At 28.9% G+C, this 59,223-nt stretch overlaps 2 protein-coding genes and 1 pseudogene across 2 annotated transcripts; 1 reads left to right on the top strand and 2 right to left on the bottom strand.

Moving 5' to 3' along the window:
* Positions 1 to 282: 282 nt before the first annotated feature.
* Positions 283 to 9,859, bottom strand: LOC111035701 (ecdysone 20-monooxygenase-like). The gene is made up of 10 exons (XM_022317425.1): positions 9,699 to 9,859; positions 6,523 to 6,654; positions 4,860 to 5,058; positions 4,115 to 4,305; positions 3,834 to 4,029; positions 3,607 to 3,763; positions 2,284 to 2,450; positions 2,138 to 2,216; positions 476 to 673; positions 283 to 407 (listed from the first exon to the last, which is right to left on the bottom strand). Exons 1-10 carry the CDS (start codon positions 9,832 to 9,834, stop codon positions 300 to 302), a joined length of 1,563 nt encoding a protein of 520 aa, XP_022173117.1. The 5' UTR covers positions 9,835 to 9,859; the 3' UTR covers positions 283 to 299.
* A 10,245-nt stretch (positions 9,860 to 20,104) lies between these two features.
* LOC111035704 lies at positions 20,105 to 27,752 on the top strand (annotated as a pseudogene).
* A 3,603-nt stretch (positions 27,753 to 31,355) lies between these two features.
* Positions 31,356 to 49,277, bottom strand: LOC111035700 (anoctamin-5-like). The gene is made up of 13 exons (XM_022317424.1): positions 49,090 to 49,277; positions 48,619 to 48,768; positions 45,707 to 45,943; positions 42,963 to 43,180; positions 42,678 to 42,862; positions 39,245 to 39,346; positions 36,613 to 37,385; positions 35,511 to 35,731; positions 35,257 to 35,435; positions 34,158 to 34,426; positions 33,835 to 33,946; positions 33,598 to 33,758; positions 31,356 to 31,807 (listed from the first exon to the last, which is right to left on the bottom strand). The coding sequence occupies exons 1-13, from the start codon at positions 49,258 to 49,260 to the stop codon at positions 31,424 to 31,426; spliced, it is 3,162 nt and encodes a 1,053-aa protein (XP_022173116.1). The 5' UTR covers positions 49,261 to 49,277; the 3' UTR covers positions 31,356 to 31,423.
* Between the last annotated feature and the right edge of the window lie 9,946 nt (positions 49,278 to 59,223).

Below are 59,223 nucleotides of genomic sequence, written 5' to 3'. Positions count from 1 at the left end.
CTTTGTTAATGGCGACAAGCACAGAGCGATTGAAATTTTTTAGCCGTGGGTAACCGTTAATTTGCGAAAATAGTTTGGACAAGATTTGGTTAACTCTCACTTGGAAAGTTTTAATTTGTAGGAAATTACATATAAACTAAACATAATTACATGTGGATGTGGCTAAGAACTGTGTTGAGATTGTTAATTATAGATGGTTTTCATTTAGTGTTATAATATAATATAAAATATTATTTAATATACCTAAAGGTACAGTATTAAATTATAGTAGTTTTAATTTTATTAAGTATTTTATAACATCAACAAATTCTATCTCGTAGAATAAAATTCGAGTTAATGGGTGTCAAAAGAAATTCAAATTCAGTTTTCAGTTGTCCCTCGAAGTCGATTTGGAATTGCTTGACCATCTTTAAAACAAAGTTATTATTTAGAAGTTGTTATTTTAAAACCGATGTAAATGTTTTATTTTACTGACCTTTGCTAAAACAATTTGGAGTTCTAATTGTACAAATCGCTTCCCCGGACACATTCGTTTGCCACAACCAAACGGTGCGACCAAGAACGGTGATTTTTTCGTTAACTCGTCCAGCCACCTTTCCGGTCTGTATGAGGTAGCGTCTTTGAAATTGTTTTCGTCCAAACAAGCCAACCCTGTGTGCAACAACACGACGGTCTAAAGCAAGGATAGAAACTGGTATTAGAAAAATTGGTTTTAACCGAATAACCAAATTAAATTTATAAAATGTATCTTAACCATAACCTGCAGAGCGGAAGCGATAAAACAAGATACTAGTTGTAAAGCCTGAGATTGAAATCAATGATTATTTTAATGGTAACTAAATCCGAAACAGTTTTTTTTATAGTTTTTTTTGGTGGTTTTTTAACAGGTTTTTATATTTAACGGTTAATGGTTCTCATGTTATTTAGGAATATCCAATCATAAGACGAGCGTCGATATTCAGAGAATATAACGGTTAAATACTTAGACTATACAATTTTATTTGTGAAGTAAATATAAATTGAATTACGATGTTAATTTTATTTGTCCTGTAACACCATATGTTACAATTTTATTAAAATACATGAATACATAACTGATTTTTTTCACAGAATAATTTATAGCGTTTAGTGTTAAGTAATTATTTACTATTATAACTAGTTTGATTCACTTTTTCCATTCTTATTACTTTAATATATATTGTACTGTCAGAAGTCAATCAGTCATTGTAACTCGTAGTACTATTGATAATCATACATACACATTAAATATACCTACCTATTTATTTTAAATTATCAGTTATTTAGTTCACGATTCTGAAATGTAATATTTGATACTTGTAATTTCGTTTCAATAACATAATGGTGTCGATAGTTATATATTATTAGTTTATTGCTTATATGTAGCTGATATCGCACAAATATTGCAGTATTCGGCATTGTGTGATTTAAATTGGAGCATAACATTTTGTGAAAAAAATTGATTTGAATTAATAATTTCAAATTTCAATACAACATTAAAGTTTATAAACTATAAATTAGATATTATAAGTATAACCTAGAATATTATTAATGTTCTATTATTGCTATGTAATATAACTAATATGATTACAATTTTTATATATTTAACATATTGTTTGAGAAAGTTATTATTATATAATTTATTTCTATAAAAACTAAAAGATTGAAGTTAAAAACATTTACAATTGTAATGTTATTATTTCAAGTCTAACAGTACAGTCTTATTGATTGGTATAAATAATAAATATAAGATTTTTTAATTGTTTTAAATTATTTGTAGGCCGAAAAAAGTTATGTACATATAGTAAACGTACTATTAAGTACCTACCAACGAACACAAATGATTAGGTAGGTATTGTAAATTGTAATACAATTTTTTTTAATACAAAAAAACCGTATATGAATTGGTTACAACCAAAACCGTAATACTTCATAACCAGTTTTTAAAACCGAAAACCAATACCTAAGCTATTTATTTTGGTTATTAAAATCGATGAGCAAAACTGTTAATATAAAAAACTGGTTTTGGTTTCCGTCCCAGGTTTAAAGTTAAAAAAAAATGTTCGTATATACTCGAAAGTTAATAAATATAAAAAAAAACTTGTCACCAAAATATTACCCCTGGCGGCAATCGGTAATTGTCGTATTCTATTTCTGATTCCAACACTCTTGCAATACACGGAGCAGTGGGTTTAAGCCTGTAGAATGAGATACGAATCAAAAAGCTGATCAATAACTATATTTATATGATATTAACGCGATTACCTGTGAGCTTCGGTTATACATGCTTTCAAATATGTAGCCTTGTGTATATGTTCAGCGGTAATAGGCGTACCTGCCGGAGCCAACCATGTTAACTCGTTGTGTATCTTTTCTTGCACTTCTGGATGTTTGGCGACCAAGTACAATAAAAACACCAGAGTGTTTCCCAACTAAAAAACGTGTGTTCAAAACTGTATTGCATTTCTATATTAATTATTGATTCGTTTGCAAGTATAAATCAACGTCAGTTTATTGTAATCTAAAAGTAAAAGCATAAAGCAGCACTATATACTTTTTAAATTCGCTGCAGGTCACGGTGGGCTACTTAAATGCAGGTCAAATATTTTAAGAACGCTAGTTTACGGTAAACATATCTATGGAAATATATGACTTATTCGCTACACTACTTCATATTCTATATTAATAATAATTATGTTATGATTGTTTTGAATATTGTTCAAAATGTTCGAATTACATTGATTTTGCTGAAGGTACGCCCTGCAATATTTTTTACCACATTTTACACGGAAAATACGACAGTTCTTATTGTATGCGTTTATATTACCTAATAGAAATTTTGTACCACAAAATCGAATACTTAAATAATTTTCCTGGATTTCATTTCAAAATTGTAGAAAAAATCATTTGCTTCATGGATATCCGATTTTGTGGGGATTGGCATAGTTTTGGGATGTTTTCCAAGCCTTATAAATTATAATATCGATTGATACCAATATTCTAGATAGGTAAATAATAGGTATGTGTAATTTAATTATAATCAAAAAAGTAATATGTTAAAACTTATTAAAATGTATTCAAAATTTCAAAGTGTTATACATTGTACCTCTATAGATTTGGTTCTACCTTCTCATTTCCGGAAGATTACCTATAGGTATGACTTACTCGTTTTATAGTTTGAGATAGACCGAAGTGTAATATTATAATGCATTGTTTTTGTTTAGTCGTTTGTTAGAATTGCAGTAGGTAGGTATTATGCAGTATGCATTGTTTATTATTGTTAAAGACTGCGCTTAGTTATTGCAGCACACGAAGTAGACTATATTATTATTATTGCTTATTATTAGTTATAACATTGTCGTTTGCGTAAAAGAAAAGGCTGTCTATAAAAATAAAACATGCAATTTGATAGTGGCGTGCTCAGTAATTTTCAATGCAGGGGGGTTGTTATAAGTATAATAATACATTTAAATGAATTATATTGGTAGTACCAAATACGCAAATAAGGATCTTTATGCAACAATGGAAGGGGTCAAAACCCTAATCTCCCCCCTTGGTACACGATACTGCCGGATGATATTATATTACTGTCTTGATTCCTGCGGCGATATAATCGATAATAGCGGCTTTCTTGTCTCTGTTGTCCAAATCTGATGCTTGTAGTATGGACACGAATACGCTGCGTACGTCACTGCAAGACTGTTGCTCGTCGATCAACGCCAAGTCCACGATTTCGGACACAATTCTAGAAAAATTCAAAATTTTAGCAACTTGTTTATTCGGATCATGACTTTTTTTCTACAAGTTGAACTTGCTCATATAAGGCGTCTTCGCTAGCTACGAATTTTTTGTACGCCCTGGTCGGTATTAATTTCCAGAGTGGAAGCCCGTAGAACGCTTCCTGCGACGCTCGGAACTGAGTGGTCACGGAGTCTGCCAGGCGCATAGCCGTTTCGCTCACCTCACCGTCCAAAAATCCAAGTCTCCTGCCCAAAATCAATGTACAAGTGCCTACAATTCGTGGAAAAAGCACTTACTAAATTGCTTATTGCATAACGATTGCCACCTGCATGGTCCAATCGATGATCACACATACTCTCCAATCCCATTCTGTTACAATACGATTCGAATCCTACGACCACGTTATTGTCGTCTCTAACTTGGAAAATTAGGTTATTAAAATCATCTGCTAGCTGGCTAACTTCTGGCAAAAAACATCTTATTGTTCTAGGACTAGTAAGTTCCGGTGTCAATTTATTTCGTAACTTAGCCCAAACTTCACCTTGTCTGCAACACGTGTACGGTTTACATACTTGAGATAAATATAGATGTGCACGTAAAGATTATATTATTATTATGTTGAAAATAAAAATAAAAAAGAGCCATCGTGGGACGCCTATAGTAGATGTGAAACATCAAAATTATTTTGCATAGAAAAATGCATGAAAATTGAAAGAATGATTTATCAAAGGAAAAAAACATAGATTAATCTAAAATAAAATACATTTTTTTTAAGAAAAATTATTCTTTATTTTAAAGCCGTATTAGATGTTGCGAGTGTGATGAAGCCAACAACCGATTAAACAATTCACATTCGATGTTTCATATCAATCATAGGTATGTAGCTAAAAATGATATATAACTCCGACGAACTTACATTTATCAAAACAAAAATACTTAGTTTAATTCATAATTATATTCTATAATAATTATTACTCATGTCATTGAATTCTCATTTTCAAGCACATTTTATAATCATATTATGCGTAAATTTTAAATATTTAACTTCACCTGCGTTCTTGTGAAATTAAAATTAAATACATTGAATTAAATTTACGTACTCGTTAACAAGCCCTGTATTTGTGTAGCGATCCGGTCGGGACTTTCTGTAGTTTGCTGTTACTTCATTTGGGGGTCGGATAGGGTACTTTCCGCTTTGTCTAAGTACACATTCAATGAAATCTCTGTTTTTGATACTTATAACTGGTATATTCCACAATGCTTCTTCGCGAATAATATCCCCATACCGGATAAACATGTCTGTGAACAAATTAATTAACTGATAACTGATGTTATCCGGTTTATGAAATATAATGATCTATCTCAATAAATATTGGCCAAACGCGTAAACTTTGTTTTGGTTTGGTGGGGGAGGGAGGTGGGCTAGAAGTATAAATTAACACTTATTAACATAATTTGTTATACTTATACGAGGTTAATTTAGGAAATATTTGGGGGTGACTTCAAGAGTCTTATGGTAGGCTAAGACTCCTTGAGCCCCCCTCAATTTACGCTGTTGGTTTTGACATTAGAATGAATTGACCAATTATCAAAGTTGTAAATAAGAACATTATCTATGCTTAAACGTCGGTGGATTTTCGATATTTTCATTTTCAAGCAAGATACGCTTATGTGAAATAACACAAATCAAAAATGCTTATATCTCGCTTGAAAATGAAAATATCCAAAAATCCGTAGACGCTTAAGCATGGATAATGTTGTTACCTAAAACTTTGATATTTGGTCAATTCATTCAAATATCAAAACTAACAGCACGCTATTGAAACTATAGTGAACGAAAATATTCTATGTCGTACGTGTGTAAGACGGAGACAACAAATGCATGGATAGCGTCCAGTGTCCACTAAACCGAGTGTATTCTGTGTAATAATAAACGAGGAGATCGTGCCCGCATTAGGCACCTATTTGTCTCAGTCTTACTGAAATATACTAGAATATAATATATGTATATACGTCCAGCAGATCCAATTTTGTATTGTTAGCCTATAAATATTAGAGTGAATTGACCTGTTATCAACCTTCAGTTTTAGAACATTATCTGTGTTTTCTCGTTGGTTTTTTTAAGATATTAAATGTTTAAATTAATTATAAACATTTTCAAACATTAATATTTTACATAATATGTGCTCATATATTTAACTAACTTAAAAATTAAAATATTGTAAAAACCAACAAAAAAATGCAGATAATGATATCTCTTATCTTTAAGTTTTATACGTAGTATTGAATCTACTCTAATATTTGAGTTAACAACACAAATTAGATCTGTTGGACATAGGTACATTTTAATGCGTTAGTAAGAAGGAGGCAACACATATATGGTAGTACGTCGTCCTAATAATAATTTAAAAATAGAGGCTAAGATAATTTATTCTGTAGATATACTGCTGTCTAGGTAATCGAAATCAAATTTGCTGCTTAATATTATTAAAAAATTAATAATTAAATAATATATATAATTAATATAATTTAATAATAATTAAATACGTGTAATATTTTATCATTATGAATATTTCCTATAAATGTTAGATTAGTTGCTTTACTTCATTGTATAGTGTATACATATTATTGGGTTAATTATTATATGTAGGTTATAATGTTTTCCCTTCAATCGCAGGCGGGATGGGTAACTGCAGAGTGTAGGCCCTGAATGAAATAATCATATCATTTTTTTTTATAATTTGCTTTATTGTCATAGTATACCTTTGTACGCCAAATGAACGGCATTCAGTTTATACAAACCGAATTTCCAATAAATCCACCTGGTTCCAAATACAGGCAAGGACCTTGGTCCTGGAATATCCGCAACTGTTTTGTATATTTTTCGTTGAGCATCTAAAAAATGATCATTTTTTGGGTCATCCACTTAAGCAGTAAAGCCTTGACCTTCTACAAACAATTTTGTTCGATCCAAAAACCAAAACGTCAATTATATTAATAGTAAACTGGCTCTATTGTAATCACTATGTCTAATTTTTAAAACACTATTATCACATCTAAATCAAATTTAATGCATAAAGGTTACAACCATATGAACTATAAATCTGATTATTTTCTTTATAAACTGCAGTCATATATAATTCTGTGTATAGGAGAGACCAGGGTTGTTATCACAATATAATAACATAGTGGTGGCGGGGGGGGGGGCTTACGGGGACTACGCCTCCCTAGAAACTTTTAAATACCGGTTATGAACTACTAAGGTTTTTGCTGAATACTCATCTATTATAGGTATTTTACATAATATAGAAAAATAATTTTAATTACTCAATATTAATCAGTAATCACAATTAATTATTAAATATTCTGGGAAATTTTAAATTATAATTTACCTAGTACCTTTATATAAGTTATTTCTTAATTTATTTTAAAAATATTTTAAGTTTAATTCAATTCTTATTCATAATACTGTGAGTTCAACGGACTTGACAACCGGTATCTTGTTGTATTGCTCCTGATCTGGTTGAGGCTTCTGAGCTGTTAAGAGGACGCTACACTGTATTTGTTGTCTCCATCTTACAAGTGCATAATATACCAAATTTTATGCTCAGCAGATCACTTTTGATCACTTAGCCCTATTTGTTTAAAGATTAGAGTGAATTAACCACTTATAAAATTGAAATGTAAGATTATTATCTAAGACAACTCATAAGCTTTTTATTATATTTGAATTTTAAAGTGAGTTATTTATGTTTTAAGATTTACAAATAATTAACTCATAACTCGCTTTAAAATTAAAATACCTTAAGTTTAAATTTTACAAGAGGTCAATTCTCTCTAATTTTTAACTTACGGAGCTAAACGTGATCTACTGAGTGTAAAATTTGTTATGTTACGCACTTATAAAACGAAAACAACAAAGATCAGCTTAGAGTCCTTATATTAAGATAAATCTTTTAAGTATAATAATAATGGAAAACAAATATTATAACACCATCAACATACCATATGAAATCTTAATTTTCAAAAATGTTCCCAAACATTTCCTCTGAGTGGTGAGCCTTTCAGTCACCCCCATAAATACACCCCAGACTGTTGTTGAATTATTGTTATTAAATATTAATATAATTAGGTTAATCGGAAATTAGACATATCTATATATATAAAAATGGAGCCAAAAATGTATAACAATTCATAAATTGTGAACGGCTGGGCCAATTTGGCTCAAAGGGAAAAACCCTATTTTTAAAATTTTTTTTTAAACATTTTTTTCGATGATTTTTGTTTTGAGTTCCGGAATGTTTTTTCTAATTGAAAAAGCTAAAGCAAGCTTTAGCTTATAAAATTGTTTATATGACATGATTAATCGTTAAAATGTTGCACCCGGTCAACACCAAAAAAATGGATCAACATGGAGAAATATGTCATGTATTGAATATTAGTTATTATTATATATTATATTTTATATTATGTTTCACAGTTTCACTATGTAAAGTAAAGTTTAAATTTTGTAAAGTGATAATTTTCGTATCGTTTTTATCCCGTTCGATTTTATTTATATCAGTAATATTCTCTTTACATAGAACACAATAGTCGATAGTAGAGATAAGATTTAGGTTTTATCTTTATGAATTATAATTATTCGATTTTTACGACTTCATTTTCCATTTTTCGTTGTTGGCGTTACCAGAAAAATTGCTCGAGTAGAATTTTAGGTTATTTTATTTTAATTATCTAACAAGACACAATCCTGGATGGTTTAGATTCACAATTTATTGGAACCGATAGGTCCGACCCGGGGAGTTGCTCAAGCAGAGATTTTAATATTTACGAAGAAAATATTTGTTTATATAAGGTTGCTATTGGTTATAGGAGAAATATAAATATATTTAGTAGAAATGGTTATTTTTTTTTGTTTATTGGTTGCCTGCAGTGTTCGTAATGCAGATCAGGTATAAGCATACATACAATTGAATTTTCGCACATTGCCTACTGTGGTGCCCGAGTTGCGCTTATAGTCGCTCATCGGCGCGTCCGCAATCAAAATAAATATAAAAGATAAAACATATTATTTCAATAATACACAGCAGGTAGGCAATATTCAATATATAATATACTGCTCGCCTTATCGCCATCAAGTCTCATATAGAGTTGGAATTTTTAACGGGCAACAAAGTGCACGGGATCAGGTAGTAATACATATAAATTTATACGTTTAAATACTTAGGTATATAATAGGTATTATAGGTAAAGTAAAATTATGATATTATGCTATTAATGTTTTCAAAAAAAATTAAAATTCAACTTTATATTACAATAAATAAGTGAGAAATTGTGGTTTACCAAATTTTAAAATTACATATCATTTGTATATGATTTTTTATGACTTCAGAAGAGCAATTCAAATTATTTCTCGACTTCGGACACAGCTTAGGTACCTATATCAATGTTTATAAAGTGTAAACAATGTTACCGGATGTAATTGCCTACATTATTGGAATGTTTTTAATGTCAACAAACATCGAAAAAATATTCATTAACAAATAATTAACAAAGAAATCTCTATTTGTAATTAAAGCAATCTATAAAAATAAAAATAAATATTTTTTATCACTTATTACTTATTAACAACAATATAAGACAATATTCTGTTGAAACTAACATAAATGTAAGTAGAGCAAATAACAATAGACAGGTTCACGTTTACTTTTGTTAAATATTACAAATTACAATTTACAAATCCATATAATCCAATCTAAAAGTTTGTAAATCACAATATTTTTAAACAGTTAAATTATCTGTATATTTTACGTTTGCACAGTGGACTCTTATGATATGGTTATACCAACTGTTGCGTGATTATAATTTTATAATAATAATGAACTACAGAGAGATCGTTTCGAGTGAAATTCGATCATATTAAAGCTGATTAGACTTACTGCATGGATTTTCGAAATAATTCGAAAAAGTGCCAACGACGTACTTCGACACTAGTTTAACCAGGGCCGTGACGCATGCTACCACTATGCAACAGGCGCCTTTAATCTTGGTCCAATATTTTTTCTGTAGCACCATACCTGTGAAAAAATAACAGTTAAATATTGAGGCTGGCTTAGCGAGACACGTGAGTACTTATATAATAGTGTCTTTTACTTAGTGTATTGGAGTTCAATAATACGGTTCATATAAAATATTATATTGTTAAAAAGATTGATACCTGCGTAAAAAAAAGTCAAGAACATTCGTCAAGTACACAATTACGAAGGACAGTGCAAAATTATTATGATAAAAAATAAGAATGAGACTATATTGATTCAGCTGTACTGCTGTACGGTTGTCAGCGAGTTAATAAGTGCAGTTCGTGTCATTATAGTGTTTCTCTCAGTGGGTTTTAATCACGAAATAAGATTAGTCAGTGGCTTTAATAACCAAAGGTCGTTTATTGAATCAGGTATCTCCGTGTGTTCGTTTTTCAAGCAGTGTGTGGGTTCGACAATGCCGAATGTATACACCTTATCTATAGCATAATGTGCTAGATAATCAATACACTGGCACTCGAAATGTTGAAATGTGTATATTTAACCAAAGTAGAAAAATATTTTTTCGGGTCAGATAACAGTAAACGGAAAGGTGAGAATTGTAGAAAACTAGAAAATAAAGTATCCTTTTACATAACAAACCAAACTATGGTAAATTAGATAGGTACCTTACATAATCGCCTTCACGCCCATAAATCCGACATTAAGCAAAGATTTAACAATTTGGACAACAAATTGAATAATTTAATATAATATTACACTAGCTAAACAAAATACCATTTTACGACAAACAATTTCACTCTTGGAACAGACACTTTTAGTAAACGAATTCATAAGTGGTACCCTACTGAAACTCTAAACGAACATATAATTGAAACAATAATTGTAAATTATTAAGCTCATAGGACAAGAACTAAGTTATGAAAATTGAAGAAATTATAATTATAGACAATACATATTATGATAACAATTTTAAATTAAGAAAATTTAAATTAAATTTTTACTTATTTACATTTAAATACTTAAACATTAATTAACATTATTATAAATGCTGTCAAATCTTTACATATGATTCCTAATAATGTTAATATCTTGTTTTAACAAATACAATCATTTTAAAACATTAAGTGAGTCATAGAACAATACCACTACAAATTTAAAAAACATAAATTTATTAAACATATTATTGTTAACTATACATAGTATTAGTAAAACTATTATAATTTCACAGTCCTGCAACAATATACTAAAAATTAATATTAATATCAAATATTTAAGGATACAAATGTCACTCAATCTAAAATATCAATTCAATGGCTTAAAAAATCAGGGAACTCTTTTGCACCTTTACACAACTTGGATCTATATTAAGAGTTTATTAATTGTTTGAGGAATCAAATATTCTAACAGTAAAAACAGTTACTTTCTTAGTAAAATATAATCTAATTAAACCCATTTTTCATAAGTTTAAAACCAAAGATAAATTTAATAATATCATCACCCCAGATGAACATAAATCCGTCACTCAATCTTATTTTTTAGAATATACTAGTCTAATTATTTATAATAATCTACCTTGTGAAATAAGTGATTATACAAATCATGTTATAACTAAACTAAATTTAACAAACTGGTTCCTACAACAAGCTTCTAAATGTTCATACCTACATTGTCATTTTCATATAATCAATATTTCTATCCTTTTATACTTTTAAAATACTACCTTAAAAGTGTGTTTGTTAAATAATAAATATCTTAAGTACAAATAGTTTTAAAATTAAATTAATTAATGTATTTAATAAAAATTGTAATTGTTAAAGAATCCTGGGGTCCCACACAAGCTTGCTTACCGGATCCTATTATACACTGAACACTTTATGTTATATATAATATTGTTTATGTAATAGTTTTGTATTTGTTTTATTTAATTTTTGTTATTAAATAAAAACAAATATAGGTAAGTACATAATTCACTTACTTATACATAAATTATAAATATATAATAATGATATTATTTTCATATGTGTATTTAACCTAACCAGTAATGGCCATACCACCTTTTACCAGGCATTACTACCTAACCCACCTTTCTCCCACATTTTTTTTAATCAGACATTTACATTTTAATTACAGAGTGTAGCAAACAGACAGTGCAGTTTTAAATGCTATTAAAAAACGACTTATGTTATAGGAACTAGGTGCATTTTATTTTATTCGGTACATCAAGCCGTTTTATCACAAGTTCTGAAAATTACATCGAAAAACAATAGCCTTCAATAACCATATATTTATGAAGGCGATTTCTGAAGATCATGACAGCAAAATGACTAAACTCTCGTCAGCAAAGTTTATACATTTAGGTGGATGGGCTTATGAATATTTTATTTAGGCCCACATTAATGAACTTACGGAGCATAATGTGCGTTTAGTGAGGTTAATTCTATATTTCGGAAGGCTTAGCCACCCAAGTATCCCTAGCTCCAAAATGTCACTCATTTAGGTATGTGATCAATTGATCCCCGCAAAGACCATATCATATTATCGTATTAAAGTTCTTATAACTATATGTAATATATGTATGGATGTATATAACAATTTGTGTTTAAATTTTAAATAAATAAATAAATAAATAAATAAATAAATATAATGATTTACAAAACACACATACTCAGAAATTAAGATGGCAGTCATTTTTAAACTGCCCATCTTCTTGTATGGCTATACATTTTGCAAGCTTCTTATATGCAGTTGATTGAATATAATATTATATAGTTGCACTCTAAAATAGGACCATATCACTTTGATGATGTATTGATGTGGTTTGGTTTTGCTGAATTATCGTAAAAAATATAAAAAATAGTGCACTCACTCGTGAGGCGTCCACGCACAGATTCTTGTTTTTTCGCTTGTCAACGTACGATGCCTAGGCATTCGTTGGTTACGGATTTTTCGCATTCTTCGAGACCGCATGGAAATCCATAGGGGAACAAATAGTTAGGTAATTATGTAGGTATATGTGAAAGGTGGTCCGTCAGATGTCAAGAGTGGTCTTTACATTAATATAAAATTATCAAACACAATTATTATTTTTCCAAATCTGTTGTTGATATTTTAATTTATCGATGATAAATTAATATGTATAGTACATAATATTATATTACTTAAAAATAATTACTATGTTTAAAATAAAAGTTAGATTAGGTATTAGTTATATTACTTAATACAATTTAATAATAATTATGATCAAATAAATTAAATTTTAAAATACAATATACAAATAATAATACAAACATACCAACAGCTACTAAAATATAAATTGGCATTACCAGTTTTAGGAATTCAATATAACATTCTTTAGTCATCTACGCTTTCTTAAAAGCTTATTCTCTGAATCACTTTATTCAAGTATGTTGAACAAAACAGAGTATTATAAATACATATACATATAATACACAATTGAATTAGTATTTTTTTTTAATTTTGGGAGGAATTATTGTTAGAGTTGTAACTTGTAAGGATCATTATTATATGCTTGAATGTTTTTAACTGTCTTATAAAATGTCAGTTTCTTTATTCGTTCTAGACGGTAAACAACCTAGCAGCCTATAACAAAACAGGAAGGTTCACTATTGAATTTGAAACCACCAGGAAATTCAACAATCTTGAAAGCAAATAGTATTTTGATGGTCACAGGTTAACATGGTAAGGTTGGTGGTTGACACTAATGGCATTTTAACGACCCCTTATATTTTTCCCCACTTAACCTGAAGCATACAATATTTGCAGGATACCTGTGCGAGCAACAGAATATTCGTCAGTATCTCGTCCTATCTATATCCCGTATGTGTTCGGTGTCCGCACCCGATTTATTGTAACCTTGTGTCATCTGCCTATACAAATTAATACGATTTATTTTAATTTTTATAAATTTTTTGTAAGAAGCCTATAGATTTGTGTCCGTCATGTTTTCAAATATGAAGTTCTGTTCAAATTTCGTGCATTGCGCTGCTTACAATTTTGAAGTAACAATACACGAGTGTACTGGATTTTTGAATACAGCAAATATGATAGTATTCAACACAGAAAACCATGGACAAGAGATTCAATTTTTCGCTGAAGTATTTGCAGGAACATACAAGGAAAAAATTCAAGAAACATTTTATAACGGACCATACCCACATGCACTTGGTAGATATTACCATCCAATCGTGTATTTATATGCGTGTATACTAACTTCTGAGGAACTTTACATCAACTCCGTCTCATTTATCATCAGATATTTTAACTCTTCCTGTGGTCGTAAGTTACAATTTAGTCGCTTATTAAGACTTTGTCAACAGTCTGTCGTTACTTTAGAACACAACGCTCAATTAGGACTATGGCATATAAAACATTCCGGACTTGATTTAGTAATAAATGAAAATGTATGGATTAACGTCACAAACTGTTGTAAAATTAATTTCAAAAACAAAATAATCGATTTTGAAAGACTTCCATCATTCAAAAGTATTTCGAACTATATGGCTGAACGTTTAGGAAAATCTCCAATAGTAAAACTCGACGGGTACCAAACAATTTGGAACGGTACATACTATCACCCTCTTCTGTTCCTGAAAATGGTTGCCTTGATCAGCGATGAATTTTATATTAAAGTGTTTTGTATTATTTTTGGAGAAAGTGATAACCCAAATATCTGGAAAATTGACCAAGTCGAAACACATCCACTCAAAATATTTCCACTTGAAACATTTCCAGTCAAGAGCGAATTAATCGAAGAACCCGTAGTTGCTTTAAATTCAACACGTGTAACGTCAGATGTATTGTTAAGTCAAGAGTCCTATCCAAACGAATATCAAAATCCATCTACTTCGGCACTCACGGTAGACCCAAAAACATCAGAATCAGTGAGTATCGCATTTTTAAAAAACAAATTAGATACAACCGAACGTTCGTTAATGAAAACTCGATCGTTATTTGGTGATATGTACGACGAATTAAATCACGTAAAAACAAAATATTCTAAAATTTGGAAAAAATATCAGACATTGAAGCAATCGTCGGAACGTGTGAACGATTTCCAAGAATCCAACAATGCAGTTCAGGCTTATTCAATACAGGCGACGAACATTGACACCGATAATATTGTCTGCGATATTCAAACACTGCTTATTGTACGGTCAAAATCCGGAACAATACACGGGCTTCGAAAACCTCTCGGACATCTTATGAGTACTGTAACGAAAAATATCCATACTATAATATGTTTCGATTATTGGTATTTCGTCGATATTTCTACGTCGGATTTTAGTCGTCTCCAAGACTATATGAGCATTAAATACGGCAAAGGGAAACGTGATGTAAAAGCCTCGGATTCAGAGTTAATTGTGGACAATATCACAAATAATTTCGAAGAGATTAACAAAAGTATTTTCAATTTTTTTATAAATTTTCCAGAGTTCATTAAATTAGATGTAAACGTTTTTAAAAACAAATTTGAAAAAACTCATTTTGAAATAAATACATCTATTTCTCCAAAAATTAATAAATTGTATAATTTTGTTATGAATTATTCATACATTGATCATGCCTAGTTTAATACATAAATAACATATTTCTAATGATGTAGGTATGTATTTAATAAATATTTAATGATGTATAAGTTGCAACTGTGGTATTTTACATTTCTATAAAACAAGGTATGCGTTTTTGAGGGTCCGGTTGAAGTGCATTGTTAAAATATCACATTAGGTTTAATTGTAGATGCCACAATAAGCGTTTAAGTGGGTGCGGTCGATTCCACTACCCAAACCAAACATGAAACATTTTAACCGATAATTCCAAAACGCATACCTTCTTAGTAATTAGTATCAATGAGTGTATCATGTGCTTAATATGTTTATCATCTGATGTTTTTTTATTTTTCTACAACAGCCAACTAAGTTATCTATACAACGATATTTTTATCAAATGTATTGTATTAGGGACATTAACATATTACTATATCATCCTCTATTCCTCTGTACTCTGTTTAAATATTATAAAAGTAACATTACTCACATTTATTATTTTATACAATTACCCAGGGCTATTTTATTATACCTACATACTAATTATTAATTTATATAATAAATAATATAATAAAAATGATATATATATTATTATAATATTATTTATTTATATTTATTTTTATATTTTTAATTTTAATTTTTTTTACTCTTATTATTTATATTTTTATTTTTGTATTGTTCTTATAACATACCAAAAAAATTGTGCTGCCTACAGCTTAGTTTTTTTTATAAACTATTGGAATATTTTTTATGTAAACCATTGATTTTTGATTGTAATATCATGTTTTGTTAATACATCTTATGGTTTCAATCTTATTAATATGTCGCATTGTTCTTACAACATGCCAAAAATATTGTGCTATAGCTCATAGTTTTTTTTTTTATAAACTATTGTTGGAACATTTTTTATGTAAACCATTGATTTTTGATTGTAATATCATGCTTTTTTAAAAATAAATCTTGTGGTTTTAATAATCTTAATAAAAATTAATAGTTGACAAAATAAATGTTTGAGAAATCCTAGTTGTGAAATTGTACCTATTATATTTCATAGGCTGAACTGATTGATTTTGGAAAAGTAGAACTTTGAACGACCAAAAGCTTTAGTGCTTAAGCAATAAAGTTAACCACGGCTTGGTATTATTATTTTAATGTTTGACAGATGTCAGATACTTATGTTTCACCCAAAGCTGTGTGCCTTGTAAATGCGTTTAGATACTTTTTCAAATAATTGATTTTGGTTGAGCTATTTATAACAGCAGCTATACTTTGGAAAAAGTGTGGAGTCTTCATTCATGATTTTGGTCATTAACCAGATGTAATTGTCACTAATTGACGTCACGAACTAATAATTAACAGCTATATATAATATATATATAATTTATTGGTAAGTAACTATCTCTTAGTACCTACGTGGTTGACGTCATAGTTATGCTGAATGCCGATATCGAGTAGCTAATGAGTAATGACAATATTCCGACTGGTCTCGACTCGCTAATGTTTGGAATATTCACACCTTAGATATAGTAAAATCGTATTATAATTTATATTTATCATTTACATCGTATATGATTTCAGGTTCACACACTGAAATGTTCTAGTTGTACTAAATAGTGTTTATTTACTTTAAATTTACCCATAGACAGTCGTGGAAACCGAAAATCTTATCATATACCCAATGCTAATAGATAACATTATTCAGCGCTGGCGGGAGGTTTTGCGTGGCAAATTTTTTCATCGCAAGGTAAAATAATTTTTCTAGCTTCTTTCCACTCAGGTACTAGTATGACGTCTTTTCTTTATTTTACTTAACTTACCTAAAAACATATTTTTTATGTAGGTGCACAATTAAACAAAGTATTTAAGCACCAAACGTATAGGTACTCTTCAATATGTATTTATTTCTTAAAACATTAAGCTACAGATATTATTCTGCTTATATACTCTATTGGATACATTTTTCATATTAAAATAAAATATGTTCTACTTAAATGTTAAGGTACATATAAAAATATAAGTTAATATAAGTTAATATAAGTTTAAATATAAGTTAATATAAGTTTTACACAAAAATTAAAAAAAAAAAATGTAATGTTTTAACATCTAAATTGTTTTGGACGTCGGTATCGTATGTAGACATTTTAATTTATTTTAACTCTCGCTCGTTTATTGTAGACATTCCGATAACTATATATTAAAAACCCACACGTCGCCACTGACTCTATTTTTAATTTGAAAAACAAAATTATAGGCTTAAAAATCACCAAATGCCACGAAAGGAGCGGGGCCCAGGGCAGCTACCCCTTCTGATATCATTGTTCAATATTAATATTATAATACCACAATAATACATGAACATAATATAATATTATTATACGTCTTGTAGTTTGTTTAATATTACGCTTGATCGACACCAGTCGATCGACAATATACTGCGTCGTGTGGAACATGATGTCGATTTGTAGATTTATTATTAAATACGTTCGACATTTATAAAAACTAATTTATTTATTTTCCGGACCCACGTGGCCACATCATCAGTTGAATTTCGTTAGTCGTGTAGTGTAGTTAAATTTTGTAGTTAATTTATTATTTGAATGAATATAAAATACATTTTAGTAATAAAGAAATGTCTACTGATGAAGATATTATTTTAGCAGCAGCAGCTTTTATTTTAGTTAGTGAAGACGAACCAAAAAAAAAAAACGCCGAGTTTGGACAAGAGCAAGTTTAGATAGAAGCAAAAATATAATGGAAATCGTATGCTTGCAGACTACATCCAGGATGACGTGATAGGTTTTAGTCCAGGAGAAGGTATTCGTAGCGCGTTTCAAAATTTTCTACGGATGACATGTACTGATTTTGAAGATATTTTAAAAATGATCGGTCCAAAAATAAAACGTCAGAACACAAATTTTCGAGTACCTATATCCATAAATGAGAGATTGGCAGTTAATCTTCGTTTCTTGGCATCGGGCGATTCGTTCATGGACCTATCTTATTTATTTAAAATATCACAGCCATCCATCTCATTCATAGTACCTGAAGTGTGTGAAGCATTAATTTCATCATTGAAACATTACGTTAAGGTAAATCATAAATTATTTACATTTTGAATAGAATAATACTAAAAGTAAACAAAATGTGTTATTATTTATTAGTATTATTAATTTTAGCTGTGCATAATTAAGTATTACATTTTTAATAGATTATTAAAAATTTGAACAATTTACAAACAAAATTTGAACATTTTTATTTTTAAAAATTTAAAGTAGTTTGTGTAGGAAATTATAAAAATTAATCATATAATAATTGAAAATAAAATGAAAACTTAGATTAAAGATATGTAATTTGGCTTGTACTTTGATAATTTAATCTATAAAATTGTAATATTATTAAGGCATATAAATATAATAATTTACATTAATAAATAGTAATAATTTTAGATTCTGAGCGGAGCGAAGAATGTATTGATTTTACTATGTTGTGTGTGTGTGTGTGTGTTTTATTTTTTTTTTTTTTTTTTATATAATATAGGTACTACACGTCAGGGACCGTGGAGGATGGCACTCGGGGTTGACAGTCTTCGGTAATTGTTTTATACTATTTTAGATTCTGAGTGGAGCGATGAATGTATTGATTTTACAATGATGTGTGTTTTTTTATTTTATTAAAATTTCATATNGCGATGAATGTATTGATTTTATAAAGTTGTTTTTTTAGATTCTGAGCGGAGCGAAGAATGTATTGAGTTTACTATATGTGTGTGTGTTTTTTTTTTTTTTTTTTTTTGTGTTTGTGTACACGAGAACTTGTCGAAATAATGCTTCGATTTTCAACTTCAGTAGCTTTTCCAGTTCGAAAGTAAATCTTCCAAAAGCGAAATTCCCAATAGTTTTCAAAAGCAACGGGAAAAAACAAACAAAATTTGTTGAATTGAAAATGTACAAATTCTTTAGTTGTTAAAAATGTATAAAATGTTTAACTTTTATAGCTAAGGCGCTAAGGGTTAAAAATTTGAAACAAGGTTCCACGTAACACAATGAATTTATTTGGTTAATTTGGAATTTATTTTAATGGTACCTACTACCTAATTTATTTTTAAAATAATATAATTAATATTGCATAAAATATCCAAGACTGAAAACTCGTCTCCGATCAGAATAGTTTTTCGTATACAATGATGATATATCATTGAATTCAAATTTAATAACATCCATGACAGTAACCCACTTGTAAACTGCTGTACAGCAGAGCGACATCCACTTACTTACCCGCTTTTAATACTTATAATTACTACCAAATTTCATTAATTTCAATAATACCATCATTAGAGATTAGATTACAGCGCCGCTTAACACGTTTTACAGCGGCGTGGTATGTAAAGGCATGTTAAGACGTGGCGTGTGAATAGTGTGTCCGGGCCATAAGACTGTACGACGGATTCCGAAAGTATCTACTCACACTGCGTAACGAGTATAAGACATCGAATTGCCTATACACGACTCCTTATTAAATCACCGCTTCCAATCCCCGATGTATTAAACATGGTAATATTTTAAATGTTGATAAAAACGTTCAGCAGTTCAGCTGCACCGCTAACACCAGCACGGCTGTAGATGGAACAGCCATAGTCAGTGGTATTTTTTTCATTTCGGACGTTTATCGTTTCTCGATCCCTCATCATTATCCGGTAAAATTCTTATCACTTCCAGTTTGATAGTAGTATTTTGTTCACTAATCATTAGTCTAGTTATCAGTTGTCAGTGAACCAACGATTTATATTTTAATATTAGTTGTACATAAGTTATAGTGTAGAATAATATATTATAATAATGTCCACAGTGACACAGTCAGTTAATTGTATTAGATCATCTTGAAGAACCATTTCGATTCTTTCGTTTCTATCATGCGAATTGTTCAGTGCGGCATTCTGATGCGAGTCTACACACACAGTGTTTGAAATCGTTCTGTGTAATAACACCTTTAGATTTATTTTACTAAATAACATAGTTGTTATTTTTGTTGAAATGGCCAATCAACCATATGACGACATGGAACAGACGTATGTATTTACAACTATTGTTGCATTTAAACACTAAAACAAATCTTAATTTTGTCGTTAAACATATAGTATGCGTTTATTGTCCAGAAGTTGTAAACAAAACTAAAATCAAGTATACAGATCATGAATTTAGAGAGATTCTATTGTTCATGATGCAGATTAAAACATTATGGCTTTAATCATGTCTTATAACTATTCTGAAATGATACCACATTTAGGTTCCTGCATTTCTTTGATACTATGATTCCATTTTTAAAAATTATGTCTAAGTAACAGTGTAATACATGGTTCTATATTACCGACCAACAGCATAATATGCAATTTGTTATACTGAACCTGTATACATTCTTTATTTTATTTATATTTATCCATTAGAAATATTAATAACTGTCGGCTATAGACTATACTAACGTAGACACCGCTTATAAGACTCGCATTGGAATCAGCAAAAAGTGAGAATTATATACTATTGAATCTTTTAGGCGAAGTGGGAAATAAGCAAACGGAAACTTTAATTAATTACCTATTAATTATATTTTGATACTTTTACACATTATTAAATAAATACAATACATACATACACAATTATATTTGCAATCAATTTGAAATGCAATAAAATTTGTTGTACATATATAGTATATACCATATGCCATAGTTAGAACTCACTAATAACCAACATAAAGGTTATTTTCTATGATTTATTTTTACAAAATTTGAGTCTTATAAGCGATATAGTATTCCTGAGTCTTATGAGCCTCGTCTACTGTACATATCTTTTCACTGTATAAGTGTGTGGAAATGCCAAAATTCATATTCTAGAAGCTTGAGAGAACACAAGGGAGAACACCTTAAGCGGGTAAATCTGTCTGATGCCTTGTCTTCGTCTTACAAACGCATAACATAACAAATTGTATGTTCTTAATTCATTTAGCGCTGTTATGTTTAATCTTAGAGTGAATTGAAACAAATATAAGCTATTATAAAATGCTCATGACTCACTTTAAAATTCAAGTATAAAAAGAAAATCTATGTTATTGATTAGATAATATTCTTGCTTCCAAATTTGATAATAGTTTAATACAGTCTAAGATTTAACATAGCAGAGTAAAATGAATTATTCAGAACGTATATGCATACATTTGTAAGACTGAGACAAAGCTTGTCATATCTTCTTAATAGATGTTATTAAATATTGATAAGTATGCGATCTATACTATAGCTATAAATATATGTTATGGGTGTTGTGTCATAATGTAGTTAAAGATCCTTGTTTATTACTGGCTGTAATCTAAATAAGAACCACACTTATATTAGTTATTTTATCCATAGACAAATACCTATACTATTGTATAGATACTGATGGTATTATCATTTTAGATGTTTTGCTGTGCACTTGTTGATAGATTTCAAGGTGGATTCATCATATCCACTTTGATAGATATTATTTATGAATCACAAATGTACTATATAATGTTATGCTACATAGAACAGATCATCCGAATAATTTTCAAAAATATAATGTTATTCGGTCATGTATTTTATTATTAAAAAGTACAAATTATTCATTACCGCCCATCCCTAGTTATATTACCTAGATATAAATACTTGCATACCTAGATATGTCTAATAAATATGTCTTAAATCTAACATTGAATTTATTGTTTATGTGATTTACAGAGCTGAAAAGGAATTAGATGCATTAATAGTTGCTAGTCAAATAGAGTCAAATTTTGATATAGATAAAATACTGAATGATAAGGCAAAGAAGAGAAAGTTAACTAAAACAAATGTCAAGAATCTTATCAAGGTACTTATCTGTGTTTAATTGTAAAATTATTTGTTTGAAAATATTTTTTTTTCATACGAACGGGTAAAGTTAAATAACGTATTAAAATGTGTATCCAACAAGTAGAAAAAACAGGGCTTATTGTTTTGTGGCCAGTTAACTACATAATATGTTGATTTCTAAAACATTAATTTTCTAAATTGTTTATTTTGAATTCAATTTTTTTACTACCTACACAATTATTTTGATTAGAAATTTGTATTTAAATTAAGTAGAAATTGGTTTTAAAAATGGCCTGTTATAATAAATATGTACTATTTTTTTATTTCCAGAATGTAATTACAAATGCTGACGTTGCTACAATGTTGCGACAAACTTTAGATGATAATATAGATGCAAATTGCTTGTATGAACCAAAATTTACAAGAGCAAAGTTAAGGTAACATTAATTTTATTTTAGAATCTTCAATAGGTCCAATGATAATTAGTGTATATAATTTTAGTGTTTTTTACTCCATCTTATAAAATGTTTTCCTATATTTATACATTTTTAAAGACATTAAAAAACATATTATGTACCTAAGTATTATAATAAACATTATACATTTAGTTTGATTATTTTAGAGAAATGTTAAATGCTTGTCCAACTGCTCATCAATGGTCTACAAACCAACAACAATCAATTTTATCAGAATGTACATCATTGATTGAAAAGGAATTTCCTGATGATTCTGAAGATGAAGAGTATCATCCAGACAAAATGTTTGAGGAGGAAGAAGATGAATACGACGATGATGAATTTAAAATAAGAGAAGTTAATAAATCAATTGATACAGAACATGATCTAGATATTAGTGATAATACAACTGCAGTTGATGTGAATGTTAAGGTACAAAATAATAAATATGCATGTTGTATGAACCAATCTAACAGTATTCAAAATTTGTTTGATTTGTTTAGGAAACAATTGGAATGCGTACAAGGTCTAAGTTTTCTTTAAATGATACTCCATTAGAAATTATTGAACAAGCTTTTATACCACCAGATATAACCGAGGATATGTATGATTCCGCTTGTGAAAACGATGAATGGATGGAGTTTCTTAGTGAATTTACAAAACCTTTAGGTATATATACTTATGGACTTATGATTGATATGGTTATTAGCTTTTAAAATCAAAATTAAATTACTTAAACATTATACTAAGCATTTTTAGTATGTATTTTGTTATGTAATTTAATAATACACATGTAACTTCATACAAATATTAAAACTGTCCTAATAGTTATAAACTAACAACAAATTTTGGTTTGTTATTAATATTTTTGAATGTATGAAAATATTTATAATCAAATTTTCCATTTCTATATTTTGTTTATAGATTATTTTTAGAAATGTTAATGTATATTTTAACACACATCATATTAATCAATGTATTTATTTCTGTGTTCATATATTATCGCTTTGTTTTAGAGTCTGTTCAAAATGACGACGGGGAAGATGACCCTGAGTATAATGTTCTTGGCGATGATGATTTTACTAATGGTAATAATTAAGATAAATAAGAGTATAATATTATTGTGTTATGCCTATATTTTTTTTTTTTTAATAAGTGATATTTAATGATCAAATAAATTTTGATTTACATAGTTGATAAAGAAGAGTTTCGTATTGATAAATCAGTTAAGGTCACTCGTAAAGAGTATAATGATTTAATGAATGAACTGAATGAATTTACTGAAAGCTTCCTTGAATTCAATGGTGTAGAAACGTTTGAAACTAATACCGATATCAAAGAAATTGATAATGATAATGATAAAGTATTTAATTTATAATATTTAATATATATTATTTTTAGTAATTAATTTTATTTATAGAATACTGTTAAACCTAAAAATGATAGTCAATCTATTCCTGCTTATGCCTGTATTCAAAATAACTATGCTGATGGGAAATCAAGTACTAATTTTTCTTTAAATAACAAAGTAATTATATTTATATATATATATTTCTTGTAATACAATCAAATGTTTCATTAGATTTAATTTATATTGTTATAATTTTGTATGATTATTATTTACAGAATGCTGTTAAACGTACAAATTGTGTATCTAATCCAGTGTTTATGTTTAAATATTCTAATGGGAAATCGAGTACCAATGGTTCTACGAATAATTATGCAGAACCAATAGAAGTGGCCAGATATAACACACAAAAAAATAAACGATTTAATGTTTCAGAATTTAATAATAGTCTACTTAGTATCAATGAAAATCTTGAAAAGCGTATGTATACTTCTTTTACCAACATTTAAAGATCATTTTCAGTTAGGCCAACAATATAAAAATAGTAATGAAGATGTTTCTGTGATAACAATTATAGTTCCTCAATATGTAAATATAAATAATCAAGTAAATATAATGACACAAAAACAAATTATTTTATTTAAACAACAACTCACACAACATGTCCAATTAATAACTCAAAATTACTTGTTATGCACAATGTCAAAAAAGTTCCAAAATAATTGCAGAAAATATAAAATTATGTTGGTAAGTTATTTAATTTATTTGTATTTCATTAAGATTAATCTAAATACTTATTGATTTTAGGAACTAATAAAAGATATTTGTAAAGATAAAACGTATGCACCAATTAACGCACATTCCTCTTTAAAGTTTATTCGAGATTGGACTGAATTTAAATCTACCGAAAATGATATTAATAGGTAATTAATTAATTTAGTAGGTTAAATGATTATAGCCATAACTATTTTATTTTCATTATTAACAACCCAATAAATGAGGGTTATGTTGATACAAATGTGTGGCACTTTAAATACATTCATATAGCTGTTGATGAACAAAAAAATTGTTATTTGACTCATTTTTAAATTAATTATCAAGTCTTTTATTGTTTTTTTCAGTGACTATGTCATACTACCATTAAACGTGAAAGGGTATATGCTATATTATGATAAACCTGTGTTTATTTATCCTCAATTGTTACCAACAAGAACTTACCATCACGAATGTATAAGTCAACCTATAGGAACTGCAGAAGAAAAGTATTACATTCTATGTTTTTTAGTTGGGACGGCTAAACATCAATATTCACTATATTTGTCTTTCTTATGTGTAAAATAGTCATGACTAGGGCCCGGAAGTTCATGCATTTGCATGTTTTTACTGAATGGACTAAAAAATTGCTAGATCAGCCACAAATTTGAATTATACTTATATAAATGCAAACACAATATTTTATTTTGCATATAAATGCATATTTTGGGTTTTTTTTATGTATTTGCATATTTTACAATTTTTTTTGTTATTAACTGCATATTTAAGTCAAATATTATGTAATTGACAAAATAAATTACTTCTAAAAGATCTGTTATAACCCCACGACAGTGGCGGCCCGATAACGTCTAATGAACAATATGTTTATTTTTTAGAAAAGTTTTAGTATTTTTCATCACGATAACGATATTTTCGTTAAATTTAAACAAGTTATTGAAAAGAATCTGGGCTTTGAAACATTATCCAAAATTTCAAAAATTATGCTGAAAGAAGAAATGACAGTGGATAATTTAAATAAAGATTTTTCTTGTGATAGTTTACTATATTATAAATACGCACCAATTTATTCCATTGATGTGGAGCGGGGCTTTTTGGTGTACAAAAATATATTGTTCAAATTTGGGAATTTATCAAAATCGTTAAATGTGAATTGTAATGGTTAAAAATGAATATTAATCAATAAAATAATGTTTTTAATTACTAGTCAAAGAAATTGAAATAAAAACCGTGAGTAGTATCTCATAAATTCATAACTAATAATTTTTTTTCCTCATATTAAAAAAAAAAGGGCATATTTGATCGCATATATTAGGATTTTTAAGCTATAAGTGCATACATATTTCGTTAGTTTTTAGTGCATAAACGTCCGGGCCCTAGTAATGACATATCATTAAAAAAAAATTATTAGTTAATTATAAGAAAACAGTTTCAATACTTAAATAAAAATGGGAGGAGTCTCTCAAAAGATTGATAAAACTTTTTGATATGCCATTGATGTTTTGATAGCAATGGCGAATCATAAAAATATTCATTGTTCTATGTTCTTTGATGTATTTTCACAAAAACTATGACACTAATAAATTATTGTGATGTTTCATGTGTATACGAGACAAAGCTAGAAAATGTTGATGTAACTGTAACATAAGTTTGAAACTTATTATAAATATTACTAACCTTTTTTTTTATATAGATTTCTGGTATTAAAAATAGATTATATTTACAAGAATTTGAAAGAGAGTAGTAAAACTCGAGCAAAATATAAAAAAAAGAATTTATCTGACTTGTTGCCAATGATATTAAAGATTGTACATAAAAGATGGTTTTCAAAAAGAAACTTATCAAATCTAAGACAGTTTGTAACGCGACAGAAAAATTCATTTGAAATGAATGTTACCAAGGTATGTTTATTAATATTGGTGAACTGAAATTAATTTAATTTTTTAATGATTTGTTTAAGCTATAAATTGTGATGAAGTTAATTTTCTTTATTTTTAATTATAAAAAGTACCCTACTACCCTTGAGTATAATTTAAATATTATATACTCAATGTCATTACATATACTTTGAATTAAATGTTAAAATATTTGCACTGGAACTAAATGCAAATTCTAGAATAGCATATTTATGAAATATATAAACCATTGTTTTAATAAACAATAAAAAATAATAAAAACAATTTTGAACATTTTTCTTTTGGAATTGGTTTTGTTGCTGAGCCAGATTATTATTTTTATCTTGAAAGCAATTATAAATGATTGAAATTGAAAATGATGTAATTTTTTATTCCAGATTCTTATAATATTTAAATGTTTGTGGTTTGTGTATTTCAGAAATATTTAACATATGGTGAAATTGAAGAATCTTCTTATGTAATTGATATTAAAGCTCTCTTTAAAGGAAATCGTTTATACGAGTGTGATGTTCGAAAGTTTCCATCAAGTTGGAAATCAATAAGAAATCAATTGAAGTTAAAAAAATAATTTTTTTTCTTCAAGAATGACAACCAAAACTAAAATAATTAGTATTAAAGTTAACTATTATTATATTTGATATATTTTTAAAAATTGTTTAAAATAAAAAAAAATGATTGATTAAAATATTATATTTCTGTTCCACATTGATGAAAAAGTTGAATGTTAAACATTGTGAATTGATTATTTTTATTAGCTTATTGACTGCTGGCGACCCAAGTTGTTTAAGTGTGTGTAATACCACACAGTGAGAGAATTTTTTTTTATTCCATGGTTTATGTTAAATATTATGGTCTCCAAGCCATAAAGGTTTAGTTGTATGTTGATGTTAAATTTGACAGCGGACAACCTAGGTGGCTTTACAATAAAAGACAACACTTGGGTCGCTGGTGGGCTTGTGGCAGTGAAGGTGTTTTTGATTTTTTTCTTTACTAGCTAATATTTAAGAAGCCATGTCTAAAAAGGTTAAAGCTTTTTTTTCTTCAATTTTTATTTTTTTAAACCTAAATTTACCCCTGAATTCCTATTTATTATAGATAAGTGGATTTTTTTTTTATGTTTATTTGTTAGTCATACGCTTTAACTAGGCTTGCTACATGTGCTACACATCTATAAACTATATTTACCTTTTAGCTGTCAAACATAAATATGATATAAATAAAAAAATCTGTCTCCTATCTAATGTCTTTTTGAATGCTATGAATAATCTCATTCATAACGATTTCAAAAGGACAAACCAAGGGTTATTACACTAGCCCATTGTCTTGAAGACTATTATACAGACTTACTAGTATTATTCATAAAATTATAGCATGCTAGAAGATTATGATACATTGTTTTATAAAAATTAAAAATGTAATGATTAGTTTTTTAATATTTTTTACTTGTTCATATAAATATAATTACATACCATTATGTAATTGGAAACCAACAACGAATTTGATTCATATGAGCACATCACTAACAAAACAATTTTTATTTTATGTAGGTACCTTTAGTGAGGCTAAGGTGGAAAAAAAACATTTACATTAATATAAATTATAGCTACCTACATAAGTATACAACTATTAAAAATAATAATATAATTGGTGAGGCGTTGGTTGGGGAAACGTTCTAAGTGTAGTGACTTACCAGCCGGCATTGCTAGCTCCCGAATGGGTCAATACTTACCTCCCATGTTTTTAGCAACAAATCCATGGTACCTTTACTAGACCATTTTCGTTTACGATAAAAATGTAAGGTCCACCAGGAGGCAATTTGTTTACAAATGATCGACCTTTTTAACTTCTGGACTTCGGAAGACTACTAGTATGCGCCTCCTCGGCCTACTTCAGTTTTCAGTACTCAGCTAGGTAGGTAGGTACCTATTTATATACCTAGCCACCTAGGTACTATAACATAGGTAAGTGGTAAGTATATCCCCGGTATACTTCAGTACCAGGAACCTAACGAATACATTTAGGTAAGGTACTAAGCTCTCCCGGGTCTGCAGTAACTTCTTTACCCATTGTAGTCAAATTTTTATAGTAATATGGACATAACATTTTTTTTAATGTGATATTAAATTTAATTTAATTAAAAAAAAAATTCAATTACATAAGTAATAAGTAAATAATAAAAATAAAGGTAAATTCAAATTAAATTAGGTACCTAACGTTCAAATTCAATTTTTATAGTTAGCTATTTGAAGTATATATGATAAAATATACAAATCCGATTGGTTTGAGGAGTTTTCAAATGCGTCTGAAAAACAAAAACGGGAATTTATTTTTCGACAAAGTTGATTGTATTTTGGTATAGGTACATAATTTACTAATTAGATACTTTGAAGAAAAATAAGAAGTTTATTGAAAACCCACTATTAAATCATATCATTCATCAAATAATTTACCTCGTTATTACACTCACTAATTTACAATCGCTTCCTTTTTTTATCATTTCATCCGGTCGACCATAAAGTTGTTAATTTAAAAGCTGGAAATAACGTATGATTGTATCCAATTTTATGTCTGATTTTGAGTAGTTTATAAGTTTTTATAATTTGTATAAGACATTTAAAAAAAAAATTATTTTTATTAATTTTAAACCATTAGGTACCTATTTGCAATTTCACAATTTAATTTTTTGTAATTTTAAGTCATATTTGCATTTATATAGGACATTTTTAAACTGTTTTAAGGTCATCAACTTCTGAGTAATAGGGATACCTAACCTAACCATTTTCCAATTTCGCAATAAAATAGGAATGTGATGTTTCTTATATAGTTTATAGTTATATCATTTATATCGTCAAGAGTCAAGACTATTCCTAACATATCTCTTCCTTTTTTTCGCAAACTTGCTGAAATTAAAACAAAAGTTTAAAAAAAACCGTTGTGTTTTGCGTATGAAGTGAAACTTCTTTCGGAGTTTTTAGTGATATCTAGCTTTTTTGAAATTCAACAATCTCGCAGCAAGGACTTCCATCAACTAATAGGATTTAAGGTTTAAGTTCGTGATACAATAAATAATTTCTATGTTTGATTTTTTAAAATTTTTTTTTTTCATTGTTTATTTTTTTTATTTACTCTCATTATAGATTGATGATAGAAATAATTTTTTTTAAAGTTTCAAGTTAAAATCAAATTAGTCATTAATCATTATCATTGGAACTATTTGCTGTTGTACCATTAAGTGTATCAAAAATATAATAATAGTATAAATAGTATAATACATTTTTATAACCTGCAATCGTTTCAATATTTATAATTATTATTACGTACACGTGCTGTTGCCTATTATAAAATCAATTAATTTACAGTATTTATTGTATAAAAATCTCCGTCTCATTATTCTACACTAATTAAAATACCTAAATGTACTTATTTTTGATGTTTTTGATTTTAAAACCATAAATTATACTTTTTATGATCAAATAGTGCATGTTATAAAATCAGCTAAATTACTTCTCATTACAAAATGATTTGACTGCCACTGATAAGGGCGGGTATACCTGGGTAAGTTATGAAAATAATAATTATAATAAATTTCGACCCAAAGTCAAACAAAATTCAATTATTAATAATATAGTTGTTTTTTATTTATAATAATAAATTGGTTTGATAACTTAAAATATTATATTATTTTACTATGTAATATGTTACTATTTATTAACCAACTAATTAAAAGCTATTAAAAAGTAAACTTTTTCACTTACCAATGTCGCCTAGTTTCTTAAGTTTCGAATTGATTTATTTGCTATTCAGACAAATAATTGCGTTTGTTAAATTTTACAAAATTTGTTTTTGGTTATACAAAGTTGTATATGTATAAAATAAGATACATTATACTGTATCATTGCAAATTGTATTTGTTCAAAATTTAATAAATGGAGTGCTGGGGAACGTCACCGCAGCACGGACATAGACAAATAATGTTTTTTCGTGTTTGAGAAAGTGTATACAGTTGTTTAAAAATAAAGTTCATAGGTAGATACTAATGAATAATTTTGAAATGTCAAACACGGCAGTGCTGTAGTAATGGACCTAAAAACTATGTCGTTTATATCAACGAATATCGGTAAAATGTTTAGTACTAAGATGTCGGGTATTAAATAAGTATGACTTATCATAAAACTTTCAGAATATTTTCGTATCTAAAAAAAAACAGGCATAGAAAACTCAAATAGGTACTTAGATACTACCATATTATAATTTAAACTGGTTCAGTATTTGCCTCAGTTATATACAAAAGTTCTCAAAAAGTATTTTTAGAGAGTAGAGATTACTTATTATAGTTTTTCTTAAACCAAAATATTGAAAAAGCACTGAGCACTGTGGTAAAAAATAAATATACAATTGCTGAAATTAGTTATAAATTATTGTATTATAATGCACAATGTCTTAGCCACGAGCAGATGTGAATACAAAATCAAATTTATTTAAAAGCTCGCAATTAATTGCAAGTGGACCTTGGGGACTGAGGAACAATAATCTCCAAGCACATCTAGGTATATTCTGTGGAATACGGTGGAAACTATGGATTTCGAGGCGAATCAGATCAAAAACTTATTTCTTTTTGACTATAGGATATAGGAATAGTCGTAAACAATGTTAGTCTTCACTGTTTAATTTAAAGAAATATTTTCTATTTAATAATATATCATACAAGTACTCGGGTCAAGTCGCGGAAAAACGTAGCGAATCCTGCAGTCTATCTTCAGGTCCGTGCCTCCTAGATGGAGAGGAGTATTCGTTATTCGTCCATTTTTCTTGATCTTCGTTTTCCATATCGACTACTACCAAGGTTGACGGCACAGCCACCGGATTTCTGTTGAACGCCTGAGGCTCTCCTTCCTCCATTTTGTCGGGAGCAGTAGCCAAAGAGCCATCTGCTGCATAGATTACCGCCGAATAGTCACAGGAGTCAGTGACGACTGTCGCACTTGCAGCTGATCTGTCACCGGACGGACTGTCGACATTTGGCTTCGCTTCAGTTTTGTATTTGGCGAACCTTTTCCGAATGAAGTACACCAGGGCCGCGATGGATGCTAATACGCAGTGCTGTCGAGACACACGCGTATGATGTAGTTGGTACATGTGCATATAAATGTATTTTAGGTAGGTATTTCTAAGCAGGTATTTCCTATATGCCATAATGCTATAATACTAAAACTCCAGAGGTTATGAAATTCAGTCCATGACTGGTTATAGAACTCGATTTTTGGGATGGAAAAGACCTGCACGAGATACACATGTTGTAGAAGCTAGGTGAAAATAAATTTGCTCTGAAAAGCTGAATACTTATACAACATAACAGGTATAGATATACCTATATACTACAGGGTGCTATAATAAGCGGATGGATTTGGAACAAGAGTTATTCGTTGATGAGGTGAGATGGGATAGAGAGGGATGAACCTGTGACCGTTGTGTTAATAAATCAATGCAGTTTAATTACAACTAAAATAGGTTCCAACAAATTTCAAAAATGTGATATGAGTATTTCTGGGTGAGTTTCAAGGTGTGTTTTGCATAATATTATGTAGTGCTGGTTACCTATATAATACATACACTATAGTCTATAGTTATGCATATCTAGGTACTTGATTTGTAGTTTTTTCTAAATTAGATTATTATTCTACATAACAATTATGAATATTATAAAAAAGTATACATGAACAATGTAATAATTTATCGTTAGGTAGGCACCTCACACCTTATTTTACATTACATTTAGATATTCACTCGGTATATTGGTAGTTCAGTTGTAGTTGTATAGCTCAAATCATATTTTAAAAATGGTTAAATGTATTTAGTATCTACGTCCTATTAATTACCTACATGTTTTTACAAGTTATTATTTATTGGTGCACATAAATTAAGCACCAACTCTTTATGTTGGGACGTAGTTCTAAACTGATATCAAGGTTCAAAACTAACGTTTAAAACTAAAGTTTTTTTTTCTGGTTTCCAAACTGATTTAAAATTGTATAAAACAAATTTATCTTCTATTACGAAAATATTTAGTGTTAACTGTTAATAGAGCTAAAATAGACCATTTATTAAAATCATTATAAATTCATACTATACTAATATATTTTACGACTCTGTAGTTATCTAATAATAATAATTTGAAATTAAATATTTCTTTATATTCATATTAAATATTATACTTTGTATAGTTTATACTTAATAAGCTATAGATTGTCTTTGTTTATTCAATAAATGTACCTTAATGTTATAAACCTAATGAAATAACAATTGAATATTATGTCCAAATATTTTGGCTTAAAATATGTAAGGTTATGAATACAAATATATCGAAAAAATTAATTTTGAACATTGTTTTTTTATTATTGACTACCCAACTATCTAGGTACTTATTATTTTTTTCTATTATTTTTATTTATTTTTTAACTATTGTTATATTTTACATTAATACTGTATCAAATGGGTAATTATTTAACTAAGATCAGTATCAAGGTTAATCCTATTGATAAATAGTTATATCTCATAGACTTGTCACTTATTGTATTATATATTTATATTATGCAGACCTACCTATTATTATTGTATGTAGGTATATGTGTATAATTAATTAAAATAATTATTTTATAAATTGTTAGTTTTTGCAAATTACATTTAAAATTACGTATCAATCTACCTAATTCAAATGTAAATGTTGTATGGCAAATGGAAATATTACTTCAGACAATATTTGTGAATACATACACTGTAAAGTGTAAGTGTTTTACATGAGTTATAAAGGTTTGTTAATACCTGACTTAAGTACATTTGTACCTGTGTACCAGTGTACCTTGTGTGCTCGAGTTTTAAGTTTATATGCATACCTCAAATATCACGACAAACGCTAGCCGAGCAGCCAACACTTGCCATTTTCTGTAGTCATTGTGTTCCGAATTAGCATCAGCTCCGTATCCCCTGTACCGACATGTTTCAGGTCCATCTATGTTTTCTAATTCTCCGTAATAGTATTCAGTCACATTTCTCTCTAGACATTGAGGTAAAATGTATGTTATAAGTAACATATTACTCTATATTGGACGATAACGTGACGTTTGACGTACTCGAGGATAAAGACCAAGCGACGTAACCCTCCAACGAAGACGACGTTCCGGTCGAGATTTGAGAATACACATATCGAGGTAACAAGTCACTGGTAAACGCAATCATAAATGCCTAATTCAGATAAACGTATGATCAATCAAAATTTAAGTAATTAAGTTGACATTAAGTTGGGCTACCTATTTTCAAAAATGTCTGAATTTAATATTAATAAAAATTATCTTTTTTTAAAGAACTTTTTTGTAATGGTTAAATCCTATTTCAAATAGGTAAGGCTTTCCAGGTTACTAACCAACCAGTATAATGTAAGTGTATAACTACTTACGTTGTACAGTACTGATATTAATGACATAATCTTCAACACTCGTATCCACGTGCACAGCTTGTTACAGTTATCACAACACGTTATGTGTCCTCGGATGACGTTATTAATATATTGTTTATTATCACAGTAGTAGGAGGGGACTGGACGTCGCTGAGCTGCTACCATTTTGAACGCGTCTAGACGTTGCTCTAATACATTGTTTAACAGAGCACACAACGGAGCCAGTGGAAATGCCGTTGTGAACATGACCACAAATCCGTATTGAATGACTATAAAATAGATACATAAACGTAGGAATCAATGCATTTTAATAGTGCATCATCCGCCCTCCGAGTGCATAGGTAATAGTGAGCCACCTATGACAAAAAGTCAACGATATTTTTACGCATTCTCGTCTATAACTTATTAACGAGCCGAAATATGACAACTCTACTGGCTTTGTTAAATCCACAAGAAATAAATTGTTTCCTGCCAAAATACTAAATCATGTTATCTTTCATCCTTAAATACCCTAAGCGATTAATTTAGTTGGGTATGCACGTACATTAACAAAATTGAATAATAATTTATAATACAATCCCACTATCTATAAGGATATTTTGATAGGTGATGGTTAACCATCACCAGCTTTCATTAAGACTAGATCAAAGACATAATTACATTTTTAATATGAATATAGTAAGCTCTGGGTACTCCGTAAATATTATCATAATAATATTGTTATAATTATCATAAATATTTTTATTTGTTTTCTATTATTGCCATACGAATAAATAAATAAATAATAATAATATATTGAATATTGACACCTAATTACAAGGTTGGATAGGTTTCCTTAGGTAAAAATTGTTATATTAATGTCAATTTTTTCGAAATGTTTAAAGCCCGTGATTATAATACACGGATATACCAATTATCCGCCAAAGACGTAAATAACGTGAAATCTTCAAGGACGAGTAGGTTACAACAAGGTTACAAGAGTAACCGCTCTAAGCCATCAACTAATTTATTAGGTATCTAAGCCTCGGTGCCCCACATGAATCTATAAAAATATTAAGTGGGTGTTTTTGTAAAATTCTTTTTACTCTATGGTTTGTACCCATCTCCGAATATTCCTGGTAAAGGCCCAACGATCCAGTATCTTCCAGCTGATAGTCGAGTTGCCATTGTTTCGGGTGTTTGAGTGTTTCGGCGATAGAGTCCGGCAGTTTTCCATGCAATTTATTTCGACGGCGGCTCTCTTTAGCCCGCCATCGGCGCCATACATTCAATGTTAGCCTGTGATTCATCAATTCAATAACTATATAGTTATTGAAATTTATTAATTTTTACAAATAGATTCATATGACTAACGGCGTCGTCAACTCAATCACGTTGTCTATCAGTTGTTTGCCCACCATTATAATGGCCAATTGGGTACACAGCTCTGGCACGCATCCTGTTCCTGCAGCAGCAGGATCGCAAACATCTTCTCTAATATGATGCATAACACTTCGAAACATAGAAATGGGCCAAAAATGTGTGAATCTGGACGAACTATCCAAGTGTTGTCCGTGTCCAGATACGAAGCGACCCTAAGTAAACACCACAAATAACATTAACCATTTTACCTTTATAATGTGTGTATAGTATATGTATATGTAAGTAAGCATACTGTTATTATTGTTTGTGCTTAATCACAAAATGAAATTTCATGCTACATTTGAATAGACTTTTCAGTTTTCACAAATTGTATTGCAATAAATGAACAGTTAAATTATTAGGTAAAGTAAGCTGCATATTTAATAAATGCATTATATCAATTACAATTCTATAAAATTGGCAACTTACTAGCAGTACTACAGTAGATGGATAAAATAAAACAGCAAAAAAAAAAAGACCGGATACGAAAGCAAGAATAAGAACGAAAATATTTTTAAATATAATTTCGACATAGTTGTGTTGATATAATAAGACCTATATTACATTATATTTCATTGTTATAATATGATACTGTTACAGTGTGATGCGAGTATTTTTATATGAAGTCAACTATATGAGGATATTCACAATGGACACCTCATGATGATTCTAGGTCAGACATGGTCAAACACGTGACTCTTGACGACTCAAATCTTTTTTCTTTGACCTCGACCACCAGGGTCAATGGAAAATAATAAATAATATCTAATGGATGGTTGATTCGATTTTTTTCAATTTAAACACCCAGTTAGGAAATTACAAATATTATAAATACAATTATTTGTTTTGTATGATTCATTTAGTGCGGCCCACATTATAATATATTCTAGGTAATCAATTTTTGTTGGCACAGCTACTACTTGAAGTTTCATATTCACAACACTCGATCTAGGTGCAGATAGTGGTGAATATCTAAACATAATATACCCCTTGCGATAGTGACAACTACGAAGTATCAAGTTTAGGTGACTATTTGCATTGTTTCACCACTCACCTTGAAAAAAGCAATGTAAACCAAGCTGGAATAATAATTGGCGGAATCGAAGCAAGACATGTAGACGGTGTAACGGCTCTGGTACCGTGGGTTGTACGCCGAGCGATAAGAGTACTTGGTGAGCCATTCGGCCACGTTACTGTAGCCGCGGTGGACGGCCACGATGGCGGTGAGCTGGACGAATGTGGCGCAAGCGGCGGCCACGACCGTCTTCCAACTGCTCAGCTCGCCGCTGTTGGTGTAGTTCAACAGGAAGAAGCTGTGGTGCCTGTGGTGGTCGGCGGTGTCGTCGTCGTCGTGGCTGGCCGCCGTTACCGTTGGCGGCGGCCGTCCGTCGCCGCCGACGCCGTCCTGGTGGAACACGGACGACATGAGCCACCCGATGGCCCGGCCGCGGTAAACCACGATCAGTATGGGCACCGAGGCCACGGTGGCCAGTGTCGCGAAAAACGCTATTGCCCTCAACGCGTCCGATAATTTGGACATCCACCACCGCCGGGCTACGTCCACCGACAGCACCGGCGATCGACGGTTGGCGTCCCGCGGCGTCGGGTGGACGGCGGACCCGTGAACTGCGATGGACGGCGGCGCGCGGCGGCGATGGTGCGGTCCTGGAGTCGGCGGCGACCAAGTGGACCGCCGCAATGGCACTTTTTCGCCGTCCGACCCGGAACAGTCGGCACAGCATTCGAACGTCGTTTGCGGTGTTTCGCCATCGTTTTGTTCGTAAATCTGCCACGAGTACGTGGTCCACAGTTGTTGAAATGCCGTGGCTGTGTAATATAAATCAATGGATTATAATTATTACATAACACTGACCTAGACGTAAATAGAGTTCTGAAATACAGAGGCCGAAAGGTTTGAAGAACAAAAAGAGTGGCAGATTCGTCTTTCATCAACCACATACACATAACTGAATCCATGATAAAATATGTAAATTAATTATATGTACTGTATTATTGTGTAGTGTGTACATTTAATTTAAGAAAAAAAGGTTTTGTCAAGTTATAAAATATATACTGAGTGAATCATTTATCATTGAAAACTTATTATTCAAAAAGTATAAATGTTTGTGAAAATATTTTTTTTACATGGTTTCAAGTCCTTACAAAACAGTATTTTTTTTGTTTTTATATTTTTTATCTTTATAATTTGGTAAGTTTTTACCTTTTTGATTCACAACATACAATTTAAATTTCATCTTTGAATGCAAAATGCCAAAATATTTTTTTGAGTATTTCAATACATAGGAACTGAATTTATGTTATGAAAAGGGTTATGGTAGCATATGATCGGATCAGTGGGCCACATTTTAAAGGTTACCGCGTACCATAGGTACTCCACTCCGCTCATCAATACTGTAAATACTTAACTCATAAAGTACCAACTATACTGTCCTAAATTCTATTTCTGTGTATCGAAATACTTAGAAAAGTATTCCGTTTTGGAATATGAAATTAAAACCGTAAGTTGTCATTCAAAAAAGTAAAAAAGATTTCAAAAACAATTGTACTTTTTTAATGATAAACTATTTTTAATGAAAAATAATCAACCAGTATATTATATCTTCACCTTTTCATCTATATATATAAAAATGGAGCCAAAAATGTATAACTATTCATAAATTGAGAACGGCTGGGCCGATTTGGCTTAAATTTTTTTTTAATTTTTCCTAATTACCAGGAGAAGCTTTTTACGAAAAAAATTGTGGCAGTATCTGAAGTTTGGCCACAGTCTAAATGAAGAGGATGTAGATTCCACTTAGGACAGGTGTGGTGGAGAAAAATTCGATCTCTAGGACTTTCAGATAAATTTAAAAATAAAGATTCAGAGGTTTTGCAGTAGTATTGAAATAATTTTTCGGATTACCTCTATTGCCACCTGATATAATACAAAACGTTTATGTTGAGTTGATGGCTTTAAAACCAGTACATGAAAAACTTGATACATTTTTTGATCGTGTACTTGAAAATTATATTTAAAATGATAGTGATTTTTCACCAACAATTTGGGCACATTTTTCAGCCACTTCAGAACGAACAACAAACTGTTGCGAATCGTTTCATGGAAAACTGAATTCTAAATTTTATTCCGCCCACCCAAATATTTTTTTATTGATTGAACAATTAAAAGTGGTGTAATGCGGAACATATATAAAGAAGCTCAATTAAATTAAAGTAAAAAAAAATTACTGATAAGGAAAAGTTTATTGACAAAAATATTAAAAAATTGAAAGAGGGCCAAATTTTCGAACCTACAGTTCGTTAAAAATGTGTTGCATAACCACCGTAATTTTTTTCAAATATTATTTACCCATTATAACTTATTATTAGGTACATTATTATTACTTATTTATTACAAGCACAATTATTATTACTGACAAATACGTATGTAGCGTATATTATGTATATATCAATATATTAAACTGAGCAACATTTTTAACCATACCTTGGTATTCTAGATAGTGTTTGAAACTTTGAACTATTCGAACTTATTTGAATTCTAGACAGTCCTAAGTCTGAATAAATGGGAAGGAAGTTGTTGCTGGTTGATTACATCATAATAATTTGAAAAGTTAATTTAACAAGGTTGTATTATCATGAAAGCTCACGAGAACCAACTCTTATGTTACTTGTAGACAATCCGGGAACCATTCGACAATTGGGAACCAACTCGTAGTCATCCGATGGCTCATAATGGGCTAAGTTACTCCTTAGCCAACCTCTATTTACGTCTACGAATTATCAATAATTTGCAAATTGTATTGAATTAGAAATTCATAAACATTCTTATTTTAATTTCTAAGTTTTGAAAATGTATTACAAGACCTATCATAGGGATACCTTAACCAAAAAAAATTACTAGATGCTCACATTAATTTTGTATGAGAGTTCGAAGTTAAAATTATTTCGATATTGGATATTCCGTAAATCTAAACATTTCACATGGAACGATTTTCTAATTTTCTTGTTATTAAAAATAAATAACCATAGATACTTGAAATTTTCAGAAAATGTTTGTATTTTCATTTTCTATACACAATATGATTTTCTACTAAGCTATTTATAGTTATTTTAAATTACAATTTTTTATAAATATAAATATAAAAAAAATGATCTATTTATATTTAACATTCGAAAATATAATACAAGATTTCTCATAAGTTTTTAAGATTTTCTACAATTTTTTTTTATAAGCATTTTAATTTTAAATTATGACATAATTCACCAAAATCACCGTAATTTGCTAATTGTTTTGTATTAAAAAATCTGTCGAAAGTTTTCATTTTTATAGCTAAGGATTGACAATTTAATACAAAATTTGTCAAAAGAAAGACTGTAACCAAAAATCTCAAAAATATAAAACGCAGTTTTTCTTATAGATATTTTAAGTTTAAATTTGGACGACATTAGATATATATTTTAACCAAATAATAACTTAATTTTAGCTTTTTTGTTGTAATTTAAAAATATTATTTATGAGTAGGTACTTGAAACTTTCAACGTATTTTGTGTATTAAAATATTTTATATTTTTATACAATACAATGACATTTTTAAATGTATTGTTTTTGGCAAAAACTAATTCAATCTACTTTAGATTTTTCTTACTTTTAGTAAAATAAATTACTTAAATAGCAATAATATCATAAAATATATTGATACTCGAGAAATATAGGCCGATGGTTTAGCTCAGCATTATTGTTTTTCGAATAAAATTATTTTATATTTTTATATCATTGAATTCAAATTCAACACGATATCCATTATTGTGACCCACAAGACACTTACTGACTTACTGTGCAACTTGTAGTACTCACTACCCACCTTTTTTATATTATAATTTTAAAATAGGTTATCTAAATTTTAAATTTATTCATTTTTTGTTAGTTTAAAGATACTTATTACTACTTGCTTAGTTAGAATATCAAAAAAATTTTACGGGAAAGGCGAATAAATAATATTCTAACTAATACGATTTATAATATTAGAAATATGAAAAAAAATCATTGTTGCATTTGCGTAGACGTTCTAAATTCTTGGTCTCTAAACGTATACTAAATTGCAAAAATAAAGCAAATATTTAAAACATATTTTACTCCATACTATACAAATTAAAACACATTTTTTAACCTTTATATTTTAGTACTTATTTTAGATTCTGAGTGTATCGATAAATGTATAGTTTTTATAATGATGGGTGCGTTTTTTCTATGTGTCATCAACATTTGGGCCTTGGGGTATGACTGTATGAGTTCCGATTTTCAATATCAGCTTCTTTTGTGTTGATATTATGTCATATAATAATGTAAATTAGGTTGGTGCATTTGGAAGGTAAAAATTAAAAAAGCTCAGTTGTTTTTGAATGCGTCAGGAAAAAATGGGCATTTTTACCCAAAATTAATATCTCGCAAAATCGATTTGATTTTTTTTATGTAGCTCAAAAACTGTTAACTGTATACCTACTTGAACTTTTCAAAAAATATTTTTATTAGAAAGTTTTAATATTTTCCATACATGGTAAAGTTTTCAAAATATTTTGACTCTTTTTCAGCTATAAATAGCCATATTAATATTTTCGATTTTTATTAATTTTATTTTTTATTATTGACTAAATTGAATTATTTATACAAGTATGTGCTAGGACGGCACAAAGACTTCATTCAGAATCCTTTTTCTTATTTAACTATTTATTAATTATTATTGAATTTAATTATAATACCTACATCCGCAATCAACTATGAAATCTATAATAAATATGTTGAATGTGTTTTTTATTTATCCTACTTAATTTTAAAACTACTTTTAATTTACCGGTGAATATCCAAAAAAAATTTTAACTTAAAAAATTACTGAAGATTTACTCTCAACTTCTTTTTTTCAATTTCCATTAACAACAATTAATATTATGGGAATTTTCTATTTTGACCTCCCGATTGCACCAACTAGATTCACTTTCCCTACAGAAATGATACTGAAGTTGAAAATCAAAGTATTGTTTATACTAAAGTAAAACGAATTAATCTGAACTTAACATTGACCATGCTACAAGTTAGTAAAACGGAGAATTCACATGCTATAAATGCATACGTACTTTTGAAAATAAATATACATTTTATAGTGAGAAATTTAAAATTACATTTAAATACCGAGTTTAAAGCTTAGATATAGCTCTCGCCCCCACAAATTGGTCTAGGAATGCCCTGCTGTGGGCACGATACACATACGAGTTTGATGTTAGGCGATTGAGGTGATTAGGTTGATCGTCGGTTGGTACTGAGTGAAGATTTATGTCTGGACCTCCTAGCTTTTCAAAGGTTTTTTCAAGGATTAACAAGAAATTAATTTCTAAATAATCGTTTAACGTTCAATGCTGGTTGTCTGCGGTAGACAGTTTTAATTTGTTGTATGTTATGTAATTGCGTGGACCTAATCTATGAATTCTGTTATTGCATTTAATTATATAAATCTAATACATTTTTATCTACTATCCGAATTTAGAATGCTAAATATGATTAGAATTTAGCACTGATTCTGCAAAAAACTATTCCCACCAATATTAGCTTGTGTTTTGTACTTGGTATTTTAATTTTTAACCCAACTTGCCATTTTATTTGAAGGTCGAATGGATATTATTTAATATTAATCAAGGTGCCTAGTTATAAAAAAGATTATACATATTTTATAATTACGTGTTTACATTTAAATGTCAGGGCTATATTTTAAGCTTATATGAGAACTTTTTAGAGACTATACATTTAAAGCTTTTATTTTTCATAATACGTTAAACAAAAAATATTAGCTCTCAAGTTCTTTAAAAAAAACTTTTCGAATTCCTGTAATTAAAAATGAGTAGATATTGTCTTTTAAAAACTAAAAGTTCACCTAGTTAGCTAACCTAGTTGAACTGAAAGGCTGAATATTTTAAAAGTTATAAAATATTTATGCATTTTGTGTAGGTGGTGCCTATTTAAAAACTACCAAAAAGAACAATTTTACAAGTGAAAGATAAAAATGTATAATTTTTTATACATCAACAATGAAATTCTATTAGCTCATTGCTCACCCCAAAATGACATGAAAACCGCAAACACTACAGCGCCCGGTCTATCGAAAGTCGCAGCTGATGTCCATCTGTATAGTCCACAAGTGTCCAGTACCCGCGTGAAGCCACAGAAACTCGCATTGCAACTTCTAGTTGGGCACAAGATCCAATCGGCTACTTGTGATTTTGGATCACAAATGTCGTGGCTAAATAAGTGGAAACAATATAATTATTGCAGTGCGTCAAAAATATAATTTTATTGTTAAAAAATCTGGTTCATTTTGTATTAATTTTAAGGTTTCTTACGTTGGCACATCGCTACGAGTCGTTATCAATCCATAAAGGAACCACACTAGTCCAGCTATGGCAGGACCAACTAACCATACTGTATAGTACCGAAGCCAGCAGAAATAAACAGCTACTGGAATGCCGTAATACTTTCGTATCAAAGTAGTAATGTTTTCATCAGATTTCCATTGTCGGGGTATGATTAGACCTGGTCTAGCCCAGTTTTCGTACAAAACCTATAGCAGTTTATGAATCAATTAAACCATTTAATAATCGACAGCGTTTGTCTAAGTTACGAATACTTTATGTGGGCCTTGAAAGTCTACTACTAAAGTGGGTTGATGGGTATTAAATTAATTATTCAGAAACAAACACTTAATTATAGGTTAATATAGGTATTGTAATATAACCACTACAGAATTTTCTTATTTAAATAAATATTAAAAAATATATTACCCTAATTAATTATTAGTAAAAAATATTTTACAGCACAAGATAATATTTTATTTCAGAATTATTTTTGATACCTAACATGTGTGTTAATTCAGTTTATTGTAAAGAATAATAATTGATAAATGAATACAAAAGAGTATTTTAAAACCTTTTTTCTATTTTCTTTAAAAAAAAATTTCACTCGGGATTTTAAACAAAAGGATATAGGTCTATTAAATATTATAATATATATGTATAAAATAAATATAATATAATATAAGTGTGTATACACACATACGCTAAGATTTTCATGATTAGAGTTTAGAATTTTAGTTAATCCTCAAGTCATAATAAATTGGTACCATATATGCTTTAGAAAAATAAAATATAAAACATAAAAATATGTAATAAGAATTTATTATATTTCACTTATAGATTCTGAACATAGCGAGTGCATTTATTGATTTCTCAATGATCTGTGTTGATTTTTTTCTGTCAGTTAAAAACATTTGGGATTGTAAAAATGCTTAGATTCTCGGCATCAGCACCTTTTTTGATAAAAAAACTTAATTTAGTTGGTATTTTTAAGAAGTCAAAATTAAAAATTTCTTCGTAGTTTTTGAAGAGAGAATTTTTACACAAAACTAATTTTTGACAAAATCTATTTTATCTTTTTGGTATAACTCAAAAACTAATAACAGTGGACAAATTTTTAGCAAATTTTTATATTTAAATAGTTCATGTATGGTAACATTTTTGAAATATTTTGACTCTTTTAAAACTATTTATAGCATTGAGAAATTTTTTGAATATTGTGCATATTTTAAAATTACTCTGGATAAAAACTTTTTCACTTAGTAAAAAAAGCTTGACAATTATATTTGACAATCATTTGAATGCAAGGATCTTCATGAGTTTGCTTAATAGAAGTTCAGAAGTATTAAATATACAAAGGTAAGATTATATTTTATATGAATCTAAAGTTGAAATGTTGATAAAATTTATCAATTATCAAAAATCTCGACAATTTTCAAACTATTTTTTATTTGGAAATTAGTGTAAATTGTTCTTTCTATAGCTAACATTAGATATTTTAATGGAAGATTTGCTACAAATTGTTCTACCATAAACAAAAAAATTGAAAGTAACATACGTTTTTTATGAGCTTTCGAATTAAAAAAATTTACATTGGATTTATTCCGGTAAGTTAACGAATTTAAAACTATCAATTATTGTTGTAATTCGAAAACGAATACCCAATTGTAAACACTAGAATTCTTAGCCAAATGACCATTTTCTCTATATGTGTAAAATGAACTATTAAATTTAATTATATATAAACAGGTATTCTATGATGACTCAACGTCTTCGCTCGAAATTGTTTTTCGTATACAATGATTTCTTATTGAATTCAAATAGGTATATGGATTTATTACGTGGACATGCCGACAACTACTGTGCTGCACAGCGGTACCCATTTGTTCACCTTTTTTTGTTTTGGCTATAAGTTAATACATTGAGTCAAATTCGAATTCATTAGACGTACAATATAATATAGCTACAATATTTTGAACAAATCAGTATTATTTATTCATTTGATAAACTTAATTTATGTACTTTAAAAAGTCTTTTTCTGATAAAAAATATTATGCTATTACATAAAAAAATATAGATATCCATATATTTCAGATTCTAAAATACTGCATATATTATATATTATATAAAAAAAAAATTGTTTATGTGTTTATACTTTATAAGATTTGATTTTATTTCAGCTAAGTTAGTTCGAATTTGAATATTGTATGAGGAGTGAAAGAGAAAGTTATTTATATCTACTCCCTACTGGTTATATACTATAATATATAGGTATCAATTATTGTAATATTATGTTTTTCTACGTCACAGTAAAGTATAGTCTATACGACTATACGTAAAACTTAATATAGGTTTAGTAAAATACATAGTTTTTAAATAGATTATATTATTTTATAGTGCATAATTTAGATTTTTTACACATGCATATTTCGATGTTATTATTGTGATGTATTTGTTAAAAAATGGTATTGTATTTTATTATATTAGTACTATAGGTAGTCAGATATAGGTACTAATACAAAAATAAAATGAATAATTAACATCTGATGTATGTAAACTGCAGGTTTTGCGAAATAAAAACGAAGTAGAAATGGAAATGGAAAAGGTTGCAAACAATATTATATGCATAAGTGCATAACTATTATTAAACTAATAAAAAAAGGACCTTATATAAGTATTAGGTATTTACAATCTAGTCTATAAAATATGCACCTATTATAATTGTGTCAACTCACCCGTCTATCATTAATGTTGTTCACGTCTTCCCCGTCTTCGAGTTTAATACTACCGTCGTGTATTGGATAGGCGGCAGAAATTATATCGGTCTCGAGCAATTGTTCAAGACTCATAACTTTTGCGCCCTTCTTATTACCAGAACCGATTCGGAGTAAGATACGCCACACGATCTGAGCCCGTTGTGCAGATGTTAATTTATTATTATGTTTTTCGTGATTACCATTTCCATTTGGATACTGCAACAAAAAGAGTCTAATAATTATAAAAAATGTCATGGCATTAAGATCATCAAAAAAAAAAATCAACATTGTTAATACTTATTAATTATCATACCAGTTTACTAACTAAAAAAGTCACGCAAGCCTTTGCAGTAGTCATAAAATATGCATACTTATACACTGCCTGAACCGGCTGAACCTATTATTACAAAATATATTGTTCTAGTAAATCAAATGGTTTAAAGTAGGTAATATAGCTTGGTAAATAGCCATTTATTGTTGTAATATTTTAAAAGCATTAAAATAATGGTGTTATAATTGTGTGATTATAATTTTTTGTTTTGTGTATATATACGGGCGATCCACCAAGTTGGGTGTCCTCAAGTTTTTCATTATAATACCTATACAGTATGTCTCATGGGTTGATTATAAATTATTTTCGTATTTTTTATGTATAATTTATTACTTATGGATAATATTTTCAAATAGGTACATAGACTTTTTACTATTTAAGGAGTGGCTTCTGGCGATACAAAATTATTTTTTCAAATAAGAACCAATATTTTTAATTTGTTAAGCAATGATTTTTTTTTAAATGATTTATGTATCTAAACTAAAATTAAAATTAGCCCCCATATTTTTCAAACTCATTATCCTGATTCTATTATCTTTAGTATGGGTACAAAGTTAAATAACTTGGACACTCGTGAGGTTAGATTTAAGCATTGATTTAATTCAATCAATATTTTCAAAAAGTCTTCTAAATAATAATTTTCAGGAATAATCAAAACATGATTTCTATTTGAAAAAAAGGAGTTGGTTTCGCCACTGAAAACTTCTCAAATGTCTTAAAAAATCTAAATATTTGAAAAAATATTAATAAATATACTCTACATTATATGTAACAGTTGTCTATTGTGTGCATAAAAATAAAAAATAACTAATTGATAAACGGAGTTTATATTATTGTAAAATTGTTGAAAAAGAATTTCATACTTAGTTATTTTTATATAATTACTGTTATAAGTATTATTATCTGTATTATATTATGATTTATTTAAAATATTAATTTAGTATAGGTATTTTAATATGATGTAGCTGAGTAGCTGAATTATTCAGCCTGAATGAATATGTATATTCTGTATATAATCTGAATATGTATATTGTAAAGTAGAATATAGAGATTGTATTCAATACCTACTTCAATTAATATCAATAAACAATCAATCTACATAATTGAGCTATTTCCGTTTCATATTAGTCATGAATGAATTAATATTCAATTTCGTACCAATTTAAGAAATAGATTTAATTTGGTTTATTTAGCTAGTCAGTGTTAACTACTAGGTAACTGCTAATACAGGTAGGTCATACTTATAGACATTAGTAGACCCCACAATTAAACAGTATGTTATATTATTCAAACATATGCAGATTATGCATGGGTACAACTATCTACGTTTTTGAGAGAGCAAATAATATTTTGCAAAACTCTGTTTTAGAATTAATAGTTTCAGACGAAAAATGGATAATGGCTATTATATACATTATTATCTATTGTTTTGTCTCTCGTGGTATATACTATTCAATTGATGCTTGCAGTATTATATTTTATAATATTTTCTCGTTATTTTGTATTGGTATACGACAAAATAATCAGATTTTTTGCGTAAACATATTCTGTAGCTTTTGGTCCGTAGGTAGGTATCTGTATGGTTTCACATAGACATTTCTCATGGTATTAGTGGTTTACTCAGCTTTTTTGAAAGGGGAGATATGAATTGTTGACTATTCCCAGACCACGTAGTTAAACATACATTCATACATCCATTACTTTATCATATATTCTATACTATACATTCTATAAGCAAAAGGGATATATAATACCCTCCCCCTCCTTGAGCCTGCCCCTGTATGGTATTACATTTTTACAAATATCCCTCTATACATAATATTATTACCTATGTTATATTAATAACATAGATGTGTTCAGATGTTGGTGGTCGAGGGGGCACTACAAATTTTAAATTGTGATGAGACCTATTTTTTTTTAGGCGTGAAGAAACATTCATTTTTTATGTTACAAAATTCACAATGGTGAAAAATATCTAAACACATTTTTGAAATGATAATCAGTAATTGGATATTTTCATTTGATAAAACCATATTATCACAGGTTACATAATATTTTATTTAATCTGTGATATCACAGCGCAAGACCTGGTAAATGGGCACAACAGGGCCATATTAAGTAGTTATTAAGAATTTATGAATATAATATTATAATATGATAATATTATCACTAATTAATAAATGCGTAACTACAAAAATTACAATTAATCAAAATCTATAGGTACTGCAGAGTGGAGGGTACACACCGCACGACTTTTTTTTTCACCCTGGCGTAATTTTGTTGGTGATACAGTTTGCCGGGGATGGGGGGGGGGGGCAGTGCCCAACCGGCCTCTCCCATAAACACTCCTATGGTTAATAATATGTCGTCTTTGGACTTCTGGGTCAATTTGGCTCATTTGTATTGCAGTATAATTGGCAACAATATAATATTTTAGCCTAATACTATTTTTTCATGCCTACCTATTTGAATAGGACATACGACATAGTCGTAATTTGTAACAAATATATGTATGCTAAATTTCATTGAAATTAAAGATTTTAAGTGATGTTACACATACCTGTTTATAATTAACATCTTTCGAATTGTTAACTGCTTGTTTATCTTCATTGTTACTGCTACTGGTTGCATGACACCGACAACTGCATCCCAAGAGTCTCTGCTCTAGCTGTAGCAAAGCAAAGCACGTCCGGCCTGCATCTAGTGAACACTTAAATATAACAAAAATAAGCAATGATAACAACATTTTGAATGTTCAATAAATGGCTTTTAATTTTAGCTTAAATCAAGCATCAGCGAATTTAAATTGAATGTAGAAAATTTTTTAATAACATAACATAAGTTAACCTTGATTTAAGTAATTATAAGTACCAATATTATAAAAATATGTGTTAAAAGATGTAGGTAGGCAAGTATAGGTACTTATATCTAAGTAAATGATATAAGTATTTTTATAATGTTATCTTTAATCTAGTAATACTACCTATATAATAAAAAAAAAATCTTATTTTAAGTTTTAACGAATACTGACCGTTGGATCGTCGTCGATGTTTACCAAAATCCCATGTGCTCGTAATTCGTGATAAAACTTTCGTCTTTCAGTCTCGTCGTCTAGTTTACTGCCGTCCTCCGTAACCATTCGTTGCCTTTTATAGGCTAACACAAAATCAACAGTGTCAAGTTTTCTATGTCCAGCGTGCATTTTGGTTGAAGAATTCCGATGCTTTATATGTATAAAACATTCATAACAGCATAATATATTATTAACCAGTATCTACTAAATTATAATGTTATTAATGGTAGGTAATTGGTATGTATATCGGCTGTGAGAACTTTTTGCGTAGGTGAAAAATAATTATATAGCTTCATTCACGTGAGGGAGTGAATATTATTTTTACCCTCAAAATATTTATAGACACGGATAATTGGTGAACTATTCTATACACCCCTCATATAATATCACTTATCTAAAGTTTGCGAAAAAAACAAAATAAAACACTGCAGTAGAAAGTTTAGAAAGTTCCTCAAATGTTTTAAAATATATTATACCTAGCGTATTTACGGACGTACTAGACCCCCCTCCCTCCCCTTAAAAAAGGATAACTAATGATGTTGAAATTGAAATTGATATTATAATACAATGTAGAAAATGTTTATACAGAGACGTTAAGTATAACAATAAATAAATAACAGTTGTCTAATTAATACCCATAACATATTAGAACTAAAAAAAAATTGTTGGAAATCCCCTCCCCCCAGAAAAAAGTTTAAAAAACACAACTAATTATAACATTAGGTATATATCACCACATATTGTATTCTGGAGTGATATTATTATTTATGTGAACTGAAGACACTATACCTATATTTCATTTATTATAATATCAGATCAGAGTAAAATTATTGATATAGGTAAATATACCCATATGTATAACCCTGTGGTTCTCAACCGGTTATAAAATTCCACTTATTTTTTGGTGGCAAGATAGGAGGAATGATGTCCAGTGTCAAAAAAAAAATGTTGAATTCATGTATATACAATATTAACTCGTATTTGAAATAAAGGAAAAAATTTACTTTGGTAACCTCTCGTTTTTCTGATTTTTTTTTTTGAAGCGTGTATTATAACGATTTAAGGACTATGGTGCAAAAAAAAATTTAGAAATCATTATTCTGGAAATTATATTATTCCGAAGTTTGTGATTTTCTGTTTTGAGCATACGCATAATGTTGCGGTTTACCATCGCGCACCACGCCTTTAAACGATATAATAATATACATTTTTATTAGCAACAAAACATCGTAATATATATAATAAATAAGTTGGTTTATTAACTTATTCTAACCTACAGTTTTTGGTTTATTTGTTTTTTTTTCAAAAAATAATCAAATATGTATTACGTGAAAGTAAAATAAACATATTAATTATTATTGAGATGTGTTTTAAATAATTTTAAAGTTATAATTATGTTGGCTTAATAGTTAATACATAAAAAAAAAAGTTCGTACAAATTTATCGTCCTCAAGTTCCATCAAAGGGGTAATGGTCCCAGGGGCGGACTGGGGCAACATTTTTGCCCGGGAAATCTATATTTTGACCCGGCCCTTGCCATTTCTCGTCATCACAAAAATGTAAAAACTTAAATATACCAACGTTTTATTCAATGATGAATGCAGCCTCTACACATTTTCAATTTTCCCAGAAAATAACTTAAGATTTTTTTTTTTTCATTAATTGTTTATGGCATCAACTAAGAAGTTATTAGCCAGGGGTTTTTGGGACTGTTGGGTTCGGAACTCGTGTGAAACTTAAGATTTGTTAAACTAAACTTACCAAATAGTTTCAATATGTAATTTTAATTTTGTTTAATATTAATGAAGTACTTCACAAATAAATTATATATTGGTAAAAGTCATTTAATCATAACATAATAAATTATTATTAATAATATTTAATACCTTATGTAAAAATATAAAATATTATGACACTTATATTGTAGTATATTAACTTTTATTAGTTATAACTAGATTTAACTCATTTTTCCTTTGGAAATAAATTATATTCATATTGCATACCTATTATTTAAAAAAAATACTAGGGAAAAATAATAATTTTAGGTAATAGATACGTATTTACATTTTTAATGCTTATTTGCGGTTGATTGCAAAGATTTTCTTGCATTACTAAAATAATAGATTATTCAAATTATTGATCATACGCAAACTCCTGATGGAGTATCAGCCGAACCAAAACCTAAAATCTATTTTTAAACACCAAATGTAAACAATTTTTCATACACGCGTGTAATGATAATATGAAAATATAAAATATTCATCCTTTGAATTTATACCTATTGGCTATTTTATTTTAAGTAATAAGTAATGTAATAATAACAAATTATTTTTGAACAGCGGCCCACCGGGAAAGTTCCCGGTTTCCCGCCGGCCCAGTCCACCCCTGTATGGTCCATTCGGGTCCGCATAAATATGGGCCTGTATGGTTGTATGCATGGTTTAGTCTATAATGTTCCTATGACTTGTCATGGCCGGAAATAAAGTAGGTACTTATTATTATTGGGGTGGCTAATTACTTACAATAAAATAAAAAATGTTCTCGCTACTCAAGAATTAACTTATATTTAAAACTTCAAAACATTTTCAATTTAAATATAAAATTCAATGTTGGATTATGCATCGTTTATGTTTAACAATATACCTAATTAGAACAGATGATGAGAGGTGCCCAAAAGCGTAAGTTGTTTACTAACTTTCATTTGAAATTTTGATGCTCTTAATATTCAATATTCAAAATATATCGAGTATGTTTTCTGTTTAAAAATATAAATGTATATTACGAACAGACTGAAGTGTAAAAATTAATTAATTATAAATAATAATATATAATTAATATAATTACATATTCAAAATGTTAATAAATTTTAATTATGTAAGTATTCATACCTACTCATTAGTTATTACGTACTTATTATTGAGTGAATTATACAATAAATAGTTGAATTTTCAAGTTTGATTAGAATTTGGTATTTTTTAAGTTATTTTAATATATAATGAAGGTACCTACAACTTTTGAAATATATTTTATAGCCTTATATTGGTAGATATATTGATGTGCAAACGATGTATGATTTTTGGCCCTTGTAAATAGACAATGCGCAAATGGCTACCAGCAAATTTTATTTTATCAGCGTTTTATGTTCAAATTGTTCGTCCCCTTCGTTCCAGAATTGCTTTGTCAAATTATATGTATGCCTATAGGTAGTGATTGAAGTATGCAATATTGCATATGAACTTTATGGTGAAATATTTTACAAAAACATGAACATTACAATTTTTTTAATACAAATATTAATTATGGTTATTTATCGATTATTAATAATTATATAGCTAATTTTTCTCAGAAAATGGCTTATTGTCTACAACGATGCATTGATGGTACTATTTATGACAATAAATTATAAGAACAATTAAAAAAAAAACCAAAAAGTATTAAAATACTGAAATATTTCACGCATTTGAAATATTTTTTATGTTGTTCAATTTTCGAACAATTCCTATAGGTACTTACAATGATATATTGAATTTATTTTTATTTTTATTCAGCAGAAGTAAGCTTTTCGGTTTTTGTAATTTATTCTTAAAATTATGATGATTTTTTGCAGTTCACAAAGCATCCAAGGAATTTTTTTCAATCAGATTTGATATTACCCAGAATATAACCTAACCAACTACTACCAAAAAAGTATTCAATAAACCTACTCAGTACTCTTCTATAGACATTTAGAAAATGATAATAAAATAAAATTATGTTTCAATTTTTTTTATTTTGGCCTGTACGACTTTTGGAGGAACTAGCTCCAACCCCCCGTCCCCCCAATGTTTCCAGTGGGAATTGTTTCTCTTGATGTGAAAATAGTGATCTTGCAATAAATGATGATCATTACCTCGAATTGTCCAGAGAGAAACGGTGACGGCGGAAGTGGAGGCGGTGACGATTGCGATATTGTCAAATCGACTTCGGCAGCGGTGAGGTTTTCGTTAGCAGTTGGTGTGCCGATTTCGGCCGCCGGAGGAGATGGATCGCGTTGCCCGTCGTTCATCTGTCGTCGTAAGACGACACGTGCGCCGAGCCGCAACTGTTCCTCGAATGACTCGAATGCCGCTTCCCGAGTTATCTGTGTCGGAGGATTTTGTAAAGTCCGAGAGCTGTTCTCATCGCCTTCCGGTGGCATTTTTCAGCTCTCGTAAAAAATTGGGAAATATTACGCTATTGATGATAGTACAATATGTTTATGTTGTACACGCATCCGAGCGTAGCCACTGCTACTATTGGAGTAACAGCTCAGCGATCGACGGTGAAAATCGTGTTTGAAAAAACGACCACGACACGGTCGCATCGTTTTTCTATATAATATAGGTAGCACGACCACGGTGTATTATATATCTCGATCACCACCCACCACAACCCTTTATCAACCCCTCCCCCCAACCACCGTGCTACACACGCGCACACCCATCATTATATTTATACTATCACGCCACCACATATAGAGTCTCGTGCGTAATCATAATATCGCCGATAAATAATTCAATATATCGCTTTATGCAGGTATACAGTATGATGGGTGCCACACAGCACCTATATAATGTACATCAGTCGATTGCAGGCCGCCGGTGATTAATTCATTAATTCATAAAATAGGTAGGTCGCACGTACAATAGGTATATAAGCTATATGCTTGGGAACGTGCTACTTAATCATATTATGCATATGTATATTCACATGATATGTGCCTATATATATCATCATATACGGTATAAGTGAACCAGAATAAGTGAACACGAGGAGTATATGTTACTCGCATATGGCATTGCCATGTCACGCAATATTGACCATATAAGTAACAACTAATAAATAATATAAATGAAAAAAAAACCCTATTAAAATGTCAATGATAGGGCAAAAATAACCCTTTTGAATTGGCATAACAAAGATAGAAGTAGGAATGGTCTTCCTGTGACCTTTAGGTCCAATCTAATATGTAGTAGAGCTATTACCTATAGGCGACGATTCACGGGTCTACCCAAAAGTGATTTATTTTCATCAACCTTTGGAAAGTTCCTTGTATGAAAATTTGAAATCAATTCCTCTATGCAAGAGAAAAATTCTAAAAATTTGAATTCAATAAACTTAACTAACTTAACTAAAAGCACAATGATAAAAACGTTATTCACTTATTATCATATTACATCCATACTAAACGTGTTGTCTATTTCCTAGGTGGTAGGTATAAGAGAGTATACCCTAAGGCAAAAAGTAATTAAATATGTAATTCAACCGTGCATTGTATTAACATTACATTGTACTATTGTAGAGATAATTATTGCAAAAGTCTCAAATGTGACTGCTCAATTTAAGTATAAGTATTTTATTTCAACGAGATGGGCAACAATTATACTGCTCAAAAACTACAAAATCCCACTTCTACCTATAGAAGTTTTTAAAAAAATGGTTATCGATAAGGCTGTGAATTTAATGCACTAAAGAACCTTAAAAAATGCATTCAAAATGTAGAAAAAATGGAGTAAATATGCATTTAAAATGCAAAAATGCAATATAAAATGCCAAAAATTTTACCATTGTGAACTTAGCAGCGCAACATTAGCAGACATCGGTCCAAGCAGTCCAACAAATTTGTTGGTGAATTTTTGGACATTGTATGACAACTTTCAACATTTATTGAACATGATTTTAACCGGGAGGTCAATTTCAAATTTTGCGCTGCCAAGTTCACTCTAGCAGTGCAACTTTTTATTGGAACATATTTTTTGTGCTAAACTTGTTCATCTCGATTTTTTGGGACATTGTTGAACAACTTAATTTTCAAATGTTTAACAAACTAAAAAAATTTATTTATAATTTTTTTTTTTTGGGGGGGGGGAGGTTTCAGAGGTCAGGTAAGAATTTCTATTCTTAAGTCGATGACAGACGGAAAAAATACATCATTGTAAAATCAATACATTCATTTGATAAGCTCAGAATCTAAAATACATAAATAATTTTGAATAATGATATACATAAAACTATATATTATAATATAAGTTGGGACGTTAACAACGAATCACTCACTATATACTGTGATTCACCAAGAATCACCCACAGTTTTCTACAATAATGCAGTTAGTTTGTTAATAAATATTAATGCAGTGCAAAATTGACGAAACAAGTATGTCATATACTTAGAAGTAAATACATTTAATATTTATCATTGATTATAAATAAAACACATTATCAATATACTAGTGACGAATGACAATTTCGGATCGTCAATGGCTGTCAGAGCCCGATTGATGCCGAGATTTAATGGACAATGGTAAACTGTTTAGTGTTTAATGTTTAAATAATATAGATTTAAGATAATTACAATAAAAAGGCTAATAAAATGATATTGATTTCAACAAATAATTCAGATTTGTGTTATCAAGTTTTTATAATATTTACAAAAATAATTCACACGAAGAATATTGAATAATAAGTCGTATATCGTAATGTCTATCTTAATTTTATTGTAAGTGATAATAATAATATTATCTGAATGATATATCCGAAATATTTTGTTTTATTGACAATACTACTACCAATTATCAATATCGTCTCAGTCTCACGACTACACTGCCGTGCTATCGAGGTACAATACAAATAATACAATACATAGTTCTGAATATCGGTAAGTACTTTATTAACGTATTATTATTACGATTAAGTAAGATATTATGATTGAATAAAATGTCTTTTTTTTTAAATTTCTTTATTACTTATTTATTTATTTTACCTAGTTTTTTACCTACTTAACTCAGAGATTTTGTTTCCTTTATTAAACAAATCATAAATAAGAATTTATTAGGTCCCTATATTCATATTCTTAAAATAATAGATAGTCAATTGAATTTGATTACCTTAACTATCTTAATTATAATAATTCAAGAAATAAGTGGTTTGTAAAATACCTTTAAATTCAAAATACACGTATGCTTATCGCTAATATATGGTTTTTTGTGTGATTTTAGAGACAGTAAGTTAGACGCTATTAAATTAAATATCTATCACTTGGAATGTGAATACTTAGATAAGTAAATAATATTACTGGTTATTAATTATAGATTATTGAAGTAATGATAGTATCAATACTTATTAATTTTTATTATAAATGCCTAGTATATATAATCAATAATTACATAATATTAGTATAGGTATGCATTTTTACATGTTATTACAACTAGTCATCTGCTGGTGTAACTAGTTACTGTAAAAATGTGAGGTTTATACAACGTTAATTTTTCGAGTGATGTTGTAAAAAAAAAAAAATAGTTTTATTGAATGAAACAGTTAACGCTTTTAACTAGGCGTAAAGACGCTATGTCCTCTCCACTGCTACCTTTAATCACAACAATTATTCTATGAATTCATAGGTTTCTAGTTGCGTGAAGTTGCCTGCCCCCCACATTGTCGTATCTACTACAAACCAGTGAAACATTTTGCAACAATTTCCAATTCCAATTTTGATATTAACAACAACTCCTGCTTTCCAGAAAATCTGATTTTCCGATGTTATAGTAAGATAAACTGCAAGGGGAATTTTTTAAAAAATTTTTCTTAATAATTAAAACTATAAATTATAAATTATTTGTTCATGAATGGTAAATACAATTAATAAAACTAATGAAAATAATACAGTTAATAAAAATGTTAGCTTGTCAGATGAATTTTTTTATAACATTTTATTATCAATTTATATTGATATCTAGCAATTGCCTTATTTTATCGACATGTATACAGCCTGTGTACAAAAACAAATTTTTTTTTCAAACATTTGTTCCGTCAACTGGCAAAATTTGTTTAAAAATACTAGAAACAGAACAAAAAATGAAAAATATGACCTTATAATGCACAAAAATGACCTAAAAAATTACAAATGTCAAAAAAATGCAAAATAAAAGTTGCGTAATGGGTTCGTTGTTACATAATTTAAATTATGAAATTACAAATCTACGTTTCACAATCAAAAAAAAATTCACTTTCCTACAAATTCACAACAATAGTTATTGAAGTCAGTACTTACAGTGTGTTTATACTTTATTTTAAGCACATGAAGTACATGTGAGATAATATTGGTATAGTAATGTGTGTATTGCATAGAAGTTACAAATGTCTATTATTTGTAATGTCTTAATTGCAATTTCACAGTACACATTGGTAGATAGAGGTACAAACTACAAATCAAATCGATGTCACACCCACACGACGAATCAATAAAAAAAAATAGCTACGGTGATAATATATAAATAACCAAATAGTATGACGTAAAACAGTGATACAAAAATAAAAATATTACTTTTATCTCGTAGATACTACCTAGATTTTATTGAAGGGCAGTTTTATTTTTCGAGATTACACTTAAAGCGCTTAAAGTTTATTAATTTTGAACGATTTCACTAATTTTTCATATTTTCGTACTGTATTAGCTTATTGGATATTTTAGAATACTTTATGATGGAAGACACGAGCAGTAGGTACCTAGCTACAACACAAAAACATCGAGTCACATAAAATTGTTATAACATAGGTATACCATATTGTACCATAGGTAATATAATTGAATTATCGAAACTATAGCTGCACTTTATAATGGTCTCAGTAATCAGTTCACAGTTACTTGACACCTTCAACTGTTTCAAATGATTTAAATTTACGATTTAGGTACTTATAAGTTGTGAGTTGTAACTTATGTTTATTATCGAGTCATCGCATTATATCGCAATAACTATAGGTACCTAAGACCTACCTATATTAAAAACTTTTAATTTTCACGAACTGCAGACAAACATTCATCACTAATAATTTACAATCTATATCATAAAATCAGAAGATTAAAATATTAAAATATTTTTCAATTTGAAATGTCACAATACTTACAATTCTTGAAAAATGTTAACGAAATAATAAAAATATTTTTTTGTTTTCAAGGTATTTTGTAATAAATAGTTATAAATGATTATAAATTATTTATCAGCTAAGGTTTACTAATCACAATGTTAATGGTTATAAATTAGCTGGTATAATTGTATAAATGGTACTTACCTATTCTATTATCGGTTAATTACCATCACTTATAAATTGCTCCCTATTGGCTATTATTTATTAGTATTCGAAACAATAAACCAACTTTTCAATGCAAGATTATGACTACAAACTTTAAGATATTAAAATGAACTATTTTAAAAAAATTGTATTTTTCACATGAATAAATTTCATACAATTTAAGTAACCTACCTAGTTCTTACGATGATACACTATAATCTACATAATATTATATTATTAATTAGGTATGTGGTATTAATATATCATCGATAATGGTATGGCAATATATTTTATTACTAAATAAAAGAAAGAGTAAGTATGAGTACCTAATGCTCTGCAGTCTGATGTACGTTAGGTGTCTAGTGAGTAACTATAATGGTTGTGTTAAATTTGAATTCAATAATCATTATTTACAAAAAACCATAAAGCGAATACGCTCTATCAGCCTATAATATTTCTAAGTTAACTTTATAGTGATTAAAACAATTTTTTACTATTAGTAATTTCTGTATTAGTACTACAGTAAACCTATGGGTTTAATCAACTGTTACAAAAAAAATTACTTTCGAAAATTTTATTGTAAGTAAAATGTATAAAAACTAAAAAATTTTAATTTTAAAAATGTTTCAGATTTTGATAAATATTGTTAAAATTTGAACTTGAAATACACATTAACAAAAAATCATGCCTATTGAACTTTCATATTATTTTTCAACTACTATTATGCTTGAAGAATATTGCATTAATTTTCAAACATTCCGATCTAACGAATAAAAACATTATTTAACATTATTTTATTTTTTTAACATTGCAAATTATTTTGCAGTAAAAATTTATAAAATGTTCAATTTTTATATAGCTAACGATTGAAAATTTAAAACAAGTTTTCATCTAGTTTATATACTGCAACCAAAAAATCAAACAAATATATTTACATTTTACATGGTTTTTTCATGTAGATATTTTAAATTTAAATTTAGACGTAGGGTAATTAAATAGTTAAACGAA

The sequence above is a fragment of the Myzus persicae genome, unplaced genomic scaffold, assembly GCF_001856785.1.
Source record: "Myzus persicae strain clone G006 unplaced genomic scaffold, MPER_G0061.0, whole genome shotgun sequence".
Lineage (NCBI taxonomy): Eukaryota > Metazoa > Arthropoda > Insecta > Hemiptera > Aphididae > Myzus > Myzus persicae.
Note: the sequence above shows the minus strand (reverse complement) of the source record. Positions and strands in the feature narration are given on the sequence as shown.

Excerpts from the sequence above, each read along its gene's own strand:
- LOC111035700 (XM_022317424.1), bottom strand. The coding sequence starts at position 49,260 with ATGCACGCTGGACATAGAAAACTTGACACTGTTGATTTTGTGTTAGCC. Across the intron at positions 37,386-39,244 it reads GGTTCCCGGATTGTCTACAA|CCACGGCATTTCAACAACTG; the intron begins GTAACATAAGAG and ends TATATTACACAG. Across the intron at positions 34,427-35,256 it reads CCAGGAATATTCGGAGATGG|TCATTCAATACGGATTTGTG; the intron begins GTACAAACCATA and ends TCTATTTTATAG.
- LOC111035701 (XM_022317425.1), bottom strand. The coding sequence starts at position 9,834 with ATGGTGCTACAGAAAAAATATTGGACCAAGATTAAAGGCGCCTGTTGC. Across the intron at positions 6,655-9,698 it reads TTATTTCGAAAATCCATGCA|ATGCTCAACGAAAAATATAC; the intron begins GTAAGTCTAATC and ends ATCATTTTTTAG. Across the intron at positions 4,030-4,114 it reads TAACAGAATGGGATTGGAGA|GCACTTGTACATTGATTTTG; the intron begins GTATGTGTGATC and ends CACGAATTGTAG.